The sequence below is a fragment of the Scylla paramamosain genome, chromosome 3 (assembly GCF_035594125.1).
Source record: "Scylla paramamosain isolate STU-SP2022 chromosome 3, ASM3559412v1, whole genome shotgun sequence".
Classification (NCBI taxonomy): Eukaryota; Metazoa; Arthropoda; class Malacostraca; order Decapoda; family Portunidae; genus Scylla; species Scylla paramamosain.
In genome coordinates, this window is record NC_087153.1 from 31,492,393 (window position 1) to 31,564,481 (window position 72,089).

Consider the following 72,089-nt stretch of genomic DNA (forward strand, 5'->3'; position numbering starts at 1 on the left):
TAGACTTTAGTGGCCGACTTTGAGACTAGTTTTTGGGTAGTAATGAGAAATGTATATCTTGACATCACCAAAAAGGGGTGTAGCTTCTACTGCTGACAGGCAGTGTGAAGAAAGGCAGATTCCCTTGAGTGTCATGTATGACATCTAGTGCTGTTCACTCACACATTAAGGAGGTACTTACACTTTGTTGTATTTCTGTAGAGTACATCAAGCATGTGTCAGACAGTATAATCATACTTTTGTATTACTGGTCTCTTCATCCTAAACATCTTACAAGGTATTGCAGCCTAAATGTCTTATGGCCTAAACTTCAAACAACCTAAAGTTGTGATGCCATATCAGGACCTTGGCTGAAGATAATGTGACCTAATAGTCCTGAACTCAGAGGGGTGTGTAGGAAGTTGCCTTCCATTATGCAGTTCTACCTTTTCTACTAAGTTAGGGCTGGTTATTGTTGTTGTTATTATTATTAATTATTATTATTGTATTAGATTTTCCTCCTCTTATTCCTCCTCCCTACCTGGCTTGTGTGTACTGAGGTTAGGTGAATGTGAATGTTAACTAAGCTTATATAATACTCATATTTAGAAGATGTAGAGAAGGATATATATATATATATATATATATATATGAAAAATTGTACTTATTTTCTTCATTATCTATGTAATATTACTATCAATCTAATGGTAACTTTTCTTTTAAAGTAATAAACTTGTTATTTGATAATGTGACAAATTTTGCTGCCCACAATCCCAGCAGTACTGGGTGCCAGCAAAGTGGTGCTGGTGGTGCTCAGGTGTGTGACTTGTTTGATTGGCAGTCTTGCCACAGAACAAGCCCATGTGTAAATCTTGTAAATATACAGAAACTCTAGTGACCTGGTGTTTCCACATCCCCATTACTTCTTATTGAACTAAACATCATTTAAAAGAAGCAGAGAGAGAGAGAGAGAAGACTACTATATGGGTGAGTACTGCAGTATCAACCTCGTCTGAGTAAACCTCACTGATTTTACCATAAAAACTTGTAGTAGTGTAAAGGAATATAATCAAATAGCATAGAGAGAATATAAAGGTTTGGTGCTGTTTGCTATCCTTTTCATTCTTTATAATAATAATTAATCTCTCTCTCTCTCTCTCTCTCTCTTTCTCTCTAATTCTGCTCTTCCAATTCAAAGTACACTTCTCTTTTCCATCAAAAGCATGAACTGTAAGGTGCAGTTACACAAGCAAACATAAGAAGATCAGACATTATCACAGCTAAAAATACTGAAGGTAATAAACAATGCCCCTAAACATTAGCAGAGACTCAGGGACTTAACCAATCATAATAATGTTTAGGAGTACTGCATCCTGTAGCAAAGCAGCTGCAAAATCTAATGGTTTCATGCAAAACTAAAAATTTAGAATTTCATTCAGAACTAATCCACCAGATGTCACTACTGCATGTCCCCTGAGCTAAAATACTGTTATTGTACATTCCATGTGCATGCAGATGCATAGAGAATTTATCATGGATACTTTCAAAATTCTGCATCAACTTTTAAATATCATATATGGATAATTTTGAGAGAAGTTGGTCAAAACAAAAATATTTTCATGAATATTTAGTAATACTCTTATCATTATTTTAAATATGGCATATTACAAGTCATACTGTTACCATTATTTTAAAAATGGCATATTACAAGTCTAAAATCTATTGATTTAGACAATGAAAAAGATAAAAATAAGAATGTACTATACAGTATGACATAACATACTCAGCAACATTGTGATATATGGATGTAGTTATTTTCGTGGAGATTTTAGCATCTCTTTCAGGAAGCGAGTGACATGGCAAGGTAATTGAACACCACAACAAACATCTCTCAGAACTGTACTGGCATAATGGGAGACGAATACAGGAAGCCAGAGGTTCATGGAGTAGCGACATGGATACTGCAGCAAGAATTAACTGGTTGTCCAACTACGTGTTTGTTAACTTCAACTAAGATGTTTGTTTTGGTTAGATATACAGCATTACTCTCACCAAGACATTATTTTCAATTAAAATCGTTGTTTCCATATACAGTATAACCCCAGCTATCTAGCATTTAACTATCCGGAATTCTCAAGCAATTTTCATGGGAAAATAAATAAATAGAATAATATTTAAAAATCACAAATATTTGAAATTGGCACCAGCCAAATAGTGCAAGTGGAATGTTTCACTTTCCCGCCACTGGTGGCATTGTGAGTACTCCCTACCACTTGCATTAACAACAAGTTTGTTAGTTAAGTGTTTCTGCTAGATCCATACAATTTCTTTAATTATCTGCCATGCCGAAGGTCCCACCCACATGTAATGCAAACATCAGTTGCACTGGAGCAAAATCAACATTGTTGGTGTTGGAGCATACACTGGCTGATAGGCCTATGCTTGTGGAAGAAAACCCTGATGGCCCCCCATCTTCATCTGACTAGTGATACATACAGTTGGAAAAAAACCTGTTTTTTTTTTTTTTAAACCCAACCTACTATTTTTTTTGGGGGGGTTAGTTTTTCGGGATTTTTATTAATTTTTTGTTTATTCTTCATGTTTATATGTAAATTAGTTTAAATAAGCATTTAAAAAGTAATCTAGAGTGAAACAAAGGGTTTGAAGTGTTATTTTCATGTAGGAAGGGCACTGGATGAGGGGAGAGAGAGTGAGGAGAGAGAGAAAAAAAAAAAAAAAAAAAAAAAAAAGCCCACTGAAGTGCTGGTCCTGAAACAGAGTCAAAATCAATCATAAAAAATTAAAGGATAAGTGTATTGAAAGAGTTTAAGTCATAGGAAGGAGGAAATACACAAGCAGGAAGGGAGTTCCAGAGTTTACCAGAGAAAGGGACGAATGATTGAAAATACAGTAAACTCCCTCTTATCCGGCATTCGAGTATCCGGCAGCTTCAAGTATCCGGCACATTTTTCCCCGAGCCTTAAAATCAATAAAAAATCAATGTGTACTCATAAAATCTATTAAAATTCCCACGTGAGGCATACTTTGTCCCCTCGCCACCAGAGCGCCTTGCTTCACGCCATCTGCAGCCCACTGCACTGTGTTTACTCAGTGACTCAGTCCCGCGTGTGCACTGTTTATCGCCTGACACCTTCATCATGCCTAAAGTTGTAGAAAAGAGGAAGCGTGTTGTGCTTACACTTAAGCAGCTGATCAGATCAGCTGCTGATTAAGATCAGCTGATCTTTGTTATGGTAAGATGCGTGAGTGTAGGATGGTGATTGTGGACATAATTTCACTTCTATTCAAGTATCCGGCAATATTCAAGTATCCGGCATGTCGGCGGTCCCGTTGATGCCGGATCAGAGGGATTTTACTGTACTGGTTAACTGTTGCATTAGAGAGGTGGACAGAATAGGGGTGAGAGAAAGAAGAAAGTGTTGTGCAGCAAGGCCGCAGGAAGAGGGGAGGCATGCAGTTAACAAGATCAAAAGGGCAGTTAGCATGAAAATAGCACTAGAAGATAGCAACAAATGCAACAATGCAGCAATGAGAGCTGAAAACAGTTACTTAGAAGAGAGAAGTTGATAATATGAAATGCTTTTGATTCCATCCTGACTAAAAAGAGTGGTATGAGTGGAAACCCCTCAGACATGTGAAGCATACTCAATACATGGACAGATAAGGCCTCTGTACAGAGTTAGCAGCTTGGGGGGTGATAAAAACAGGCGGAGACAACTCAGAATGCCTAACTTCATAGGAACTGTTTTAGCTAGAGATGAGATGTGAAGTTTCCAGTTTTAGATTATAAGTAAAGGACAGTGTAGAAGAAGGGGAACAGTTGAGTGTCACTGAAGAAGATGGGATAGTTATCTGGAAGGTTGTGTCAAACTGATAGATGGAGGAATTGAGTTTTTGAGGCACTGAACAATACTAAGTTTGCTCTGCCCCAATCAGAAATTTTAGAGAGATCAAAAACCAGATGTTATGTGGCTTCCTTGCGAGAACTGTTTGCTTCCTGAAGGCTTGAACATGTATGGAAAGACATGGAAAAGTGCAGGGTGGTATCATCAGTGTAGGAGTGGATAGGACAAGATGTTTGGTTTAGATCATTGGTGAATAATAGGAAGAGAGTGGGTGACAGGACAGAACCCTGAACACTGTTAGTAGATTTAGAAGAAAAACAGTGACTGTCTACCACAGCAGCAACAGAACAGTCAAAAAGGAAACTTGAGATGAGAGAGGATAGAAGCCTGACAGTTTGGAAATCAAAGCTTTGTACCAGACCCCATTAGAAGCTTTTGATATGCCTAAACCAAAATCAAAAGTTTCACCAAAATCCCTAAAAGAGGATGACCAAGACTAATTAAGGAAAGTCAGATTAACAATAGAGGAGTCTCAATGGAACCCAGACAGAAGGTTGTGAAGTGACAGATGTTTAAGAATCTTCCTGTTGAGGATAGACTCAAAACTTTAGATGAATAGGAAATTAAACCAACAGGACAATAATTTGAGGGATTAAAATGGTCACCCTTCTTAGGAACAGGCTGAATGTAGGCAAATTTCATGCAAGAAGGAAAGATAGTATTGATTGTTAGAGTTGAAGGAGTCTGACTAGGCAAATTGCAAGCAAAGAGGCACAGTTTTGGAGAACAATAGGAGGAACCCAATCAGGTCCATAAACTTTCTGAGGGTTTAGACCAATGAGGGCATGGAAAACATCACTGCGAAGGATTTTAATGGGTAACACGAAGTAGTCAAAGTGTGGAGGAGAGGGAGAAACAAGCCCTGAATCATCCAACATAAAGTTTTTAGCAAAGGTTTGAACAAAGAATTCAGCTTTAGAAATAAATGAGATGGCAGTGGTGCCATCAGGTTGAAATAAATGAGGGAAAGATTAAGAAGCAAAGTTATTGGAGATAATTCTGGCTAAGTGCCAGAAGTCACAAGGGGTTAGATCTTGAAAGATTTTGACACTTCCTATTAATGAAGAACAGACACTTGTTTAGGTCATGCTGATACAGGTTGGCCTGGTTGGACAAAGCCTGTGTTAAATGAATGGGTCAGGCTTGACTACTTCAACATTTTTTATCTATATGTACATATATATAACTCATTTAGCAATATGCTATAAAACTAAATTTTGATATGAAATATATATATATATATATATATATATATATATATATATATATATATATATATATATATATATATATATATATATATATATATATAAAGAAAAAAAACAAGCTTTTTTTTAATGCCAACACTGGATACATATGAATAAAATTAGCATTAAGGAGCTAGTTTTACAACACATATATAGTGGTAAATAAGGAACATTAGTGTGTACCCTGAAAATTTACATAAGTATCAACACAGATGAGTTACATACAGTTACACAGAAAAATAGGCCACAACAGAACTTGTGGTGTTCATGTGGTGATCTGACCTAGGATTACTAAGATGACAGTAGAAGAAAAGGACAGGAAAGCAGAAGGCTCTCTTCCCACCCTCCACTCCCTCCAGCATAAGCCATACAGGAAAATGGGTTGGAAAGAAATACTGGGGTTAGAGAAGGAAAAACCCGAAGGAAATTTTATAGGAATGAAAGAAAATATTTCCTGAAGGCAAGGAAGTTAATCACTAACAAACAAACACTGTTAGCTGTGGACTGCAGGCAAAATATTTATCAAGACGGTGTTTAAAAGTCTCCATGGTATTGCAGTCTACCACATCTTAAGGAAGCCCATTACATAGATTTACTACTCGGTGGAAAAAATGTTTTTTTGATTCATGAAAGTTGAAGGATTTCACAACAATTTTGCAACCATTTACTTGCATGTATTTTGAAGAGTCTATCGTGAAATATTTACTGCAGTCCATGTTATCAATACCTTTGCTGAATTTAAACACCTGTATTAAGTCATCTAAGGCTTGTATCCTTGGATTTATATTCAAAAGTTCTGCTGATTAAGCCAATTATTTTATTCGCTTTCTTTACGACTCCTGAACATTTGTTAGCTAGGTTATAGTAAGTAAGTAAGTAAGTAAGTTTATTTGGATTATTCATGTGCATTACAGGCAGAGTACCACACCAGTTAATGTACATAGATTCTTCATCCAGGATAGCCTACTAAAGTTTAGCAACTTATTTCCAGTAGGGTCCCTTTTATGCAGCAAGATGGGGCGGGCAGCACAGGAATCACTATACACTTAACTCTGGTACACAGAAATACTAGACCCTAAAATCATTTGCCAACTGTATCCATAAAATTAAAATTTAAAATTACAATGTATTTTCACTATGACTATCATGGTTAATAATAAGTAAAATCATTTGACTCAGCAGCTCTTTCTTCATCTTGTAAATATTTCCTGAGAGATGTTTTGAACAGGTGTTTGGATTGTATGTTTTGTAAGTTTTTTGGTAATGAATTCCAGTCTTTAATGGCTGTATGATAAAAGGTATGTGCTGAGGGACCCTTTGCAATTGACATACCAAAGTTTAAATCATTGTTTCTAGTCCTAATTGTGTGGGTATTTGTTTTCCTATGGAAATGTTCTGCTAGATATGTTGGTCCTCTGTTGTTATGGATATTATGTGCATGGCTTAATTTTAATTCTTTAACCCTATTCTTGACACTAAGCATATTTACTTTTTCTCTCTCCACTTGTCCTATATGAGATCTAGGGTCTAAACCTAAAATAAATCTAATAATCTTGTTTTGACAAATTTGTAGTTGTTTTTTAGATCTATCGCTCAGTCCAGAGTACCAAGAGGAACATGCATAATCAAAGTGAGGTTGAATTAGAGAGCTACATAAGGTTTTCTTAATTTTTTGATCAAGGTCTTTTGCTTGTCTGTACATGAATTTTAACCTTGCATTTATCCTCTTGATTATCTGATTACAATTTAGCTCCCCTGAAACACACTGATCCAATTGAACTCCTAAATATTTTACTGATTTTACTCCATTTATGTCCTGACCCAAACATGTTATATTAAAATCATCTACATTTTTTTATTTTGTTTTTGATCCAACTAACATAATTTCCGTCTTTCCTAAATGCAAAGACAGCTTGTTATTTATCATCCAGGTGTTATATGATTCAAGTTCTTTTCTTAGTCTATTTTTGATAAAATCTACATCTTTGTGTGGAACAATCAAAATGCTGTCATCTGCATATAGCAAAAGTTTACACGAGACACTGATTTTCATGTCGTTTACATAACATAAGAACAGGAGTGGACCTAAAATGCTTCCCTGTGGTACCCCACAGGATACATTTCTGGTTTCCGAGCAATGTTCATCTATCTTCACAATTTGACTTCTTCCACTTAGATAAGAATAAAACCATTCCACTGACTCTACACCCATTGCTCTTAATTTTTCACACAAGATATGATGGTCAACAGTATCAAATGCTTTTTGCAGATCTAGGAGAGCTAGGCCTGTATACTCCCCTTTCGATATATTAGTTTTTAGTAGGTCTAACAAATGAATCAGACATGTATCTGTGGAATGACTATCTCTAAATCCAGATTGAAATTCATAAATGATATTGTTTGCTTTAAGGTAATCTGATAACTGATCATAAACAGCTCTTTCTAGTACTTTAGATATTATATTAAGGATACTAACCGGTCTGTAGTTACTGACTTCTTGTCTGTTATTCTTTTTGTACAGTGGTTTTACTCTAGCTTCTTTGAATCCTCGTGGTACTTCATTTGTATAAATTGACTTATTGATAATGTGAGTTATAGGACCTTTTAGTATTGGTGCACCGTCTTTTATAAACCTTGCTGGTATGCAGTCTAAGCCTGTGCTTTTATTTATTTCTAGTTTCCTTATTATATTGAATACGTATTCTTCAGTTACCCCGGTTAGTTTGAACATATTTTCTATGAGTCCTTTGGATCTGTAGTAGTTTTTAAAATTATAAGAGTCAGTGTTAAAAATTCTATCTGCATATGGCAGCTTACTAACCAAACTTGATGCTACTGTTGTAAAGAATTTGTTAAAGTATGTTGCTATCTTCCTTCCGTTGAAACACAGTTCATCCTCAATTTTAAGCACTATTTTTGAATTCTCTTTTGATTGTCCAGAATAACCTAAGTTTTTGAGCTGTTTCCATAATTTCTTGCTATTGTTAGAATTTTCTTGTATTTTATCAGAGATATATTCAGATTTTTTTTTTCTTATGTTTTGTTGTAGTTTGTTCCTTGATTTGCAGAATTTGTCATATTTATATTTGTTGTTTTTATCCTTTTTATATTCACTTAAGAGTCTATCTCTTTCTTTTATCATGTCTAGTACTTGTGTAGTTATCCATGGTTCCGTTCTTTGTCTGATTCTAATTTCTTTTACTGGAGCTACCTTGTCAATTACTTTGATGGAAATGTTTTTAAAATTGTTCCATGCTTCGTCAACTGTTTCTGCCTCATAAACACAATTCCAGCTTTGGCTTCTTAATTCCTCATTGAATATCTGTACATTATATGTCTTCATTGATCTGATCTTAATACTATTATGACCATTTATACATGCCTTCACTGTCTTTCTAGTACAGTATGTTATATAGTGATCACTAATTCCTATTGGCAGTACTCCTTGTAGACTAATCTTTTCAGGTTTGCTACATATAATATGGTCTATAATAGTTGATGATTTACTGGTTTCCCTGGTCACCTCACTTATTAGTTGTTCCATACCAAACATTTTAATTAAATTTACATATCTTTTGTACAGTTGTCCTGTTTTCTTAAGAACACATATGTTCATATCACCTTGAATTATAACTTCATCATCTTGGGAAAATTTTGTGATATTTTCTTCAAGCAATTCTAAAAAATTATTTTGCTGCGGAGGTCTATAGCAACATCCAATAATAATAGGTTTTGTCTTTGGCAAAAGTATTTCACACCAAATCACTTCAAGTCCCTCTGTGTCAACATCATTTCTTTGGTTGATGCTTAAACATGACTTTATGTATATACACACTCCTCCTCCATTCCTGTTTCTGTCTTTTCTTATTACCTGATATCCATTAATTTCTATTTCATTGTTGGTAACTGAATCGTCCAGCCAAGTTTCTGTAATGCACAATACTGCCGCATTAGTTTTGAGTGCCAATATCTTTATTTCTTCCAGTTTGTTCATGAGTGAGCGGCTGTTTATGTGTACTATGTGTAACCCTTTGTTATTAAAAGTTTCATAAATTTTGTTGTCACTTTTTGATGGTGTAGTGATGTCAGTATGTTCTTCATTAACTTCTTCATTTATATTGCCTGTACCTTCATTTATCTGTGCGTTTGCAGTGTGATGCTTTTCTTGGAAAGGCAATTCAGCTAGACACCACAAATTACATATGTGTTTACACTGTTTTTCTTGCCATGTAACGTATTTCTTGTTACCACTAATACACTTTAGATGAGTTTCTTTTTTACATAGATCACATATTAATGATTTACTGTTCCTGTAAATGCCTTTTTTACACAATTCACATATTTTCCTTTCACTTTTCTTATTTTGTACTATATTTTTCATGCACTTTATGTGAACTTTGCAGCTACATTCTTCACATTCCTTTGTTTTGCTGGTTTTAATAATTCCTCTCCCACAATGCGCACATGTATTTTTTGGGCGTCTTTTACCTTCCTCTCTTGTCTGCACACTATTTTCAATCACTTTGCTACACTGGGGGCCGGGATTGGTGCTAATATCGCCACTCTGTAGTAGTAAAATTAAAATTGTTCCAGGGGAAGGTTGTAGCCTGTTGTATTTGTATGTTGTTTTAAGCTGCTCGATACTGTTACTCCTAAATCAATTTTGCTGTCAACACTTTTAAGTTGGGTATCATTTAAAATATACTTTGCTTTCTTGTTTCTATACCCCATGTGAAGCACTTTGCACTTATCTGCATTAAAACTCATTTGCGAAGTTTGCCCCCACTCTGACTTGTCAAGATTTTTCTGTATTTCTACTACTTGTTCATTAAAGACTACAGAATTCACTATTTTGGTGTCATCAGCAAACTTTGATATCATACTGGTAACACCCTCATCTATACCATTTATATAAACAAGGATGAGAATAGGTCCTAAGACTGATCCCTGTGGCATCCTGCTGGCTATGTTAATGTCCTTGGATGCTTTTCCATTTATTACTATTCTTTGTTCAAGGTTGTTACCCAGTTTTCTACCCATCCCAACACACTGCCTTGGACACCGTGTGATTTTAGTTTAATCAGTAAACGTTTGTGGGGGACTTTGTCATAGGCCTTTTGAAAATCAAGATATATTATATCTACCACTTTACTCTCATCACACAGGTTCAGAATATCATAGAAGAAATCTAAGAGGTTCATCAAACAAGAGCATCAAACAAGAGTAAGTACAATCCTTTTATATTGTTTTTTTAATTTCTTTTTATTTCATTTGTATCTGTCACACTTACAAATACTAGTGTACGATACTTTACTTTGGCTTTTACTGAAAAACTGAACATTTATGAGTAACACTCAACCAGCCAGAAAATCCAGCTATCCAGAACACACCATCCCCCATGGGTGCAGGATGGCTTGATCTATATAATTTGGAGCTGTAAGTGGCACAGACATGTTGTCTTCATTTTTACTGTCATCTACATTAATATGCTTCCGGTCAATGGTGTACTATTTTGGATACCTTAAGATGACCAAATAAATCTGAATGCCAATTCACTAGAAAATTAACTTAAATACTATTGTTCATGAGTACCATTCAATTTTAATCGTGTAGAACAGTGTCTTGTATATGTTCATTGTATCCTTATGTATACAGAATGACACCGTAGGCATATTTGATATTGCTCTTATGTGTGAGAAGGAGACATCTGGTGCTGCCACCTGGTGACACTCACTAGTTTACCAAACTCCCTATTAGACTTTACCAGATAATACCTGTTTTCTTGTAACAGCTTAAAAGCATTCACTCTTTCTAATACTATCCATGAAAGTAATGGCTGAATTTGATGAATGGCTGGGAGCAAGCAAATGAAATGTTCATAAGGATGAAGTAGTTACTGAATTTCAGAAGCATAAGCTCTTACAGAAAAAACAAAGGTATTGCACTCATTACACTAATAATACTGTAAAGGAATTCAATAAGCTATTCTAATTTGCTCAAAAATTATTGTAATAAACACCATTAAATTAAACAAAATACTTATACATTATCATACTTCTGTATAGCAAGGTAGCACCTCTAACAGATGCACCCTTTGGATGCCCCTTTGATTATCCTCTAAATCCAAACCTGTCTTTCAATGCAATAACATAGTGGTCTTAGTTATTTTTTGTTTGTTCTTTGTCCTTAGCTATTTAGTTTGGTATAAATTTTCGTTCCAAGTTCAGAATGAATAAAAGACTGAAATTTCTCAAAGCTGAAATCTGCTACAAGTCCCATTAGTCAACAAGCCTTCAAACAGAGATTAAAAATAATTCTCCAAAATTGTTCTCCTTGAAAAAAAGCAAGTTTTCAATCTCGCCCAACTAATATAAGATTAATATGAAACTATCTCGGCAACACATAACACCCGATTCATCACCGTCCCTTTCAAACTATCAGCACTCAGGATGCAAGTCAGAAATATATTGATTCACTCCCATACAAACATAATGAATTGGCATGCCATCCACCATGTGATGGTCATTCTTGCCCCAGCCTTCACCTGTTTGCACTACTTATATATGGCTGTGACTACTGGTGATGCCTGATTACTTTCCTAAAAATTTTATTGAAAGCAGGGAATTTTTCTTATCACTTTATTTTGTTTCATAGGCATCAAAATACATTTCCAACCTAGCCTAACCTAACCAAAACAAACCTAACCTGATCTAGATTATGCAAAATTGGCACTCTCGCCAGTCAGAAAGCCTTAAGAAAAATTCCAATTAGGGAAATTATCTGCAGCAGGAGTAATTTGTGACAAAGTATATTGAAAAGTGTCATAGAAAAATGTCTATTTCTTACTAGTGCACTCCTTTTTTGTGCCAATTAGACTTTTCTAATATATATATATATATATATATATATATATATATATATATATATATATATATATATATATATATATATATATATATATATATATATATATATATATATATATATATATATATAGCTGGGAATATTAGGGAATGATGTACAAAACTGCAGATTTAAGGCACGTGATGTACTACTTAATTATAAGGGACCAAGAACCTATGAATTCGACAGAGTTGGGGTTTGCAATAGTTTAAAGTCAAGTATCCAACTCTGTCGGTATGGTTACAACTACGTGTATTCATGTTGTATCAGTTAAAACTACAATAAAACTCTATACAATATATATTTTTTTGGTATAATTGCAGTTTCCCCCAATAAACCGCACGTAAGTATGAAGTGTCTCACGGTCTAGATCACACTGCTAGGAGAATTTCTAACCCCATATTACCTTGTCGCAAACAAATAATAAGGTCGGGATGGAATTTCAAAGATTTATCTCAGTTTTTAGCTGGGATCCTGTTTCCACAGTCATTGAAAGGATAGTGAGTGTGTTTGTATGTTTGTTATCAATGCTGGAGTGTGATCATGTGTTTGTTATCAATGCTGCGCAGGTTAGGTTAGGATAGGTTAGGCTAGGATAGGTAAGGTTAGGTAAGGTTAGGTTAGGTTAGGTTAGGATAGGATAGGTTAGGTTAGGTAAGGTAAGGTTAGGTTAGGTTAGGTTAGGATAGGATAGGTTAGGATAGGTAAGGTTAGGTAAGTTTTAATTAGGCTCGGTTAGGTAGGGTTAGGTTACCTTAATTTTCTGGTTGTGTTTGAATATACTGATGGTGGGGGTTCAAGGGGGACACAGCCCCCTGGTTATAATAGGTTTTTGGTTTGCTACATTTAGGAAATTTCCTTGACTTCTAGGGAAATTTCCCTACATATTCAAAGTCTATATATCACTAGTATGTGGCCCCCACAAAAAAAAAAAAAAAAAAAAAACGGTTCCCCACAGGGCCCCAAGCTTGCTGAAAGGATTGGAGGGTGTGGGTAAAGATTGGGGATATTGGGTGAAACTACAAATTTACTTTTTTTTTTCTTATGACTGGGGACCAATAACAAAAATTCACCTGTCATATTGGGTTGAATCCAAGGGGACCGAGGGGCGCAGCATTCATAGAAGGAGCAGCGGAGTTTTTCAAAGCCCGCGTACAGGGCTGCCCCGGCCACCCCGAGAGCTGACACTCCCAGGGGCACCGACCCCTCGCTCTCTGGTATCTTCATCAGCAACGCCAAACAAACAAGTATCCGCCCGAGACGACTATGCGGTATAGATAACTTCATTTTGGTGGCGTGTACACTATGGCGTGCTTCTTGTTTACGTCCTGTGTGGCTCAGCTGCGCATGGAAGGAGGCTTCCTTGGAACAGCACTATCTGGCTTTATCTAACCATTCTTTAATTTATTTATTAATCTATTTATTTATATTTCTTAAACTCAGATAAGCTTAGACATTCCTGATATTCTATAAGTACGCCTTAGATAATTGCACAAGAGCTTATATTTCAAATTCCCTCCCTAAACAGATGCATATGATAATACAAAGGAATAAAGAATTTAATTGAATATATATATATATATATATATATATATATATATATATATATATATATATATATATATATATATATATATATATATATATACTTTTTTTTCAAAGAAAGTCAGTTTTATGATGGGTTTGTGAAGATGAAAGCGAAATCGGACTTAAACGCGTACAGTGCTTTCCAAGGAATCCTTGGTGGTGTCCCACAAGGCTATGTTATCACCAACCCTATACTCCTATACAGGAGTAAAATAAGTTAACAGTGCTTATAGAGTATAGTAAAATTATGCTCCTAATTCATGGAAGATGCACAAACATAGCGAACGTTTGTAAGTACTTGAAGGCTCGAAGAGAATAAAAATAATATAACGTAAGCCAAGACTCTTATTTCTATTTACTTTGTGTTAAACAGTATGGTATCTGAGTGTTGTCACTGTGCCATAGAGAGGCATAATAATGAGAGTAAGTAGATGTAATATATCAGAATTGCAAACCGACTGTGGATATCTGCAGTGTAATAACTAGCTTTGAATTTGGACTCCTTTTCTTTACCTAGTTAACTTTTTTCGAGGACATTTTTTTTTTCTTTTCTGGACCAGCTTCCTTCAGACAATGAAAATGGCTGAAGTTTCAAAATATGCTTGAGGGAACAACATCCACTGGATGCTTCGTACTATCGTAATACGACTCCTATAACATGTGACATTATGACAGCCATCTTTTGAACATTGCTGGGGTAGGTTTTGCCACTCCACACAGCGAAACATAACGATTTCATGTGTCCCTCCTAAAAAAAAAAAAAAAAATATATATATATATATATATATATATATATATATATATATATATATATATATATATATATATATATATATATATATATATATATATATATATATATATATATATTGTTGCGGCAGGGGTGTCATTGGTAGCACTGTGCTGCCAGGTAGTGAAATTAGGCGTTGGCAATATGATGCAGTAACTGCAAGCGGAAGCAGCCTAGAGACCCTAAGTGGCATGGAAGGTGACTGGTCGGGAAAGCAGGAGTGTGCTGGCCAATCACGGAAGGACCGACCTTATGTAAGGAACTATGGCGACTCCCAAGAGAGAAAGAGAAAGAGCGCCCGCTTCCCGCTTACGACACACTGCGATGCCAAATAGAAGTGAAGCCAAGAGAGAGAGAGAGAGAAAGAAAGTCCCGTTTCTCGCCTACGCAACACCTGTGCCTGCAATATACTCCCCTTATCTTACGGTACGACGCTAATCGCCAGCCGCTGCCACTACATGACTGTGTCCCAGGGCATGCTGTGAGAACTGTGTGCCCTGGCAGTCTGAGACTGAGTACCTGACATTGAGGTGTGTGTGTGATACCTGCGTAGTCAGTTATGGCATGAACTGCCGGAGGAGACATAGGTGCGACGCCATTGGCGAGCTGTGGCACTGTAATGTGCTATGCGGTGCCACTGTATTTGAGGTGAGACACCCTACCCAGCGATATAAACTGCTGAGTGAGGCCCACTGGTGCGAGCCTTACTTGTACTGTAGGATGTTAGTGTGCCTCATGTCCTGTAGTGTTGCTCTGTGCTGGCAGTAAAGACAAGAGTGCCAGTGAGAATGTTTTATTACTCTTCCCTCTCTCGGTAGTCTGTTGAGTCCAAACAGGTGTCGTGCGTGCGTGCCTTGCTCCCGCTAGGCAAATTAACCCGACAACGACAGCAGTTGTGGATCCCTGTTGTGTGTGCTGACCCTCCTGGGATGCTGCAGTGGTAAGTGTGTACGTGACCACAACTGAAGGCTGGAAGGGCGTGCACAACAGTATAATGATCAGAAATGTTTCGATCATTCAGATCGAGGTTCTCCACTCAAACCTCTGATTTCAAAATATTCTGAGATCAGTGGCTTGAGCCTTTTACACAAGATGTAGCACTACGGTGTGACGGATGTTGATTTCAATTCATGGACACTCTTGTATATTTGATTATCAATCGAGTACATGATTTTAACATGTGATGCGTAAAGACAGTAGTAAACCCATGAGTAAACCCGAAAAAAAGAGGTACTCGCAACACTTCTACTTTTTAGTTTCTTCTTGAGATTTTTGAGCACGATTAATTTAACAGACTGCCACCTCTATCTTTTGGTAGCGTATTGTGGATTTTCCATCCTTTTCTTCGTGCTTACTTTCTTCAGTATCTTCCTTATTTTGTAGTGGTGATGCCCAAGACCTTGTTGGTGCCAAACCAGTCGGATGATTTGTGAGCTTCAGCTTGCAACGGAACTCACTTAATTTGTGTGGCAGCTACTTGCCACACAAACTACTAGTAGTGCTTTTTAAGATCGCCTATCAAGTTTGGCCCTTTTAGATCATAAGAATTGAGTTCCATTGCAATGTCCCAGTAGGATACACAGGGAGAAAAAAATAGACAAGGGGAGGAACCTGTATTGAAATGTAAAAGCTGTATGACAAAGAACGGAAATTATGCGAATTATTTTGAATGCATTTGGAAGTAATATGAATAAAATGATGGAGAACACATAGAAAGGGAATGGATGTTGTTGCCGTAAATACTGTGTATAGAGGAGAAAACTGAAAAAAAAGATGATTGTGGCAGTGAAGTAAATATCTTAGTCGTGTGATGGTTAGGTTTATATATTCATTTATGCCATGGAACTATAAGATAGCTCCATGATTTGTATTCTCTATTACAGGAGATACCGATATGGACTGAAATCAACATTTATTCATTTATACAATTTTGTAGTTAGAAAATGAAATATTCCATCTTACACACACACAAAAAAAGTGCGTAAATATATATTACATCGGTGATGTATTAAATTTGAGTGTATACTGTCATTTACTTGAATATTATAATTTTTATGTAAAATCTTGAAAGCATTGTTACTTTTTATAAGGATTATGTTTAAGAAACATGTAGATATTTGAGCCAAGGTTGGGAGGGCGAGCAGCACCAGCAGCAGCCATCTTGTGTGTTGTGTGGTCGATATGGTGTTGGGGAGCTGCGCCACCCCACGCGCTTTTCTTTCTTAATTTGTGCTGCTTCACCAGACGCGTGTAAGTTACTTTGGGGGGGGTGAAGAGTAAGTGCCGAAGATGAGCGGAGCTAATAGCACGCCTCTCGGAAGGATGAATCCAGCCATCGGGGCCGGGAAGAAGCCCGCCCCCACGGGCGCCTCGCTGCTCAAGCCCAGCTACATGAGCCCCGTCGGATCAAACTCACCCATGGCCTCTGCTGCTTCCGCTGCTGCTGCCGCCGCCGCCGCTGCTGCTGCCGCAGTGTCCGCGCAAATTACCCATAACCAGTTGTCTGGCAAGCGAGAAAATGACGAGAAAGGTGAGTCAGGTACGTGTCATGTCATTGGCCGGAAGGCTGTTGTTTTTTACACCTCGTTGATTCCTTAGCTAGTTAGTGGCAGGTAAGGGATAGAGGTCAAGAATATCAATCATAGGTTCCTCAAGTGTTATGTGCGTATGCCATAAATATACGTAGACGTGTTGCCTGTCCCACTGGAGTAGGTTTTCATGATCTTATTTCGGTAACCAGTATCCACCAGATTCTAAATCTAAATTTTGTGTGGACCTCGTCATTGTGAGTGGTTTGGTAGTTCGTAGCAGGCTGACAAATCAATAATTAGTTACTGTATTGAATTTTGAATATCTAAAGGAGTCCAAGACAGCCACCGGTCAGGTGGTTGGTCAGGTCAGGTTTTATTTAGATTTAAAATATCCCTAGCTGTTTATGAGATGGTTGTGTGTCAGTTATAGGAACTCTAAGGCATTTGTAGGAAACAATCTATCATGCAAGGTAGTACAAATGGTAGACCAGTGTTATGAACCAAGCTGAATACTTCAGCAATAATTAAAGTAGTTTGGTAAAATTTAATTCTTTCACCAGTATTCTGGTTAGAACTTTTTTTTCTGGTAAATTTTTGCATGTTTTGAATTAATATACTTGTTTTCCTGCAAATCACTAGTTTTTATTTTTGACACCCCTCTCCCCTCGACCCTCTTCCACTCAGAAAGTAATGATTAGCAATAAAAACAAAAAGCAGATTAGTACAAAGTTGACTGAAATCTACCAGAAAAAAGTTTCTCCTTCACATATGAGTAACACAGCAGTAACACTCACTTGCAATGTTCTTCCTGGGAAGACTGGCTGCTGGTTGCCTTTGGCTGTCAGCTGGCTATCACACACCACCACCTAACCTAACCTAATGAAATTAACAACCTAACCAAAGTAACCTAATCTAACCTAACCAAATTAACATAATTTAGCCAAACTAACCTAACCTAACCGAATTAACTTAGCCTAACCTAACTAGACTAATTTAACTAACCTAACTGTGGCCTAACATAACTGGCAAGGCTAAGAAATTCATCATGTGTGGGGTGTGTCACATCTGAGCATTGTCATGGGGGATGAGTGAGCTTGCTTCCCAAAAAAGCAGATAAATCTTTAAAAATCTCTGTCAGCATTATAATTAGTTTGCAGTGGTTATATATGGGATTCAAATTTCTCAGAATGAGAAGCTTTATCTAATGAGAAAGGTAAGAAAAGTCTTGTTGAGACTGGTGATAGACTGAAATGATACCAATGATTTTTACAGAGAAAGCACTTACCACCTGGTTTGATATCTCTGTCAAAAGACTACATTAACTTGTACAGTGTCATGCTTTGTCAGAGATAGGAGTCATGGTAGGTTGCCTTTTTTTTTTTTTTATACAGTTCATAGTTCAGTTATCACCGGTTCACTTTTACTTGATTGTTTTCATTGGAACCTAACTGTTTTTACAATGCGGGAAATCCCACTTTATCGCAAAAAAAATTGCCTGTTATATTTGATAAATTACAAGCCAAGTTGTGGTGTGGGTTTAGGAAATACCCAGACGTATTGGTAGGTGGCACACAATTAGCTGGAGCCTTACCAGTAGCCAATCCAAACATTATATATTTTTACTTGCCTCTGATTGGTTTCTGGAGATGCTCCTTTTTCAAAGAAAGGAGCAGGACCACACCACCTCCCCACCCTGCACTTCCCGATTCACCACGTGTTTCTGCCTTAGCTATGTTGCCATGCCCACTTCAGCTTTTCACCACTTATTTTTGCTGCTTTCTCCTGGTTTTCCAAAGTCCTTGCAATGCCTTCTGATGCCAAAGAAGTGAAGAGGAGGAAGGTTATGATGCTGCTGGAGAAGGAACTCCTTGACATGTTGCAGGAAGGGAGAAGCCATGCCACAGTCAGGCACCATTACAGCGTAAATGAAAATATAGTTAGGTCCATAAAGAAGAACAAAGAATCAATCAGGAAAGCTGTTTTGACACCTGTACTGATTTTTCTTATTAATAGAGACAGTAATTAGGCATTTTAGGGGTAGCGTCAATATAATGTGGAGTTTAGCACTTCATGGCTGTCTTTAGAACATAACGCCGTGAAAACTGGTGGTTCATCGTATTTTTTACTTAACCCGTAAAATGAGAAAAAATTACCTTGTTTTCATATATATATATATATATATATATATATATATATATATATATATATATATATATATATATATATATATGTTATTCCCATTTGACGAATGGAAGTTTGGTTACCATATGATTTTGATTCTTGGATTTTTTTCCTCTCTGCTCATGATACTAGACTAGCGATGCAGAATTTTATGTTTATATTTTTGAAGCATTTATTTTCTCTTTTACATACACTTTCCACAACCCTGAATAAGTACTTAGTTACATTACAAATGCCTATGAAAAAACAAGAACTATATGTGTAACAAAATGGTTGGATGTGCATCTGGCAACACCCCATGTCACAAAGCTGTGGTTACTACACCTGCAGTTTCCTCAAAAAAAATTCTATGACTGAGTTTTTCTTTCTGATTATTCTAAAATCTTGTTTCCTGTTTTTTATGACTTACTGATTATAGATTTGAGAAGTAACTTCCTAGGAGAAAGTAACTTATTTTTTTATCTGATGATTTTCGGGGAAACACAGGAGCCTGCCCTGTTTAGCCAACTCCACGCAACAATGAGAGTGAGCCAGAATATTTATAACGAAAGATTTATCTCTCCCCAATACTGTAGCTTTCAATTTCATTTTATTGCTTTGATATATGCATGTTGATGTAGGCCTTGAAAAAACAAAATACACTCCTAAATGTGTTTCATTTCCTACAGAAATATTCAGGCCATAAAAACTCTGAGCCCAAAAGACAGGCATATATATATATATATATATATATATGAAAACATTCACTCCTGACTTGTCAAAATATTCTTTGTTACTGTTAGTGACAAGTCTTGTATATACAAACAAAATTGAAACCTGTAAAATGGCTCAAAAAGGAAATTGTATATGTGTGTACTAAACACTTCCCAAAGAGGTATATATATATATATATATATATATATATATATATATATATATATATATATATATATATATATATATATATATATACTAGAAACTGTGGCCTAAGGGAAAGAAATAACATTTAGCATAAACCATCTGGTATACCAATTTCTAGTGAAAGTAATAGTGTATAGGAAGACTGCATTGAGATATGTACCATATTTGGGATTTAGAGAATGAAGTATTCAATATTGTATTATTTTTAGTGCATGTATTATAATCTTGGAGAATAAAAATTTTCCTTTGAAATTAAACAGAAGTGGTTTTTATGAAAATTACCACCAATCCTCATTTGGGAAGTGTCAGAATATGAACGGCAGCTCACATGTTGTGTATAACAATCTGAATTTGTGTTTTGAAATAGAAATTGATCTGAAGCATTTAGTTTATATAGTGTTTGACAAAAGAAGTGCCTGCCTGCTATCCTGCAGGCACTTCTTATGGCAGAAACAGTATCATGTTAGTGAGGGTGAATGAAAAGAGCCAAAAGTTTTGCCTGCTAGCATGATGTCACAGCAACCATCTTTATGATGTCATGATACTCAGCTAGTCCTTAATTCCCACTGGACACGCAAGGTGGAAGGTTGTGTGGTCCTTGATAGTTGTGAGAGTGATGAGTTTTTTTGTTAGTACACAGACTGTTTTGGGCTTATTTTTCTGTTAATATGGAAGACAGGTGTCATTTAAACCAGTTGCTATTGTTCTAGGCAAGGGACTTAGCAGCAAAGGCAACACGCTGAGTCCTCTGAGCCAGAGTGAGAAGGGGTGTAGGGACAGGCTTGTGGCTGGTGTATCCTAACTCATGCACACTGTGGGATACATTCATTATGGACACCTCACCAAACAGTTTTTGGTTGCTCTTGTTTAGAACCATGGCTGTTATATGTGGGTTTTTCTTGACAGCTCTCTTTACAACATTTATAGAACATTTGGATGTCTTTCTAGGGTGTCCTGAGTGGGTTTGGGTAATGTTGGCCTACCACTGTTCTTGAGCTGGCATCTGGCAGCCTAGTGCCTCACTGTTGATTTATCTGCAACAGATTCACTTATTTCTTTGATCTTGTGTCTCACATCCTTTAATGCTATTATTTGGGCAATAACATCACTCCTTAAATGACACCTATCTGCCCAAAAAAGTTCTCAGTGGGAACTGAGGACTAGCTGAGTGTCAAGACGTCATAAAGATGGCTGCCTTGATTTCATGGTAATAGGCAAAACTTTTGACTCTTCATTCACCTTCACTAACACCATACTGTTTTCACCATGTTGCCATAAGAAGTGCCTGCAGGACACCAGGCAGGCACTTCTTTTGTCAAGCATTGTAGATATGGAAAGAGGAGCATTCAAGGATGGTGGGGGTGCTGGTGGAAATGGCTATCCCCTGATGACATCGGGGTCAAAGTCTTGAAAGAAAGCTTGCTAAGTTGCTTGTGGTTTTGTATTAACTTTGGTCCATTTATCTATATATCTATCTTTCTATTGCCTCATGGGAGTGTTTGTGAGAGGGTGGCTATGGCCACAGCAAAAGAGATACTTGATATTGAATACTCACCTTATGTAGAGTCATTTTCTCTCTCTCTCTCTCTAGTTGTGTGTTGCTATGGTTGGTACACCAGTTAAGCTGACCCTACATGGTCAATATTATTGTGGAATATTCCATATTGTACAATATTATTGATAGTGAAGGGGCACTATTGAAGAATGACACAATATATTGAAGACATCAAAATATTGCACAATAAAAATGTCAATATATTGTGTCAATAATATTGGTTGTGTAGGGTCCACTTTAGTTGTAGGGATGTGAAACACCAGATGACTAGAGCTTATTTGTATTCACAAATTTTGTATTTTATGCTCTACATCCACCAAACCAGACTTGAGATGCAAGGTTGACCTGTGTTAAGTGACAAGTGTATGATTCCCAAATGAATACTGTAGTGCTATGTGGGTAATGGATAAGGTATTTAGGAATTCATCTATGCTATAAGCATCTTTCTCCATTTCCTTCATGTATGGATATTAAATAAACTTACCTAACATAGTCATTTGCCTAATATCAGCATTGATGAGTATGGCATAGAGGAGAAAAGAAACAAGGAAAAGGAGAGATGTGGCAAATACAAAAATAATACAATATTCTTATTACCTTTACATACCTGACACTTTCTATTCAATCATTCTCTTTTTGTTTGTTCAAGCTTTTGGCCTGCATTAACACCTCTTTCATATGTGTACTCCTTTACCCTAACCTTCCATCTTCCAAGTAGCCTTTGTTTCCTGTTTGTATTGTCAGCTTCACTTGTATTCGTTATGATCTCTACACTCCATTTGCTCAATGTTAATGTGTTCCTTCTCACTCATACCACCACTTCACAAGTTGTACCGCCTGTTTATACATGTACTCATAACAAATCTATTGTACATACATTAATTGCTATTATGTTCCGATATTGTCACTCCACACTGTCTTAGATAACTAATTTCTGCAGTATGCAGTCTTGCTATTTGTACTTTATTCCATGTTCAGATCTCTGATCCATACGTCAGTGCTGTCAGGAGATTACTGTTCCTTTAACCAGGGGTTCTTAATCTTTTTTTAACCACAAACCCCTTTTAGAATCTGGTGAAAGTTGTGGAACCCCTCCCTAGAAAAATGCACACAAATACACACATGACATTTCATGCAATGAATGTAATATATATATATATATATATATATATATATATATATATATATATATATATATATATATATATATATATATATATATATATATATATATATATATATATATATATATATATATATATATATATATATATATATATATATATATATATATATATATATATATATATATATATATATATATATATATATATATATATATATATATATATATATATATATATATATATATATATATATATATATATATATATAAACCTTCCAACCAATTCCTCTACATAGAAACACTTGTTCTCCACCAGTTTTCATACCTATAAAAGGTAATGCTTATTTATTAATCAAAATGCTTCTTCCACACCTTTCCCCTTCTTGGTATCTGAAAGAATCTCTCTCTCTCTCTCTCTCTCTCTCTCTCTCTCTCTCTCTCTCTCTCTCTCTCTCTCTCTCTCTCTCTCTCTCTCTCTCTCTCTCTCTCTCTCTCTCTCTCTCTCTCTCTCTCTCTCTCTCTCTCTCTCTCAGGTGTCAACAATGTGTTTCCCTTCCCTTACTCATGCCCCCAAGTTTTCTCTGCCCTGCCACTTCTCTTGCTAGCATATTCAGCAATATTCTTAAATATATGGCTTCTGATAATAGCACGACATCCACCTTTTGATTGTGACATTTATGGTTTTAGGATGCCACAGGTTCATAAGTTCTTCCTTGGCATTAGTTGTGGTATGTTCAAGTTGCACATATTCTCAAGTAGGGCCTTGAGGTAAGTTATGGTGGCCATTCTCCACCTCTTGTTTTTGTGGAGGTAAAGGGTGCTGGTGTTGAACTGGTGTTCCATCTGATGCATTTTTGTGGTTTAGTGGCACAGATGGAGAAAATTGTTGGGCTCTGCTCCATATCCATGGGAATAAGTCTCCCATAACTCTCCTCCCTGGAGCCAACATCATGAGAACTGGAGGCACTAGAGGGTCAACAGGGTGGGAGAAGGGCAACATGTTTGTCATAACACTATCAATTCTATAAAGGTGCCTTATGACTGTGAGAAGGAAACCTCAGGTGATCGGTGCCCTACCTAGCCTGAACATGGTGCCTCCTCCCATAATTTAGGTGGCAGAACAAGCAACTCATGTCAATCCTGTGCCATGTCTCTTGGAAGTGTGATACTACAAGCTGTAGACACTACAGAGATGTCTCCTTTAACAGTGATTCTGTACATAGTCAAAGATATAGTACTTGAAGCACTTGAAAAAGCTCTGAGGCATTTCTTCTGATAGAGCACATACCTCAAAATTTTGTATGGGGATTGAGGAAGTCAGTGATTGCACACCAAAGCATCATCTCGACCAGTAACCCATCTTTCTTGTGTACTCTTTTCTAAATGTGATCTGTGGATGCTTCTGAAGGGAAACTAAGAAATAGCTCAAGGGCTATTGCATGATAGTACCCCAAGCAGTCCTGTCAGTGTCCTATACAACTATTGTGAATAGACTTCTCTCATTGGCCAAATAAAGAGGGAGATTGTGGTACTTTTGTCCTAAGGAGTGAAAAATATTTTTCCTGGTTTACAGGATATTGACTTGAAAGTCAGGATGAGCTTGTTTAAGTCATTTAATAGCTCAGAATATCATCTTGTATTTTTTAATGTCACATTGCATTGCCATTAGTACCATGGGAATTCCCAGGAGGAAAGGTTTTGATATACTTGCTCTAGGAAATGGGATGTTTTCTTATGTGATACCATTTTATTTTTATTTTATTTTATTTATTTTTTATTATTTATTTATTTTTCCTAGATCTAGCAATGTGAATGTTGTTTGGCAAGAAAATATGGAAATTACAAAAGTAACTATAGTAAGTGCTTTGTACTGAATGTCTAGGCATGATCCCCTTGGGGATTGGGCTTCTTGCTGTCCTACCAAATCTACTTGTGCTATGCCTCAGGTGGTCTGAGTTTTTTTTTTTTTTTTTTATGTGGGAGGGACACTGGCCAAGGGCAGCAAAAATCCAGTAAATAAAAAAAAGCCCACTGTGATGTCAGTCCTATGAAAGGTTCCAAAGTGGTAGCAAAAAAACTGAAGGACAAGTGTCTTGAAACCTCCCTCTTGAAGGAATTCAAGTCATAGAAAGGTGGAAATACAGAAGCAGGCAGGAAGTTTGAGAGTTTACCAGAGAAAGGGATGAATGATTGAGAATACTGGTTAACTCTTGCATTAGAGAGGTGGACAGGATAGGGGTGAGAGAAAGAAGAAAGTGCAGCAAGGCCGCAGGAGGAGGGGAGGCATGCAATTAGCAAGATCAGAAGAGCAGTTAGCATGAAAATAGCGGTAGAAGACAGCTAGAGATGCAACATTGCGGCAATGAGAGAGAGGCTGAAGACAGCCAGTTAGAGGAGAGGAGTTGATGAGACGAAAAGCTTTTGATTCCACCCTGTCTAGAAGAGTGGTATGAGTGGAACCCCCCCAGACATGTGAAGCATATTCCATACATGGACGGATAAGGCCCTTGTACAGAGTTAGCAACTGGGGGGGTGAGAAAAACTGGTGGAGATGTCTCAGAACACCTAACTTCATAGAAGCTGTTTTTGCTAATTGCCTTCATTAAAGACCCTCTGTTGGCATTTTCTTCCAAGAAGTATATATCTTTTTTTTTTTTTGTAAAGTTCTTTCTAGGATGTAGGACAAAAGAATGTTTGGGACATACAGAAGTAGTTTTCATTGCAGATAGTGAATACAGGAAGTGACCTTGGTCACCTGCCTCTGCCTGACCTGTTGTGTGTGTGGCAATGGCTGGTCACTGTATGACCTAGGCAACATTGGAAAACAGCTTTGTCAAATGTCGTGGTATATACACCAAAATCATTGCTATTATCCTGAAAGAAACCAAGCAGTCATAATATTTTTGCCCTTATTAAAAAAATGGCTGTATTCAGATTTATGTTGCAGCAATAAATAATGTATAACATAGAAAGATGAGTGTTATGACTGATGTTGCAAAGCAATGAGCAGGCGAGCCCTCACAGGGGGGACACTTAAATGCTCAGTACAAATAAAATTTACTATAGCGGATTTTCAAGTCCGTGTTGCAGGAAATTATTAGCGGTTCACATGTAATCTGCCAATTTATTAGGTCAGTCTAGTGGATTTTAAACTGTGCTTTTGGTATCACTGTTTTCATTGGCTTGGATTAGGTTATATTTTGATGTTTTCTCTTCTTTTAGAACCTGAAGAGAGAAAAAGGAGAAGGAAGTCCCGCTGGCAAGGAGATGAAAAGGACAAGACCTTCATTCCAGGGATGCCCACTGTGCTTCCTAGCAACATGTCCAAAGATCAGGAGGAGGCTTATTTGTGTAAGTTTTTATGAAGTTTTGTTATGTACAATTCAGTTTCCAGATTGTGTTGGTGATCTGTGTTGTTGGCTGAGCAGCTAGAGTGCAGGATGGACATACAGCATCTCCGGGGATAAAAGGTGCCAAGAACTTTGTGGATACTGGATTACCACACTGGAGAAGTTCCTATTTAGTTTAAGTGTTTATGGTTATGTTCCCCCTAATTTTTCTTGTCTTTATAGTGTTTCATATCCTCCAGCTTAGTTGATTGAATATATTGAGGAATGCATGGTTTACTAATGAGGGAATAATCACTGAACATTTTTGATACATTTTTGATTGGATAATTGTTTCTTTTCCTGTAATGAATTTGTTTACAGATATATAAACACCTAATGGACAGCCTACACCTTCAGTTATGATTATTTTATCTGTTTGCAGGTTAAACAGAACTTTAAGGAAAATATAAATTTGGTAGTTAGGAGGAAGAGCCGAAACAACCCCTTATTCTAGTTTAGTAGTTTCAATGTTAGCTCTCACTTTTGGGTGACATCGGTGGGTGGCACTTTGAGTTGAATTGCTGCTCCTGGGATAAAATTTTTTAAAGTGTATATCCTCTTTTTTTAATATTGATAAAGAACACTATATTGATTGAATTTTGGGCATTTTTGCCCGCTAACCCGCTCTATTACAGTGCAGCTGCAGATTGAAGAATTAAGTCGACGCCTTCGCTCGAACGATCTGGGCATCTCTCCTAATCCTGAAGACAGGTTGGCATTCCTTCACCTAGTTACTCCAGACCAGGTGACCGAGAGCCACCCAGCTGGCTTGCGGCACCCAGTCTCAGCTCCTCCCTGGCCTGGCTGAGCAGCACCAGGTTCTATTCACAGTACCAGACTAAAGTATCCTCCAGGTTTTTCCCCAATTCATTCTCTCTCTCTCTCTCTCTCTCTCTCTCTCTCTCTCTCTCTCTCTCTCTCTCTCTCTCTCTCTCTCTCTCTCTCTCTCTCTCTCTCTCTCTCTCTCTCTCTCTCTCTCTCTCCATTATTGTTGTCTGTTGTCAGACAACATGCCATTAATCCCAGTATTAGGTCATTAAGTGGGTCAAAGGTCAGAGCTTTGGGTCTCAGTCATTGTAGGAAATGTTAAGATGTGTTGTTTTTTTGGGGACTATTAGCATGTTTATTAGGACGTGTTATAAAAGAATGATGCCAAAGTAAGGAATACTCAGTTGATTATCCTTGAGCTTGTGATGAGTGGATTCCACATATATTATTTGGGAGGTGGAGGTTATATGTATATACACGTACATATGGCTCTACTTAGTGAATAGGCTTCATAACTTGTGCACTTCTTGTAATAAGTCTTTCATATGTTGAACATTAGCATGTGAAATAATATGCTTGATGTATAGAAGCTCTGTTGGTCATGAGAGCACCAGATTTCTTACTCCTATGCTGTTTAGTATGTGTTTTGTTTTCCTCTTGTTTGACTCAAATAGTCAACCTTCATCCTTCTTGACCTGATAGTCTCAACGAGAATGGAGCAAAGTTTAGACGCTGTCTTATAGTAGTGTAATTTTTTTTTGTTATACAATTCTTGCAGACCTCAAGAACAACAGTGCCTGCCTTCTTGTTACTGTGAAAAAAAAAATATATATTGCATCCACTGAATATATTCAGTTTAATGCAACAGTCAGTTTAAATGAGTACAGTATGTAATAGATGGCAGTCATTGCAGTGCCTCACTGATTGCCATATTACACTACTGCTGATATTTAATACCTGTCTTGTAAGTGCCATTAAGTTATTCACCCATGTTCCTTAGTTACTTCACATTTGTTGCAGATTTACAACCTGCAATACTACCAGGACACTAACCCAATATCTAAATGTTGACCCCCTTCTGAACAGGTCGTATTGAATCAGATCACCCGGTTCTAATTTTTATTATCATTATTATAATAATAATAATTATTTTTTATTGATGCAGGCTTATTTAACTTAATGTGTCATCTTCCTATTGATGCAGGATTTTATGCAGATGTAAATTTGTCTTTAATGCATTCTCTCCATCTAATCCAGGATTGCTAATGAGAGATTTGCTAATTTTTTTTTTATTTTCCAAAGGATGCTGGTAACCCAATGGCTAAAAAAATGTAATAGTCCATGTGGTATGTGATTAGCCTGCCATTGAAGTAACCATTTGCTTTGTAGGTGAGATTATGCTGAAATGCAAGTGGTTTTATGAAAACTTTGTAGTTAATAACTACATTTTTCATGTGTACGTAATAGTGAACTTTAATTTTATTGAGGTTCTTTGTAATTTCTGTATATGACTAAAAGTCTTCATATGGGATGTCTGTAAGCATCTTATTTTCTTAAATTGAAAACTGAATGACACCAGAATTTTCATATATTCATGAAATCCATTATATGGGAAACTGACTTCTCTTCATTTCTAGATATTCCTAAAATTTTGACCTTTTTGTAATATTTCGTCTCAGGTTTCTTGTGTGTTCTGTCCATTTTGGTCATCTAGTTTTCTTGTGTTCACATCTTTACAGATCAGAAGCTTATTTGAATCCCTGTTTGAACCTTTATTTTGAATAATTTTTGACTTGTTCCTTATGCTGCTTGCGCTTTTGTTTGCTTGAAAATTCTGTGCATATATTCACATTTATACATAATTTATAGGATCCCCTTTCCCCCCCACCACTTCTCTCTCTCTCTCTCTCTCTCTCTCTCTCTCTCTCTCTCTCTCTCTCTCTCTCTCTCTCTCTCTCTCTCTCTCTCTCTCTCTCTCTCTCTCTCTCTCTCTCTCATATATATATATATATATATATATATATATATATATATATATATATATATATATATATATATACATATATACACACACACACACACACACACACACACACACACACACACACACACACACACACACACACACACACACACAGCCAGCCATAAACATTCAGTGGGGGTTAGGTATAAGAGACATCTGTGGGTAGTGAAAATCTTTGAATAATTGATGCACCTTGTAGAAACCCTGGCCACCTGTACAGTAATGCGTCCCCTTAAAAACACTACTGAGCCCAAAATGCCCTTGTTTATGTAAAGAAAAGCCCTGTGTACATGTATTTGCAAACATATTATTTAATATTTAGTGAAAGGAAGTAAAATAATGATGAATATTGTGGTGTGACCTCTTGCTTTATCTTCCCTGCTATTTGGTATCACCAACAGGACTGCCAATGCTGCTGTCACCACCACATGCTCTGCCCTTCTGCCTCCCTTCCTTTATCTTGTTTAATAACTCCATCTTTTCTTTGCATACTTAGGGGTGTCTCCAGCAGATATCTTGAAAAGTCTGTTAAGAGGCAAAGGTGAAAATATGACAATTTTAATTTGTATCTAGTCACTCAGTGAGTGAGGGTGAGGGATATGGTGAGCTGGACAGCAGTGGGAAATGCATACAATATGCAGGCAGTAGGAAATGTTTGGTCAACAAGAGCATACTGAATTGACAATCCTATTGGGCAGTAGAGGGAATGCAAGTTGGTGTGGCAGATGGCATGTGAATGTGAGTGTGTGTGTTATGGTGAGCTGTGCTGCATGCAAGGTTTGAACTGATGTTAGCTCTTGAAAATATGGATCCACATACATTTCCTTTCTAGTGCTAATCTGCAAATGAGTTAATCTGAATGTTGAACCCGTGAATGTGGAGGGCTGACTATATATATATATATATATATATATATATATATATATATATATTAAATGAGGAGACTCATCTTTTTCTGCATAATCTGATCAGGAGTGAATCACTTATACTGTCCAGCTTGGATTATGGAAGACCTGGGTATCCTGCATAAAATACCCATTTGCAGTGTGACTCGTGAGGATTCTTTCTTTCCCCCAAGATGTTAAGGCATGAGGAAATGCTAATGGATGTTATTATAAGTAGGAGTGTGTGGATATGAGCACCTTGTCTGTCTTGAAACAGGAGTAAGCCAGCAGTGCAAAGCTTTGGGCCTTGCTGGAAAGATTGCTGGGTGTGCAATGCAACTGATCTATATATAGTGTGTGGTACTGGATTGTTCCTCCCTTCCTTAGATGCCTAATAGGCAAGACAAAGAGAGTGCTTGTGAATGTGGATATATGCATATTGACATATTGTCTTGGCTATCCTCCTTTTTAGGGGAATTTCAACTTAGTGCTGTGTGTGCATGCGTGCGTGTGTGCCCACAAATACCCATGTTCACATGTTTGTGTGAATGGAGGTGTCTAAAGCAGTCTCAGCTTTATATGCTTAGCAAAATTCATCTTTATACTCTCTTAAAAATTGCTTTTACATTTATTTTAATCAGATGCTGTGAAGCAATTCTTCAAGTTATCATTATAATTTTTCTAGCTTTACCCAAGAGAAATGCTTCTTTGAGAATCTGTAATGATTTATGTGTTTGGATATATTAATATACAACAAATTTTGCCTTCATTATTTCAGTAATTTGCAGTAGTTCTTTTATGCTCAAGTAATTTCAACAGAACACTTGGCATTGTAGTAAAATGGCTTTTTGCTACATTTTCAAATCACATGAATGTATTCTTTATCACAGAACATAAACCCCATTCATTGCTGTGTTGTTGCTAGGATGTCACTGTGCCACTGCTGTTGGTGCTAAATTGTCACAGTGACCAATAGTCAGACCTGGATCATCTGTCCCTTTTTATGTTCCAGTATTCTAGTCATTATTTTCATTGGTCCATGTCATAGGGATTGTCATAGCGGTGGTTCTTGATTCCTATGATGTGGACCAATAAAAATAAGACTGGAATATTGCTGGAATGTAAAAGGACAGGTTATTGAAGTCTTAATGATATTATCTCACTGAAGAATAAACTAATTTATGGGTTACAAGCCAATCTTGTAGTCTTGGATTCTCTTTCTAATGCCACATGAATTTTTGTTTCAATACTTATTTCTGAAATGTAGAGGTGAAAATAGAATCTCCCTTTTGTGCACCTGGGCAGGTGCCCAGGTGCACATATCTAACAGCTGTGCAATGAAGGGGTTGAGCATTTTACTTTGTTTTGTACCCAAGGAATGATGCTTCCTTGCAGTGAATGTGGTCACTTGGCAGGCTTCCATGACTGTAATTTAGTGGTGGCTGTTATTTTTACTTAGCAGGCTTCCATGACTGTAATTTAGTGGTGGCTGTTATTTTTACTTATTGTTCAGTTGCACGGTGTAGGAATGTATACAATTACTAATAATTTTTATTCAAGTTTTACACATGTGCATCTGCACACATACTGCAGGTTAGTGGAGTGGTACTGTCCCCAATCTGTCATTTGGCAACCCAAGTATCCTCTCAGGTGTATAGGTTTTCTCTGAGCAAACAGTCTTTGTTTTCCTTGAGGAAGAGCTTGGGGCATGTGGTTTTAAACTTATCCATAGGTAATACTATCTATTTTACTAAGAATGCTCAATCTGTCAGTCTGGCTGTGTTGTATTTTCACACTAATGAAGTTGACCTAAGAGATGAAATTAAGCAGCATTCATCGTAGAATACTTGATAACCCAAATTGAAAAATCACAATATTTTAAATATTTTGAAAATGAAAAATGATTAGCAAGAAAAATCATACAGAGGCAGAGTGCATCCAGCAGTGTCACTTTGTTTCAAGACACTGCCCTTGCTCCAGAACTACATTTTCAGAGGAGCACAGTTCCTGTTAGTATGTTTTTTAAAGGCATTTCATGATACATTTATGAGTTTATTGAGTTCAAAATTGTCATTGACAGAGTATTGCTGGTGATCATGAGTATAGCATATGATCACCATGACTGGTGAATTATACATGCACATTTGGTTGGGTTTGATTTACAAGTAAAGAATTGTAGCAGGAACAGTTGTCAAATTAGTGTTAAATTTATGTTCATAATTGCATTAATAGCTTAGTGCATAATGATCCATTGTGGTGTGTCAGTAATTACTTTGTATTTATTGATTTTGTTTCATGAAATTAAATTTCCTGAGTTATCTAAGACATATTTACTTACTCTGGTAGGAGATAAATTTGAAATACTTCCACTTCTTTGAAGAATTATGGATAGATAGTAGACAAAACTGCCTGCTGATAAAAATAATTGATCTTAATTATTATAAATATTTCCTCATCTACAGAAAAATTATTCCTTATTTCTAGGCCTCAACTTGTGTACATTTGAGATTGTCATAAATCCTCTTTTATGAGATGTGGATATGATGCCATCTTTAGTTTTTATGGTCTAGAAATCAAACTAATAGCATATGAATATTTGCTAAATTTATGAATTTATATCTAATTGTCTTGATCTCATAAATGTGTAATAGTCTTGTGATTGACTATAATCTTCATGTGGGGTTTATTGCTTAGACTGAGTGATATTTAGCATTCTTAAGAAAGTTCCGTGGTATCAAATACAGCATAAAAGTATTGAGATATTTTCAGTGATACACACATACACACACACTTCTTTATCAGTACTGAAGTGTTTTTTTTTTTTTTTTTTTTTTGTAAATCATTACTCATGCTATCTAAGTTGAATTTTATTGTCTTGTATCTGATTGTTTTCATGAATTTTTGCAACCAGGTTAGAATGATTATTCTCTGCAAGTATCAACAAATATTGTAGTTTAACATGTTATAATGCTAGAAAGCAACAAATGTTTATTGCACCTCTCCCTTCAGCTCCATCTCAGAAGGTGGACTAATAATATAAAGCATATAAATGTGCAGAAATATTGGTGTGCGGAGGGATGCTGCTATAGTCTTTCTAGCATATGAAATGCATTTGGCCATTGGCTTTTTCTGGAAGCCAGGAGTTTGATTGAACCTTGCACCAGATCAGTTATGGTTGTAGTCTCATAGTTGAATGGACAACCGTCACTTATACATTTTGAATAGGTTAGTTTCTCTAATAAAGCTACAGGGTGTAACATGGGGCTTGGCCTTTGATGACTTGTAAAAATTCTGACGTGAAATCTTGTTAAAAACCAGCAGCTCTCCTCTTAGCATCATGTCCTCAGAGTAGGGTATAATGTAATTATTACTGCTTAAATTATGCTGAGTTTGATCCAGGTTGACTTGGTTTAGTTGACATGGTGTTGACTAAGAGAATTTTGCAGAAATTGTCATTTTGGATTTTTATTTATTTATTTATTTATATTTTTTATATATTTATTTATTTTTATTTTTTTTTATAATTTATTTTGTTGCTGGATTGACTTATGTGGAATTTTAACTTATTGAATATGGACTCTTGTTTTATGTGGGTTTTAGTGTATTAACATTGAATTTTTTCTTTTGACTAGTGCACATTAAAGGCAAGTTGCATTTTAGGCAGCAGACAGAGGGGAAGTACTGTATTTTACGGCTTATAAGACTTACTTTTTTTCCCCCAAAAAATACCCTGAAAAATACTAGTGCATCTTCCAAGACGAATGTTGTATTGTGAGGCAACACCCAGGCTCAAGGGAGCTTGTACACTTGACTGATACCGATGTGGATTTGTATGATGAGTCATTACGCTATGATGTTAGATTAAGTACTATTTAATTCAACCTTTTATATGATGTAAACTCAGTACTTAGCTGTTACAAGTATTTCCAATACCATAATCCTTCTTGGAGCTGAACCACAAGCTTAGCCTTAAAGCATAACCTCTGCCCTGTAGCATGCTCTGTTTATTATGGTACTGGCAGCGGCAGGCGGCAGCCTTCCCACTCTTGATCTTGATTCGAATCATATAATATTAATATTAATATTAATAATATATAATAATAATATATATATTAATAATATATATAATATTAATAATATAATATTAATATTAGTAAAATATTAGGGTGTGTCTTCCACGGTGCAGCGTCTTTTAAGCCGTAAAATACGGTAACTTGAGGATTGACATGACTGTGCATGCTGACTGACCCTCCGTGTACTGATAAGTGTTGAACAAATATACTGCCTTACTAGAGAACAGATATATAGACTGTGATTTAAAGTAATTCAGAAGTACCAAGTAGCTGACATGAGATAGTGATGTGTATTTTGCCTGAATTGGCACTGCTGTGGATGGGAGAAGTCTTGATAAGGACAATACCTGGACACCATATACTGTGGAACCTTGGTTCTTCAACTTAAAGTTGTTCCTGAGTGCCATTTGAAATCCAAAATATTCAGAAACTGAAACTATCTTCCCCATAGGAATCAATCTAAAATGGATTAATCCATTCCCTGACATCTGTCCACACTGTGTCAGTGGCTTATGACAGATGCTCCCACAGCCAAGATGGCTGTTCCCCAACATCTCCAGCTCAGAAATTATTTATCCAAACAGGATGTACTGGATGAACTTAGTGGCATAGAACTTAGAAGATACTGCTTAGACTGTGCAGGTATTCTCTTTCTCACTGATCTAGTGAGGGAAGCATTACAGAGTGACACAGAGAAGAGTAACCCACTTACTGCCAAACTGAGGGTGATCATAACACTTAGACATCTTCCTGCTGAGAAAAGCTCTTGGAAAAATGCAGCTGTGCAATAGTGATGGCATTGTGGGTTGTCAAGAGAGCCACAGGTGGCTCGGGATTATTCATGAGTGTTGAAAATTATTTGTTTACATTGAGGCTCTTAAACAGGACACATTTCAATTATTTTAAAGATTGAATTACTGTCTTATCCACTGTCTCTCTTCTTCAAATATATATGAAGGAAAATATTTATAGAAACTAAGTTAGTAATAAACAACAGCTTTTGCTTTGGGTTTTAGTATTTGAAATCAAGTAACTTCGAGAACTGAATTATTGTTCAGCAACCAAAGCAATTATGAGTGAGATTTTGTTAAAAAACCGACTTGTTCGAAAAGGGGAGGCATTTGATGACCAAAGTTCCACTGTATTTGAAAGGCTGTAATTGCATGCTTATTTTCCTATTATTTCACTGGAAGGAACAGCTTGGCAATTTTGTTGTGTTGCACATCAGGTTAACTGTGTATATTACATTAATGCCACTGTGCAGTGTCAGTAACATTGTTCCTGTTATCTCAGATATTTACATAATCTGTACACCATGATACTTTTCAGTGCTGCAAACTCAATGTGATGATGTGCTGGTGACATATCTCTGGATTTCATAATATTTGGGTCATAGATTTTCTTGTTGGTTTGGTTTTTACATTGGTATATATATGATATCCTTGTATGACTGTTTCTTTTCTACTTTATGCAATACTCATTTTGCATTTTTTAATGTCAAGAAGTCTTGATCAGGGTTGTGCAGAGGGCAGTCATGTAAATAATGATGTGAATGACATTTCACATTATGTTCTTAATTAAAACGTCATTAAATTGACCATTTACATACGTTTAAAACTACTTAAGTAAGACTAATCCATTCCTTTGACCATAGAATGACTGAACCAGCATGATTGTATTTGACCATCCTTCAGCTTTTGTTATAGTTTGAATTTGAGGACAAAAGGAAATATATTATGCTTGTAGCATTTGTGATCATGTACAAGCATGTTTGCTTACACCTATTTGTATATGTGCATTGCATGTACTTGCATGGATGTACACTTATGTAATTACTTGGTGTATGTATGCATGTGCATATCTCCAGCATTTTAGTTGAATGAGCAAGCATTTGATGAGTTATTTGTGGTGTTCACCTTTGATAAAGGTATTGTTCTCATTTATGTGAACATTTTCCATTGAAACACACTGTCATTATCTTTGCATGGCCACACAGTATAATATAATATATATTGGTATTTTTCATTGATTTAGAAAAAAAAAAATTCCATTTAAGATAGAATTTCATTTAACATGTACCTTATTTTGTGCAGTGAATTACTTTTGAAGTATGAGCCTTGCTGCTACTAAGAGATACATCTTAAATTATCTACATCTGGATAATGAATTTAGGGAACACTCCATGCTGAATGTTGATATAGTTTTAAGTTGTTGATTAAGTATTACTTCTTCAGTGGTAAGAATATTAGAGTACTGAGGAAGTGTAGAAAATGAGCTTCCTAAACTCTCCCCTGTCTCTCTCCTCCTCTCAACCCAACCAATCTGATAAAAATTGTGATTTCCTTTTCTTATTCTGGGCTTTCCAATATATCAAATATTAAACTAAAATAGATAACCAGGTCACTGTGACATCATCAACAGTGGATTAAAATGTGATATATTGTGAACACATTGGAAGTTCACCAAATGCTAAAACAGCAGCATGGGCCAGACTGAGTCATGGAAGTGGAACTGTGCAGGCAAACATGTTTAACCCATAAACCACATTATATAATGCAAGTGTACTTTTTTTTTTTTTTAAGTTTACCTACATCCTACCTTTTTCTAAAAAGGATGACTGCTTTAATTCTTTAGGTTAGAGTATTATAGTTTTAATTTCGTGCTTGTCTAAACCTTTTGATTCTATCCAGAACAGGAAGATTCTTAAGTGTATTTTGCTTATAGTTTGCTATCTTATTGTCAGTTTGGGTTCTGTACAATTTACACATGATTTCACTCCCCTTATTGAATCTTAATCATCACTAGGGATTTTAGTGAAATCTTGCTGTAACATGAGGCATACCAGAAGGGTTTTGGTAGTCAGGCATGAATCATTAACTACTTCAGTTCCTTTTTTACAGTCTCAGTCTATCTATGCATCTTTATCTCTTCTTTCTGGCCTTTGTGTTTTTGCAGTGGTAGACACCCAGCATTTTTTGAAATTTCTTAACAAATGTTTTTACAGTGGGATCTGTCATTTCACCTATTCTACTGTTCAGTAATGCTATTAGCCAGTGATTAGCCAACAGGAATTAAGTACTAAACACAGAAACCACTTTTTCAATTGGATGGGTAATTATTTTGTTCAGTGCCTCGAAACTCAGTTTCTTCACCTGTCTGCTTGATACAAACTTCTAGGCTATTTCTTTTGCTGAAATGACATTCAGCAATTCTCATTCCCTACATTGAAAATACCTTGGATGTCCTCAAAAAATCTGAACTAGTAATCTTAAAATTATCTCGACCAGTTTTTCTCCTCTGATGCTTAATCTATAAAGGGATCTTCTCTGTCCTCATATGGATTACAACTAATACAAATATGTCAAGATAAGGAAATGAAAAGGATCATATTATGTATATGGACTTGCCTATAGTAGCAGCTTTTGCATTTTCTTGGAGTGCTTGGCACAGAACCTGTATCTGCTGTGTGAGGTTGGACATTTGTATATTTTGAAATCTAGCCACCTGAACAAATGAAATGAAGTTATGATAATTTCTAACATATATTTAAAAGTGAGAGGTGAATAGACATGACAAGATGAAGATGTTGTGCACTGCCTCAGTTGGGATAGATGGTTGACTGTCAGCATTAAATGCCTATCAACTCTCAACAACTGTACATAGTGTATTTTACTACTTAAATTGATTATTATATATATATATATATATATATATATATATATATATATATATATATATATATATATATATATATATATATATATATATATATATATATATATTTATTTATTTATTTATTTATTTATTTTATTTTTTTACAATATTGTATAACTCAAAACATCATTTAATGAACTCAGCTTTGAGCTACATTTTTTGGAGGTCAGTAGATACAACATGATATTCAATTTCAAAATCCAAAATACCATATTAGGTAACTTACAAGTAGAAAAATCAGTGACATTAGAGCCATTCTGGGATTTTGGGCCATTTGTGGACTATTTCTGGCTCTGTCAGAATTAGATTTACAGAAATTTTTAGCTCAGTAGGTTCTTGAATCTGATAAAAGTGAATGATGAAATATCAGTTTGAGATATCGAGGTTTTAATGCATAATTATAGTTTTCATCTTGACGTGGTGAACCTGCCTGGTTCTCTCTCTGCTTGTAAGTTTGAAGTAATCAATGTCCCTCTGCTAAACTGAGAAGAAAATTGACTAGAATATTGGCAGACTAATGTAACAGTTATTCAAGGTTATTCAGCAGGTGTCTTCATTAGTGCCAGAGTTGGACACAAAAAAGAGTGAGGGGCATAGATTCGCTTTTCCTGCACTTGATATAAATCTACCCTTTACTTAAAGCAATGCTTCATGATCTTTTTAAAGAACTCAAATATTAATGGTATCCATCATAGCTATTTTCTCCACAGATGTTCTGCCATAGCTTGGAAAGTTTTAAGTCCTTGTAGATATGTCTCATTTGATTCATTCAAGCCTGGATGCATGCCAGCTTAATGCAAGACACCTCACTTAAGCTTTGCACTTGAATTCTTAATTTTAATTAAACTCTTTTTGCAGATTAGTTGAAAGGAAGGTATGCTTTATCATGACATACTTAATGATTACACTCTGCACTCTACTCAGTGATAATTTAATTGACAATTTTTATGGTGATATTGGTAAGATCAAATAATTTATAATTTTTTTTTTTCTTAAAAATAAATAATTGGATTAATGTGTGGTATAGACAATCATGTACTGCAATGCTCTCCAAGATGTAGGCATCTTTATTGCATTAACTCATCATTTTTCACTCCATTATCTTCTTGTAAAGGAATTTAGCTTACAAGTGAAGCTTTCTGAATAACATCAGTTCTTCCATTTGATATTGCTTTTCTTCAGAATATTATTAGTTGCAGTACTATATGCTGTTACTTTCTTGACCTCTATCTTATTTGTCTTTCCACCTTTGTAATTATTTAAACTACTATCACATTAATTTAAGATGAAAATTGTTGCACATGTTAGTGTTACAAAGTATGTGATGGTTCAACTTCTGTCATCCCTAAACTTGGACAAGAAAAGTAGTTTATATAAATAATTGTAAAGATACAACACAATTCTGACAATTTTGATTTCTTAATATTGAAAGAAAACAATATTTTCAAGTACTTTAAATTTATTATTGTATTTATGTACTACAAAGTGGAGATGGTGTTCATATGTCATACTTTTTGGACAGCATGAGGATAGAGTCACTATAGAAGTCTTCAGTTTATTTTGAGGCATGTAATGGGAATATTGATTCAGAATTTTTTCTTTTAAACATTATTTTTGCCATGATCTTAGCATACATTATGTAGACATTGCATATTATTATGAAAGAATTGCATAATGAGCAACTGCAGAAAATACAATATTTGCTTCAATGGAACTGTACTATATCAGTGATTTATTTATTTTTTTCATTCATTCATTCTTTTTTTTTATTGTTAAAAAATGCAACCATTGTATTTACCAAAACTTGCCAAATAAATTTTATAGATATATTCAAGTAATAATAACTACTATATTAATATCATTAGGCATGTGCTTGGCCTTTCTAGACTTCATTCAGTATTTTAATTATTTAAAAATCCACAAAATTTTTACTTTTATTTTTACTTTATGCACCACCAGTAACCATTTTATTAAATTGCTGTTCAGGATCCATAATGAACCAACTTGAATATTATGGGTACTTCTCATGTGTTAGATTTGGTTGTTCAGTTTGGAGCCTTATATGTAATGTACTTAGTCTCTTCACAATGTGTTGGCCATCTCTTTTTCAAGGGAGGTGGTGTCAGCCTGATACACAGATTTTAGATGGTAGTAAGTTTGCATGGAAAAGTGTTTTAAAATCAAAATGGATTTGGATTCAACGGTTATGAGTATGAAATTTGGGGCAGAATCACAAGGCAGCAACTATATTAAACTTTCTTCACTAAACTGATCTTTCATAATAGCATGTGATCTTGAACAAATTTCATATATTATTGTGTAGGATGGCTATATCTGGTCATATGATCTGGTCATATGCAGTTTTATTTTGTACTTTTCAAAACTGATAATGCTCTTGTACAGATACAAGAAATGAAGAACAGCCAAATACGATATTTTCTTGTTATATTCAGTTGCATCACAATAATAATTTACGTTCAATTGCTTGTGTAAGATGATAATTCTTTATCTGTGTTGATCACATTTTGTGTGTGTGTATGTGTGCATGCATATGTTACAAAGAAACCCCCCTCTCCTTACAATTCAGAAAGAAAATATTTGATTTCTGATTAACAAAAATCAATTCAGTTACTGTGCTATGGATGATGGCAAACATAAGATTAAGGGTTAACATAGTAAAACAGTGGATGATTTGAGAACATCTTGTTATATTATTTCAGTGGGTCTCAACTTGCTTCAGGCCATAGACCACCAAACCAATAAATAAAAGAATGCAAATCATTTTAATTATGGGTAAGGATAAAATCACTGATATAGCACCATGTGTTGTAAACAGCATAAATCTGCATAATAGAGCACGCAGCATGATAAGTGGCAAGAGATACTACAATCTGTTCACATTTCCCCTCAGTTTCCTTTTAAATTAATAAATTTTACAGCAGAAAACAGAATAAAAATCAAATTACATGTTTATATCAGTAAAAGAACATAGGACAAATAATACAGCTTATTAACTTGGCAGTTTGGTAGCTACTGGCCACAAGCACAGTGGTCCATTACACTGTATGACTTATGTAGCCATGCAGAAGCTGACAGAAGTCGTCAGCATGGTTTGTCACCTTGATTAAATTGTAAAAAAAAAAAAAAAAAAAAAAAAAAAAAAATGTGAAATACAAATTGAAGTTCTGTCACTGCTGACAGAAGGTTTTGCTTGATGGCAAACCCCTGCAAGCCTTGGCAAACAGGTATTCACTGGTTGTAGTGATGCATTTTGATATGTATGTTTGTGTGCATTTTTAGGTCTGTGATATAAAATATAGTAGTACAGTATATTGTGATTTATGCATAATATTGATTAATCTTAAATGCAGTCATGAATGTCAGCTTAATTAGCTGTCACCAAGTGACCAGAGATTAAATGTCTAACATACATTTGTCTGCCCATACTTATATGGTTGCTTTAAAGTTTATTAATAATGTAATAATTACATAATAATGTGAAAATTGAGAAAAAAATGATCATGTGTTATACCTCAACATCTTACACTGGATTTGAGTAATGTCATCAAGTGAGGATATTTATGTTGCTTTCATATTTATTTTTGCTGACTAAAGTCTTTCTTCATGTTTTTTTAATTAATGCATTCTCAGTGAACTGCCTTGACACTTTCCAGATAATCAATTTATGTTTGTAACATTTAATAGTGTTTAGAACAAGCTCCTTCACCCTTGAATATTAAGTTCAGCTAGACTTCTCAGTATCGCAGTTTGGTATCCGAATTTGTTACTTTACCTTTCCTTAGATTAGCAGGACTATCCATAGAGGAAATGCTGATAAGGAAAATTAATAATACATCATGCTTAATTATTGATAAGAAAAAAACCTGTACTTTCTTAAATCCAAGAGAACAATATTTTCTGCTATACTTCTCCATTAAAATCTTTTATAATCGCCTCATGTTATTGTACTGGAATTAATGGTTAATTATATCACTAGTGTGAGTTATTTATATTTACACATGAAAATACTATAAGTTTTGCAAAGACTCTCGTTTTTTTATTTTTTCACATGAAATCATCCAAGTAGCTTGTTTTAGAGTTGAATATTATCAAGTATATACAACATCTGCATTGCCTTGTAGTTCATAATGCATTTCATTATCTTGTACTCTATAATTTATTCACACTGTATCAGCAGTTTGCATTGCATTATTACTGTGTTCACGTTAATAGATATAGATTTTTTAATGGGACAATGTGGCTGCCACAGATTGTCTTGTTATTGTTTTATGATATTGATTGAATTTAATTTAACTATGTGTATGTATATAGCTGTTGCACTTATTTGTACAGCAACTATTTTAATGATAATCTTTAGGTCATCTCAGTGTGTAGTTAATGTAGTGTAATTAGCTGAAATTTAAAAGTACTTTATATGAAATGATTAATTAAATAATTATCATTGTTTCAAAGTTGTGATGTTATTTTGGAGGCACCAACAGAGGCTTTAAATTTTGTAATAGCAGTGTGTATGTGTTATTATTTTGTTTTGTGAAGTTATTTTGCTTCTTGATATGCAGTGTAGGTGCCTGGTGCAGTTATAGCTATAAGGGATTAAGAATGCTGAAGTCTTTTTCAGAATCCTTGTATAATAAATCTTCAATATAGGGAACTCTGACATGACAAAATGAATACTGGATATAACTAATGCTTTAAGCCTTTTGAAAAGCCACACATTTAATGAACTGAAGGTCATTATAAGAGATGAAAATATTGAACCCATTGCATATTGCAAACAGATTTTTTGTTGATGTGCCAAAAAAATTGGAGAAAGCAAGAGTGACCACTGTGAATGTGTTCTTGAATGACTCTTCAGATATGACAACCTTAACATTAGACCTAGCTGTAACAACCATCAGATGGAGCAGATGTTTTTTGATATAAAATGCCTTCCTCCTGAAATAGCTTGTTATATTGAGAATAATATTGTAATATATTAATACTTCTTAATGGACTTCATGAAGTATATGTGAAGGTGTGATGAACAGATCGAATGGAGCCCTTGCTTTCTTTATTATGATATTTCGCCATTTATACATGGCATTTTCAAACTAAAAACACTCAAAATGTGATTAAAAAAACAATCAAAATGTAAAACTTAAGATTTCACAATCAAAAACATACATATTAAAAATCACAATCAGAAACATACACATTAAAAAAAAAAAAAATCAGTGAAAAACATGAACATAGAAAGTAGAATATAAAAAGTAAGATAGGTTGGTTATTACCTGGTATGATTGGGGTCAAGGAGAGAGGTGACTTGTGAGGGATAGCAGGAGGAAAATTATGGAGCAAGAAGAAAGTGTTGAGAGTGAGTGTAACTGTGTTGGGTTACACTATTAATTGTTTGACTGAAGTGTTATTCAAGTAATTTAACTTCATTTGGGAAGCTTAATTTCTTAAAAATTTTGAAATTGTCATCTATTAAAGGATGGTTATGTTCAATACAATGTGAGGGAATAGGGGAGAAAGAAAGTAAGAGAGTGGGTGTCTGGTACAATCTGAAACTCCCCTTTGTTCAGCAATATGGTGAGTGAAGTTTTTCTCTGATTCACCCATATACCAACACTTACATGTCGGACAAGTGTATTGATATGCTATATTGGAAACAAGTTTAAAAGAGATGAAATCTTTGTAAGGGAAAAAGTATTTTAAAGTATGAGTTAGTAAAAATAAAGTTAAAATTGTGATCAGGAAAGAGTATTCTCAATAATTGATCTAATTTCCTTCTAATTGCATAGCTTAGTGACTATAGAAGGGCAGTTTAATGTATTGTGTGTTTGAGACCTGTCCTTTTGTCTGAGTTGGGTTGGTAGCATTATTTACAAACTTTGAGATAAAATTTTCAATAATATTAAGTGGATAGCCATTATTTTGGAAAAAAAAAATCAGAAAATTTATATCATGAAAAATCATGGATATAACACCTATGTAACAATGTCTTGATAGCATTGACTTCAAACAATCATGGAATGAAGGACAAGCAATTAGTACCTTTAAACTGAGGTCATGACACTACCATTGTTACAAGAGACAAGAATATCTGTCTAAGAAATGAGTATCATTATTTTGAATTTCACACATGAATTTAATATTCTGATGTTTAGTATTGAGATACTGGAGAAACAATGGAATATGTTCATTATTATCAAATAGTAACAAAGTGTCATCAACATATCTCCTATAATATACTGATATGAAAGTTGCAGGACAATTTGAGAGCCAATTAACCTCATAATAACATAAAAAAGCATTGGCAAAGGCAGGACCTAGACATGGCAACACCAGTCTGATTGTATAATTTATCATTAAAAATAAAAGGTGATTCTTTAATAGCTAAATCTAAAAAGTCTTTGAATTGTTTATATGTAAATCCCATAAATTTAGGTAGATCTTTAAAAGGCCATTGTTTATAATTTCTATGGTTTCTTTCAAAGGTATTTTAGTAAACAGTGACTGGACCTTAACAACCAGAACACTTCAGCCAAACTATTAGTAGGGTAGCACAGCACAGTTTCACTCATTCTCAACACTTTTTCTTGCTCTGTAATTTTCTTCCTTCTGCTCTCCCTCACAACTGTCACTTTTCTCCTTGACTCCAATCACATCAGGTAATAATCAACTTTCTATGTTCATGTTTTCACTGATATTTTTTAATATGTTTTTCATTGTAATATCTTTAACTTTTATGTTTTTATTGTTTTTTTTTAAATTATGTTTTATGTGTTTTAAGCTTGAAAATGCCATGTATAAATGGCAAAATGTTGCTGTAAAGAAGACAAGGGTTCTGTTCGATCTGTTCCTCACAATACAGTAAAATCCCTCTCATCCGGCATTTGAGTATCCGGCAGCTTCAAGTATCTGGCACATTTTTCTCTGAGCCTTGAAATCAATAAAAAATCAATGTGTACTCATAAAATCGATTAAAATTCCCGCGTGAGGCATACTTTGTCCCCTCGCCACCAGAGCACACTGCTTTGCGCCACCCGCGGCCCACTGCACTGTGTTTACTCAGTGACTCAGTCCCGCGTGTGCACTGTTTATTGCCTGATGCCTTCATCATGCCTAAAGTTGTAGAAAAGAGGAAGCGTGTTGTGCTTACACTTAAGCAGCTGATCAGATCAGCTGCTGATTAAGATCAGCTGATCTTTGTTATGGTAAGATGCGTGAGTGTAGGGTGGTGATTGTGGATATAATTTAACTTCTATTCAAGTATCCGGCATGTCGGTGGTCCCGTTGATGCCGGATAAGAGGGATTTTACTGTATATTCATAGTTACATGCTTGTGGTCCACATTTTTGTTTGTCATGTATTTTTCTGTGTTTTGACAATAAGTAAAGGAATATTACTTCAGAAGGCAGTTGAAGATATTGTGCAAAATACACGTATTAGTTTACTTGTGTGAATTTTGTATAAGTTAAGTAATAATGTAATGTGAAGGTTGTACTTTTTTTTTATTTGCACAATCAGAAACGGTCTCACAGTGAGGTATGTAAGGATGCCAGATGGCTGGCATTTCAGTAGACATTTCATTATAGCTATTGGTGAAGATGAGCTGGGAATAACAAAAATTATTGGCAGTTCTTGCATAAGGTCATTACTCTTTTCAGGATGACATACATAGTGCAATCCTGCTTGCTCAGGTCATTAACTTGGCCTGGGTCATTAACTTGGTCTCTGCATCAGAGGCATTGCTGTGTGTGTATGTGCATCACAACTCCTTTATAAATTATTCTCATAGTTGATAAATTTATTTCCACACATAGTATCAACTAGCATCTTGTAGTAGTACTGCCTTTTCTGTGGATTACCTCCTGTATACTCAGGAACTTGTATCAACTAGCACCTTGTAGTAGTGTTGCCTTTTCTGCAGATTACTGCCTGCAGTCTCAGGAACTGAGTCTACAAGGCTGTGTAAGAGTTCAGCATTAAGGTTTTCCCACACACTGGTCAGCAATTCCTTCAGTTTTGGAAGAGCTTGTGTCTTTTCTTTGATTTTTTTTTCTTTTTCATGATAGACCATATGTTTTCATTTGAGTTTAGGTCGGGACTAATTTCTGGTCAGTCTTTGATGAAATTCACACCACAGTCATCCAGCCACTGCTGAACACACAGACTGGTATGGCAGGATGCACCATCCTGCTGAAACTGCTCTGCCTCACACTTGTCAAAACAGTCAGCTAAATGGTCACACAATAATTCCAAGTATCTTTTACCATTAATATTAGTGCCCTTCTCAAAAAACGCTAATTTTCCAACTCCATGATAGAAGATGCCCCACACCATCATAGTTTCAGGATGCTTCACCATTTTTAAAATGTACCCCGGGTCGTATCTGTCAGCACCCACTGACCCTCTGAATTGTCCACTGCCTATATCAGTGACTGTGAACTCATCAGACCACAGGACAACACATATCTTTTTCTTAGGCTGTTTTCTTAGACAGGGCACTGTAATTTCTTTTTGCAAAAGCTATATGAGCTTCTATATATATATATATATATATATATATATATATATATATATATATATATATATATATATATATATATATATATATATATATACACACATATATACATACACAATAAAAAAAGGCCTACACACACACACACACACACACACACACACACACACACACACACACACACACACACACACACACACACACACACACACACACACACACACACACACACACATATATATATATATATATATATATATATATATATATATATATATATATATATATATATATATATACACACACACACACACACACACACACACACACACACACACACACACACACACACACACACACACACACACACACACACACACACACACACACAATAAAAAAAAAAAAAGGCCCACTGAGGTGCCAATCTCCGAACAGAGTCAAAAGCAGACGTCAAAAATTAAATGTTAAGTATCTTGAAACCTCCCTCTTGAAAGAGTTCAAGTCATAGGAAGAATGAAACGCATAAGCAGACAGAGTTCAGAGTTTACCAGAGAAAGGGAGGAATGATTGAGAATACTGGTTAACTCTTTTATTAGAGGTGGACAGAATAGGAGTAAGAGAAAGAAGAAAGTCTTGTGCAGTGAGGCTGTTGGAGGAGGAAGGTATGGAGTTAGCAAGAACAAAAGAGCAGTTAGTGTGAAAATAACATTAGAAGATAGCAATAGATGCAACATTATGGTGATGTGATAGAGGCTGAAGACCACTAGTAACTGGGGAGAGGAGTTGATAAGACGAAAAGCCTTTGATTCCACCTGTCTAAAAGAGCGGTATGAGTGGAACCACCCCATATATATGAAGCATACTCCATACATGGACAGATAATCCCCTGTACAGAATTAGTAGCTGGGGGGATGAGAAAAACTAGTGAAGACAACTCAGAACACTTACTTTCACAGAAGCTGCTTTAGCTAGAGATGAGATATAAAGTTTCCAGTCTAGATTATAAGTAAAGGACAGACCGAAGATGTTCAGTATAGAAGAGGGGGACAGTTGAGTGTCATTGAAGAATAGGATAGTTATCTGGAAGGTTGTGTCAAGTTGATAAATGGAGGAATTGAGTTTTTGAGCCACTGTACAATACTAAGTTTGCTCTACCCTAATCAGAAATTTTAGAGAGATCAGACGTCAGGCATTCTGTGGCTTTCCTGTGTGAACTGTTTACTTGAAGGGTTGGATGTCTACAAAAAGACATGGAAAAGTGCAGGGTGGTATCATCAGCATAGGAGTGGATAGGACAAGAAGTTTGGCTTAGAAGATCATTGATGAATAATAGGAAGAGTGGGTGACAACAGAACCCTGAGGAACACAACTGTTAATAGATTTAGGAGAACAGTGACTATATACCACAGCAGCAATAGAAGCATCAGAAAGGAAACTTGAGAGTTACAGAGTTACAGAGAGAAGGATGGAAGCCATAGGAGGGTAGTTTGGAAATCAAAGCTTTGTACCAGATTCTATCAAAAGCTTTTGATGTGTCTAATGCAACAACAAAAAATCCCTACTAGGGGATGACCAAGACTCAGTAAGAAAAGCCAGAAAATCACCAGTAGAGTGGCCCTGACAGAACTTATACTTGCAATTAGATTGAAGGTTGTGAAGCGATGGATGTTGAAGAATTTTCTAGTTGAGGATAGATTCAAAAGCTTTAGATAGGCAGAAAATTAAAGCAGTAGGATGGTAGTTTGAGGGAGTAGAATGATTACCCTTTTTAGGAACAGGCTGAATGTAGGCAAACTTCCAGCAAGAAGCAAAGATAGGTGTTGATTAACAGAGTTGGAAGAGTATGACTAGGCAAGGTATAAGCATGGAGGCACAGTTTTGGAGAACAGTAGGAGTGAGCCCATCAAGTTCATAAGCCTTCTGAGGGTTAAGGCCTGTGAGATCATGGAAAACATCACTGCGAAGGATCTTAATGGGTAGCATGAAGTAGTCAGAGGGTGGAGGAGAGGGAGGAACAAGCCCTGAATCATCCAAGATAGGATTTTTAGGAAAGGTTTGAGTGAAGAGTTTAACTTTAGAAATAGATGAGATGGCAGTGGTGTCATCAGGTTGAAATAAATGAGGGAAAGATAAAGAAGCAAAGTTATTGGTGATGTTTTTTTTGGATAGGTGCCAGAAATCATTAGGGGAGTTAGATCATTAAATATTTTGACACTTTCTATTAATGAAGGAGTTTTTGGCTAGTTGGAGGACAGACAGCATGATTCTGGACAGAAATATAAAGTGCATAAGATTCTGGTGATGGAAGGCTCTAGTGCCTTTCTTGGGCCACCTCTCTATCATATATAGCACAAGAACAGGCTGTGTTAAACCAGTGTTTGGAAGGCTTAGGTTGAGAGAAAGAACGAGGAATGTACATCTTCATGCCAGACACTATCAACTCTGTTATAGGCTCAACACAGAGATGGGTCTTTGACATGGAAGCAGTAGTCATTCCAAGGAAAGAATAATATCTCTTCAGGAGTGAGAGTCTTTCAGCCTTAGCTTCTTAGCTGTGTGGGGTGGTGGTAGATTTAAAATTTTCCCTATGTAATGGTTCATTGTCCTCCTCCCACTGCTGTAGATCACTGACTCATCTCAATAATTTATTGCCAAGAAGCTTATGTTTGGGTGAGTTGTCATGTCAGTTATTATTCTCGTTGCTTTTTGTAGAAAAGCAACGATAAGGAGATGCTTGGGATCACCATGTGCACTGCTATATTGCACAGTCAAGCAAAGTTAATGACCAAGGAGTAAAGTCATACTGTGATGCTTTTGGCATGTCATTACTCAGCAAGAGAAAATACCTTGACTTTGAAATGGGTCTCCAGTTCATATCATAGGACATAACTCCCCTATTATTCACTTAGTTATTTCACTTCCTATCTTTAGCTCCACCCCTTTGTTGGAAAGCCAGTAATGAAATAAACTATTCATGGGCTGCAAGACCACACTGGCTGGCACTGTCTTATTAAAGGGGTTAATGTCACCTAACACCAGTCTGCCAATTGTATATATATATATATATATATATATATATATATATATATATATATATATATATATATATATATATATATATATATATATATATATATATTTATATATTTATATTTATTTATTTATTTATTTATTTATTTATTTATTTATACACACACACACACACACACACACACACACACACACACACACACACACACACTCAACTGGCTGTATTTATAGCTTTTTATTTTATCCACTGTAAAAGGATTTTCCTGCAAATCCCTAGTATGATATTTCTTACAATTGTATTTTGCATTGGTATGTTTGTGAGTTTGAAGGTAAATAATGTTGGGAATTATTTTGTATGGGAAATGCAGGGAAATCCTATTAAGTGCTCTTAAATTAAACAATCTCTTTCCATGCAATTAAATGTCCACCATTTTATCTCATTTCCATTCCGTTTAATAGAATGTTTCATTAAATTGATAGAAAGTGTTGAATATTCTACTTAATTGCCTGGAATCCTATTTAACTACATATGTACCACTGTAGAGGTTGGTGTCAAAAATGTCAATTTATTGGAAACTTCCATTAAATTACAATTACAAATACAGTTTGATTTGTTTGTAATTGAGTTTACAAATAAACTCAATTACATAGGCATGCATGGTATAAAGAAAGTGGAAATTTGTAATGCTATGTCCCCTTTTTTTTCTTATCCACTCTGAGAGTCATTATAGTTATATTTAAAATGACATAGATTTTACCTTTAATAGTCCTATAGAAGGAACATATGGATTACTTCCAAGCTAATCACATTTATAGCATTTGCATGGAGTGATTATTGTATACATCTTGGTCTTTTTTCACTTAATGATTAAACTGTGTGTGCCAGGTGCAAAAGCTGGGTGTTTTGCATGTAGCACCTTTTACTGGAAATATTTTATGATCTTCAGAGAATGAAAGTTGAGTGATCAGTGAAGAAAATTAATGGCATTGATTTGAGAGACTTAAGCTTGGAGAAATACCATGAATGGACAGTATGAAGAGAGCACTAGACAATAGAGGGATGTCTATGGAACAGATCATAGTCACGTATGATAGGGATGAATTTTAACCAGTTATGTAAATGTAGGTGGTGACACTGCCTTGACCTTTTTCTGCATCTGATTCAGATAGTGAAAAGGGTCAAATGCAGATAAAGAAATGGATCTGTTATGGTGTTGCACATACAAACCAAACTCCATCCTTGAGCCTTGATGTAGAAATTGATACAACTGACCCTTATTCATATATACTGAGTAAAAATTAATATTTGGCACTGGTGTAGCTGATGAGTGATAGTGTTTGAGATTTGTTTCACAATTTTTGGTTATTTCAAATTTTCTTGTATCTCCCTGAAGGGAGATGTCATCTATCCTCATTTTGCTAGTATATATGATAATCTCAAGAGTTGCTTCACCATTCCACCTCTAAATGGTTTGATGGAGTGATTATAATCCAACATTCCTCTTTTCAAAATAATTAAATGGCTCTACACCAAAGGCTCTACACTAATCCAAGATGGATATGTTTGTTGATAGTTAAGGACTGCCAGTATCAGATTAATTTTGATCTAACATTTGAAAAGAGTGAGTGTGAAAAGAAAACTTGGGATAGGGAGAATTTGGTGAGATAGTGACAGATTACTTGAAACTAAGTAAACAAAAATTACTAGTCCTTTATATTTCTACATAGTTTTGCTGAACTACAAAAAGGCACAATAATAAATATTGTGAATAAAAGAACCATTTGTGCATTGTTATTGAAAAAGAAAATACATACTGTATGGAGGTACCATACTAATTATTTTCCATGTACCTTCTAAAACCATTTTTTTTTCTTTCTTCTCCCCCACATTGAAACTATATTTGAGTTTAGTGGGAAGTAAGTTTAATGAAATTTGTTTTTTCATGTTCAGTTATTGTTACTTATTTAGATTGGTTGCATGCCTTTGCTGTAGCATGTGTGTCTCTCACAATTGTTTTCCCCACCCAGTGTGATAAGTAATGAATGGGCAGCTTGGAGAGGCAGTTGAAGTTACTGATGGATTAATTTCCCTTGTATATTTGTATTAAGTAGCATAGATCCACAAAAACCCCATTACCCATGTGAATGAAGAGCTCAAGAATCCATAGGTAGTATAACTAAAAAAATTGTGCTTAAAAAATTTGTCATCTTGCTAAAGTACTGTTCAAATTTTCTTTGTTTAATGCTGCTGTGCAGTCAAGGTCACAGTTTCTAGAACGCACTGTGCCAAGTGTGAAGTCAGTGTAACGTAATTTGTAGACAGGTTCATGGTAACTTTGAAATTTCACATAAGGGATGTTGTTTATCCTGATTCCATTTACTAACATATTTCAGTAATCCGTGAGGTTCTTGTCAGTAGCAGTAGCATGAGTAAACTTAGCAGAATGATGATGCTGGAAAAAAATGAAGATAATGGCAGTAATACAAATGCCAAACATAGGAGTATAAAAGTTTGTTTTATGAAATAGCAACTAATGTGGGAAAGAGAAAAAGGAAACACTAAACTTTTGGTTGTCATAGGATAGTGAATTATAAGGATGTCATGAATTTACTTTGGCTTCTCTTAATTCATATGAGATATTGCATGGAATGACTACTTATGTGCACATCATATGCATTCCATCATTGATAAAGTCTTCATATTTGGTAATGGAACCACTGTTATGCAGAACCAACATTTTTTTTCATGAAGAACAAGGGTAACATTGAATTCTGAACTTACAGATATAAATCAATAATGTGAAGTTATTAAAATATATTTTTAATAACACTGATTTTTCTGATAGTTGCTTAAAAATGGGTTGGGAGGAAAATAAAAAGAATAAACCTAAACCACATTGTCATGCTTTATTTGGAGGACAGTGTGGATGTGAATGTGAAGTGCCAGCGTTCTGTGTCTAAGATGTAAGGAGGAATATTGACAATGGGCATTGCAATCTTTTGCATTCTTTTGTAGTCTTGTATTACGTATTATCTTTTATACCCAGTGAAAGTGTGGAGTCCATGTATACTGTAAGTGTTTATATAATACTACTTGTTATCACAAAATGTCATAGATTGCTGCAGAAAGTGAATATTTCATACTTTTAACATTTTGCTTGAAAATTTTAGATTTAATTTTTTTTTATTTTATTTTATTTTATTTTATTTAAAGTTAGTGTCAGGAACTACTACCAAAAACGTAAATTACTCAATAGTTATAGATGAATTTTTATAGGTATAGTCAAATTTTCTGAACGTTATTATCATGCAATAGTGAGGAAGATTTGTTCACATTATCTTAGAAAGATTGGGTTCAGTAAGCTCTATTGTATATCGATACAGATAAAAAATTATGGGAATAACATGTTTTAGGATGCTCTGACCAATATAGGGATGTGCATTTACATCATTAACTTTATTTATGCTGGAATGATTGCTTGGGCATTGCATAAAACTCATGAAATTTATACTTCCATTACCTTCATACATACCTGTGATATTCACCTTACAGATACACACATAAATGAGTACATTGGGAACTATGGTTTCATGTAATTAATTTGTGGATTCTCCTTGATATGCTTCTATATTCAGATTATTATAAAATCAAACATATATGATGTGAATAATCAATTGCAGAAGTAATTTCATTTAATTTTCTTAGGTTGATCTCATTAAGGTTAAATTATACTGCATTGCAGGTAATCAGTATGTGTCTTGTATTTCATAAGCTGTTGTTATATTGAATGTTAACATTATGATTTAGTGTAATAATTCTGCCTAATGAGAATCCCCTTATAAGGTTGCATGAGACTTCCATATTAAGTTCTGATTATGTGACTACACAGTACACTTAAGTGTTTGGTTATGGTATATGATATCAACAGAATATCATCATGTTGTTGTGAAATACAAAGATGTCTGAAAAAATTTCCTTACTTGAGTTTGAGACAGGAAGGTTTCTTGCAGATCTCCTTCACCGGAACCCATCTACAATAATGAGGGAAAACGGTTGAATACTCGTGAGTACCGGACACGTAAGAAGTTAGAGGATGACCGGCACAATTGCATCACCAGGATGCTGGCTATCAATTCTGATTATAAACCTCCAGCTGATTACAAGTGAGTTGATGTAAATTTCATTTTCCTATTATATAATAGTAAATGATTTGTTGATATTTGAAAACATAATTATTAACATCACTAATTATTACTTTTTTCTGTTTTTCTTTTCTTTTGTGGTATATCAAGACCTCCAGTTGTGAAAGTGTCAGACAAAGTCATGATTCCACAAGAAGAACACCCAGATATCAATTTTGTTGGCCTTCTTATTGGTCCTCGGGGAAACACACTGAAGGCCATGGAAAAAGACACTGGAGCTAAGATAATAATTCGAGGAAAGGGCTCTGTGAAAGAAGGAAAGGTTTGTATTGTTAATTTTCAGAACACATGAAAGCTACACAGTTATGCATTAAACAGTTGTCTTCAGAAAAGTTTGCAAAAACTTTTTATGAAATATTGTCACAAACACATTATATTCTTTTAATATAAGATTATGTATTTATAAAGGTTGGCCGTAAGGATGGAGGACCCATGCCTGGAGAGGATGAACCTCTGCATGCATATGTCACTGCAAGTAATCCTGAAAGTGTAAAGAAAGCTGTTGACAAGGTGATGTTTTGTTTGATTCATTGGATAATATTTCTTTATTATTATTATTATTATTATTATTTTATTTTTATTTTTATTTATTTTTTATCACATGTTTTCTGTGGAAACTTAGTTATTTTTAATGTGTATTTTATTATTTCATATTTGCATGAAGGAAGGAATTTTCACAGTATTATTTTCAAGGAAGCTTTTACTGTTATCACAATTTTGTGTTTTATTTCCAGATCAAAGAGATTATTCGGCAAGGTGTTGAAGTACCAGAGGGACAAAATGATTTGCGTAGAATGCAGCTGAGAGAACTGGCTCTGCTTAATGGAACTTTGCGTGAGAATGATGGCCCAAGATGCTCCAACTGTGGCTCAAATGCTCATAAGTCATGGCAGGTAAAAACATACATTTATAAGCAGAAATCAACTAATGTTTTTTTTTTTTCTCAGAATCGCATTAGTAATTAATTAATCATAAATTGTCTAATGTTAGAATGCAGTGTTAGAAGCTATGATTTTCTTGGCAAGAGAAGCAGCTCCATTACTTGTGTATAAAAAATAAGATGGTTTGATGGGATGAGCAACAAGTGTGCAAATTAGCACAGAATAGAAATGATGGGCTGAGGAGTACAAAAGTGCTAAAATGCCTTGATCACATAGAATAATAAAGGGAAGCTGAAGAAATTGGATTTTAACATGGAAAAAGACCAGAAAATTGCCTCAGACAGGTCTTTTTAAATTTCTTATTACAATGGAACCTCAGTCACTGAATGCCTCCCTTCGAACAAAATCTTGAACTCACAATTGCTTCTATTGCCGTACCATAATTTGGTTCTTGAACAAAGTTACTTGATTTCAAGCACTAAAAGGCAAAGCAAAAGCTGCCCTTTATTACTAATTTGTAGTATCTATAAATATTTCCTTTGTTTTTTTGTATTTGGAGGAGAGAGAGAGTGGGTAAGACAGTAATTTAATCTTTGAAATAATATAAATGTGATCCTGTTGAAGGGCCTCAATGTAAACAAACAGTTTTTCTCAGGAGTAATCCTGGCTCAGGAGTAATCCTGAGCCACCTGTGACTTGATGACTGACAATGCCATCACCATTGCACGAGTGCATTTTTGCAATAGCTTTTCTCAGCAGAAAGATGTCTAAGTGTTATGATTACCTTAATTTTTGCAGTAAGTGGGTTACTTTTCTCTGTGTCACTGTAAGGCTTTCCTCACTAGATTGTTGACAAAGAATTCCTGTTCAATCTAAACAATCTCTTCTGATGAATTTTGTGTCACTAAATTCATCCAGTATGTCCTCTGTGCATAAATAATTTCTGAGGTGGAGATGTTGTTGAGCGGCCATTTTTGCAGTGAGAGCATCTGTCCTAAGCTGCTAAGATGGTGGATGGATGTCTGGGAACAGATTTATCTATTTTACATTGATCCCTATCAGGGAAATAGTTTCTGTTTCTAAACATTTTGGATTTCAAATGGCATTCAGGAACGAATTAAGTTCAAGAACTTAGGTTTCACTATAGTACCTTGAACCATAAAGTAAGAGGTTGCAGAAGTAAGCATACTTATATAATGAAAGCTACAAGAAATGTTATGGTCTCTCTCTCTCTCTCTCTCTCTCTCTCTCTCTCTCTCTCTCTCTCTCTCTCTCTCTCTCTCTCTCTCTCTCTCTCTCTCTCTCTCTCTCTCTCTCTCTCTCTCTCTCTCTCTCTCTCAGCCAATCTGTCTTGTCATGTAATGAATGTTTTGGATACAGTTACATAAATATTTTCTTAATATTTCTTAATGAGAGTGATGTCTTATATTTCAGTGCCCTGACAAGCCCAACGTGACAAATAATGTAGTTTGCACAAGTTGTGGTGGTACTGGTCACATTGCCAAGGATTGCCGTCAAAGGCGTGGCCCTGGTGCTCCAACCTCAGTCGACAGGCAAAAGATTGATGAAGAGTACATGTCTCTTATGGCTGAACTTGGGGAGGGCCCACCTCCTCCACAGAATAACGATCGTAGTAATAGACCAACTGTGAACACATCAACCAGGAGTCTATTTGAGAGACCTCAAGGGGCCCCGCGTCCTCTGATGGGACCGCCTCCTCGTTCTGAACCTCAGTCTTCAGTAGGTAATCAGTTTAACAATAATAACCAGAATCAAGGTGGGATGAATCAGCAAAATTCTTGGAATTCTAACCAAATGGGAGGAGGTGGGGGTCCAAGACCCTTGCTTGGGAACAGCAATGGTCCACCCAATCTCAACCAGCCCCCTCCTGGAATGCCTTGGCAGCAGCAACAGCAGCAGCAGTCTCAGCAGCAGCAAGGCCCCAATAGTTTTCAAGGTGTACCACCACCAAACTTACTACAGGCACCACCACCTCCTCCACCTCCAACAACTCAAAATGGTCAACAGCAACAGCAACAACCCAACTGGATGGCCCAGGCCCCTCCTGGTCCACCTGGTGGACCTCAGGGTCACCAGGGTCACCAGGGACCTGGTAATCATGGTGGTCCTCACAATGGCCCACATAATGGACCTCATGGGGGTCCTCATGGTGGACCACATGGAGGACCACCTCATGGTCCACCCCCACAAATGAATCACTGGCAGGGTCCTCCCCCTGGTCCTCATCATGGCCCCCCAGGAATGGGCTGTCCGCCCCCTGGACCTGTACCCCCACCACGACCTGTGGGGCCTCCACCAGGATGGGGTTGGAATGGACCACCACAACCTGTTGGACCACCACCACCACCACCACCACCAGGAGGTCCTGGTGGTCCTGGAGGGCCTGGACCCCGTGGACCTGGTGGTGTCGACCTAGGAGCACTTCTTTCAGCACCTCCACCACCACCACCCTCATAAAAAGTTTACAATAGCAGTACAAATCAATGCCTGCCTCTAATAGTCATCCTTGGTAACTGGATATCATGGATTAACATAAATAATATCATGTACAATTTTAGTATCTTGGAAATCATATAGTGTGGTTTTAATTAATTTTTAAAAAAATTATTTTAAGATCTAAGGGGAATTTGGATAATGTTGGAAGGGTGTCTTTGCTTTGTGAATAGTAGAGTGACTGTTAGCTAGTACAAATAATAAAAGCAGTGGTACAGACATTTGTCAAATTGATGAGCACATATTTTGGAAAATTTTCACCTTTAATTGTGTTTAAATTATTCACACTTAGAAGTTGGTCTATTTTCAGATTTGTTGTTTGGTTTAAGCAAAGATGGCAAAAAGAGACAAAAAACAGGAATGTTTATTTTTGTCATCAAGGTACTGAAGTAATGTGATGAAGATGCAATTTAGAAGTAACACTAGTTGCTTAAAGGATGCAGACTGCTTTGGGTTTGGATTTGAAGGTGTATAGTTTTTTATTTGCACTAAGGGTGCAGAGTCAGCATGGTGTAATGTTTGGATTTTGAAGAATAGTTCTTCTGAACCTTGTGAATGTTAAGTGAAAAGATAATGCATGATGGAAGATTGAACACTTGCAGTAACCACATTGACTATGGTTTCCTGCCTTTGTGTGATGAAAAAATGAAAAGACATGATGCATCTTCAGTAGAAAGAAAAGAGGTGAAACAGATCTTGCTGACTTGCCGGGTTTGGTGCCTCAAGACACAATACTAAAAAGTTACTGGAAAACAAAATGGTATGAAAATATTCTGTTGAGGATCATATTTTATAGGAAATCTGATAACCCTATGAATCTGGGCATCTCTAAAGCATCGCTGTATATCTTGATTGAAAAAAAACTTGTTTTAGCATTACTTTTTTGTTTCAGTACTTAGATGTAAGTAATGTAGTCTTCTGGACTGCTAGTACACAGAAAATTGTGCATATGATACAGATGTATAGATGAAAATGTGACTTTAACATAAGTAATCTAAATGATAAAAAATCTAGGCTAGCTGTGAAGACTGCTGTTGTGAGTGAGTGCAGGGCTTGACGAAGCTAAGATGACCATCTTCCTGTCACCTCATTCTTGATAGTACATTAATTGATGACCTTAACAATATTTGTTAAAGTAAATTATGGATATGAATAGATGTTGAGAACATCTTGTGTTCCTGATTCTTGTGTTAATTTTCTTGAGTTAATGTAATAAAGTACAACCACAGTAATATGACAACAAACTTAGAAATGCAATCTTTGGTTCACTTAATATTAAGTTCTAAGACATGTTGCATATCTAGTGTTACAAACCAGGATATATAAATAAACAATGAAAAGTAATCTTTAATTTTTATACTTAAATTCTGGGTGAGTGGTGTTGGAAATAATATATTTCCAAGATCTTAATTTTTGTGATGGGTAATGATTGTCAGTTTAAATTTAAGAACCCACTTCAAAGAGTGGGTTGAATAGCAAGGATCCAGGATCAGATAGAATCTGAACCTCTTGTCTTTGTGCTTATAAGTGCACACACAACATGCCCCAATGCAGATACACACCAGTTCCTTATGGGACAACACAGGATCTGCCTAGCATCTGCTTAACATCTCGGCTTACTCTCTCTACCATCACATGGACAATTCCAGCTAAGTAGCCTAATATGTCAGGCCTGTGTACAGTTAGATTACTTAAGGCCTTTCTACACCAAGAAACATTGTTTTGGAAACAATGTTCCCCTAATGTTTCTAGTTTGAAACAGTCCAAACTGTTTGGGAACAAAGTTTGCAAACTTTGGAAACAGTTTGCAAACTGTTTCAAAAGAAATCTTTCATGTGTATTTGTTTCCCATCCAGAATGGGAAACAATGTGTATTTACCTAGTTTAATTTACCTAGTTGTGAGATACAGGATAAGAGTCACACTAGGCTCTTGCTGTCCTGTCTCCAAATTTTCTTTAAATTTATGGACTGCCTTGGCACACAGTCTCATCAATAAGTTCATCCCACACTGCTATGCTTCTGTGAGGAAAGCTATGTATCTTTATATTCTTTCTGTAAACACTCCTTTTCAATTTCCTTCATTGTCCTCTGGTGCCCCTCATATCTGGTATCACAAGATCATCCCCGTCCAACTTCTCCATCCCTTCCAGTATTCTTCATATTACTATCAAATCATCTCTTTTCCTTCTTTTTTCCAGTGTAGTCAGGCCCAATTTCTTCAACCTCTCCATAACTATACCCTCTTAGGCTTTTAGGGACTTTAGTTGTAGCTCTCAGAATTCTTTCTAGCATTCTGATATCTTAATACTGGTGATGGGTAATGACTGTCAGTTTAAATTTAAGAACCCACTTCAAAGAGTGTGTTGAATAGCAAGGATCCAGGGTCAGATAGAACCTGAACTTGGTAACCAAACTAATGTTGCGTACTCCATTCCTGGACGTATCATGATTTTTATATTTTTTTTTATCATATTTTCATCAGTATAGGTGAATGGCATCTTGATGCTTCTCAGCAAATTGTATGTTTCTCCAGTGATCTTGTTTATATGCTTTGCAAATGACTGTTTATTAGAAATGGTTACTCTCAGATCCTTTTCTTCTGCTACAGTAATTTTCTCATTTTCCAAATAGTAGTTGCCTTCTGTTCTTCTCACACTGTGTGTATGTGTGTGTGTGTGTGTGTGTGTGTGTGTGCAGCATTGATGAATCAGAACCAGCATGAGGCTTGCAGTGATAAAACCATGTGGTGAAAAGAAAAACTTTAAAACTAATTGAATTTACCCACTCAACCCCAGCACTGTGGGATGTAATATGTATATATTATAAGAATAAGATGAAGATAGATGTTGTGTCAAAGAAAATCAAAACCATCAAAGTACAGTTCAGAAGGGAGCATCCAAAGAAAATTGGTGAAACCTGCTCTATCTACTCTCAGATCTGCCAGAAGCAAGTCACCATGAAAGCGAATTTCCTAAAAATTTCCTCGTCCATGTCTTTTTCTTGCCCTTCCTTGAGTGTATTATCAAAAGTGCTAAGTAAAATACGGACGGTGCTGCAGCAACCTCTACACTCCCAGGCATCCTCATGACAACTGAGGCCTAGACAGGAAGCATTGTGGAAACAGTTTCCAAACAGTTTGCAAACTGTTTCCAAACAGTTTTGAAACAGTTTTGAAACATTGTTTCCAAACAATGTTTCCTGGTGTGGACAGGCCTTTAGTACTGTCATAAGTCTGTCACACCTATAAGGTAACACCATCATTATAACCAAATTCCCAAAGCAGCATTTGAAAAGTGACAAGTTATTGATACAACAATTTCATGAGTTGGAACTGAGTGGTTACTTATATTGTATAACAGTTTGTGTTGAACCCATGACCTGCTTGCTGGGTGGCCATGCCACCCATTACACCATGGTACTCTTCTGGTGACAACTTACATATCCCCCTCAGGCTGCCTTGTGTGCACTGATTGGGGGAATGTGCATCTTTCAGGTCCTACTCTCTGTGCCATGTTGGTGGTAGGGAGTCACTAGAAAAGCAAGCACCACCCAGGGATTGAACCTGGGATACTGCTTGCTGGATGGTTATGCTACTTGTTATGCCATGGTATCCTCTGATAACAACTGACTCACTGACTTTTTTTTTTCCTCACTATGAAACCTCTCAGTGAATTAATCTTTACACATGACAGACTGATCCAACGAAAAATTAAACCTGCCCCTTAAAATGACAAAATACCTAGTCATTAGTTTAGAACCCTTGGAATATATTACCTTGTATTGTTCTTGATGCCTTTTGTGCCTTTGTAAAGTGGAGCAATGGTTACATTGCAAGTAAACCCTTTGCCTTGTCATCCCATATGCACATCAATAAGTGGAGATATTGCAAAGAAAATGGATCATGTGTTAATGTGCATGAGCTAGAGGTATGTTAGTAACAAGGCTTGGTTATTGATACTAATGTACTTGATCTTCATGTAATCATCATAGTAACAACTAAAGTCACTTGATTTTAAGCATCTTGAAAAGTAAAGAAATTGTATCATGATGCAAACAAAAAAATATCTCATTCTTGTGGCTGTCACACACTTTAACCATGAAATCTTAACAATAGACTGCAATTATTAGTCATTAGACTCAGGTTTTCTGCTGAAACTGGTAGATTCAGCTCACATTGGCATTTATGACCAATTGACCAATTGATATTCCATAGCAAATACTTGCATACCAACCATTGTCAGATATATCACTCATTAGCACCATTGGTTTCAGCAGGTTCCTCACATTTATATGGTTGACTTCCAAGTTCTTTGTTTCTGCAACTTTGTTAGTTAAGATGAATAGCCAAGACAAGGCATCAACATACTTAAATTAACTTGCATTCCTTAGAACTGCTTTTAGGCCTCTATGGAAGAGAGGACTGATAATTCATTAGGATTGCCTTGCATGCATTTGTAACTAATTTGTTGCATGTCTCATAGTTCAATAAACCCAGTACAGGCATTTCATGTAAATAACAAATACACACAAATAATTAGGGGGATCTGATTTTGCTTTCTGCCAAAAGGATACATATTCTCTTGTAACGAAACTTTCACTGAATTGAAATTTGTTGATTTTTCTGGTACAAGATGTTGAGTCGCTAGTAGTTTATCAATAACAACTAGACTAAATATGAACAATAATTTAACCCATTTGACTCACAGATCCAGTCAGAAAGGTTTTTAATTGCATTCACAATGCCATATTGATTCTTAACTGCAAATGTCAAAGCAGGGTGCATGATAAGCCCAAGAGTACAGGGAATCATAATGATGCATAAAACTGACTTTGAAATAATTGTATTTCCTGAAAATAGTCTAAACTTAACACAAGATTGTAAAATTGATCCATTATATTTTTGAAACCACAAAAAAGAAAGGTGTTTCATTTCAAGGAACAACAAATACCAAGAAAAAATTCAGCATTAGTCTTTATTATCTAACATAAGTTACTGACCCTTGCACACCTGTTAAAACTGATTCATTACAAAAAAGTAAATTAAAGTATTGTAATGTAAATTAATGTGTAACATCTGGTGAAAAACCCAAATCTCAAAATATACTTAGAAGAAAAACAAAAATTAAAATAAAATAAAATGAAAAAATAAAATCTGGTATTCATTCAACTAAAATATCCTTTCAAACATTAAAGAAGACATATGCATATGCATTGAACACCTGGATCTCTTCTCACTGGAATGTAATAATAATGAGTGAATATATATATATATATATATATATATATATATATATATATATATATATATATATATATATATATATATATATATATATATATATATATATATATATATATATATTAGTTCATTGGATCAAATGTAGTATTCTTATTATGCTCACGGTGTTCCAAAGGTATTAGGATATCAGTGTATTGTTTCTCTGTTTCATAAACATAATATGATAGGTTCGCTGTTTGTCAGGTGATGAAAGAAACGCTTGGATGTTCAGAGGTCGAAGCAGTTAAGATTGATCCCCGGTTGGGTTTGAGGGATCGTCCAATGAAATCGATTGGGAAGAGTCTTTTAAAGGATTTTCGTAATCTCGTTGAAAGCTTGATCTGATTTCTTGTGAAAACTGGTCAAAGAGTCTTTTATACTCTTCAATCTTTTTCGAAACCCTCTGGCATCCTTGAGTGCAAAGAGCGAGCAGCTCACGCATGTGGGGATCATGGAGTGATGCAAGTTCCATAGTGAGAGCGGCAGTATCAACTGAAAATACATAATTCTATCACTGCAGTATTTTCTATTAATCATCATATTGGTGTATTAACATGTAACCGAGAATATCAAACGTCTTTACAAATATTAGTGCTAACGTCGGGACAGTGCTCACCTCTTTGTTGGGCAAGTTGGTCTTCTGAGGCTCTAATTTTAATAGTAAGGGAGTCCAGCATCTGAATATCTGTGCTGCAGGTCGTCTGCGTGGGCAACTCCTTCACTTGTGTCTCCTCGCTGATCTGCTCTGTAATCATTGCGTCTGCCTGAGAGAGAGAGAGAGAGAGAGAGAGAGAGAGAGAGAGAGAGAGATCTACATGAACACACGACACAAGGTTGCACAAGTGGCTTGTCTTCAATCGTAGATGTTATTAAAAAAAAAAAAAAAAAAATATGGGTTTTCTTTAGATAAGCCAAGGTTAAAACAACGCAGCTTAGAAAATACACTGTCAAGCTACTACATCAAATAACTTTTACTTGCCACACCAACTAATAATGACACCAACAAATACTGCGGAACAGGTCACAGTAAAGGAGGGTCATATACAAAAGCGATTTATTTGATTTTAGAGAATGATGCTGATATAAAGGAGATCTAAAGACAAGATTACATGCCTGCATGACTTTCGCTTGCGGTGTTGTCCCGAAGGCTGGCGAGTGACGGAAGAAGCGTGCGTTCATGATGACTTTAAGATGATATTATAACAATGTAATTGGCACTCAAGATTTCTCTGATAACCATTTGTAGTGACAAAAAAATACTGAATTCAGTGGAAGAAACTTACATCCTATTCATCTCTTGTTGATAATGATAAAAGTGTAATTAATATACGTATTTTTTTTTTTTAGATATGTACTACTTGAGCTAGCCTAGATACGCTTTTCTTTTATTGTACGTTACAGCAAAAATTGAAAGTTCTACGTACGCGAAGCCCTTAAAACGTACAGCTTTTAGATCAGCAAACCAACTGAAAAAAAAATGTATATATATATATATATATATATATATATATATATATATATATATATATATATATATATATATATATATATATATATATATATATATATATATATATATATATATATAGCAAGTAAAAATGTTAGTTAAAAAATGACGCCACTATCTTCATTACGCTCGTAGACTTGTGGCGGCCTGCGTAACAACAGTCACGTGGTGCTGAAGTGCTCCGGAACGAGAGGCAGTGTTGGCATTCATATCAGCAACGGCGTCACCTGGAAGCAATACTATCAGTGCTTTCATCATAATCATAATAATTACAGTGTTACGTGGTATTCACAATAAACAAAAGCGTCACATAGCATTCAAGAACAGCACAAACATTAATAAATAGCAAGCCCATAGATAAGACACTACAGGAAGAAGGAAAAAAAAAAGTTAAACAACAACAACAACAACAACAACAACAACAACAACAACAACAACAACAACAACAACTACTACTACTACTACTACTACTACTACTACTACTACTACTACTACTACTACTACTACTACTGCTGCTGCTGCTGCTGCTGCTGCTGCTGCTAGACTGTAGCTAAGTACTATTATATCATTTGCTAAACCTGATACGTTGTATACTAAAGAAGAAGAAGAAGAAGAAGAAGAAGAAGAAGAAGAAGAAGAAGAAGCAGAAGAAAAGCGACTTGAACTACTGGACCGGGAGCTGTAAGGAGGCCGGGGCAAGTCGTGTGTTTTTGGTTAGGTTGTGATTTTGTGTGTGTGCTGTGACGGGCAGGGTTCACGAAGTGTCTTGTTTGGCTAGATGCACCAAAGATGAACCCTGAGTAGCATGAAACTTGGGCAGAAATAAAGATGTGATATATAAACGGGTACTTGAATCATATTTCTGCAGCAGATGGTGGAAGGAGTTGGCCTGCAGCTTTACCCAGAAAAATCTGATAACAAATGTTTCTTATGCTAAGGAGCCATTCAGCAATATATATATATATATATATATATATATATATATATATATATATATATATATATATATATATATATATATATATATATATATATATATATATATATATATATATATATATATATATATATATATATATATATATAATATTTTTTTTATGTAGGAGGGACACTGGCCAAGGGCAACAAAAATCCCCCCCCCCCAAAAAAAAAAAAAAAAAATACTGAGTCTTGGTCATCCTCTTTTAGTTTTTGGTGAAACTTTTGCTGTTGCCTTGGACATATCAAAAGCTTTTGATAGAGTCTGGCACAAAGCTTTGATTTCCAAACTACCCTCCTTCGGCTTCTATCTTTCTCTCTGTAACTTCATCTCAAGTTTCCTTTCTGACCGTTCTGTTGCTGCTGTGGTAGACGGTCACTGTTCTTCTCCTAAATCTATTAACAGTGGTGTTCCTTAGGGTTCTGTCCTGTCACCCAGTCTCTTCTTATTATTCATTAATAATCTTCTAAACCAAACTTCTTGTCCTATCCACTCCTACGCTGATGATACCACCCTGCACTTTTCCACGTCTTTTCATAGACGTCCAACCCTTCAGGAGGTAAACATTTCACGCAGGGAAGCCACAGAACGCTTGACTTCTGATCTTTCTAAAATTTCTGATTGGGGCAGAGCAAACTTGGTATTGTTCAATGCCTCAAAAACTCAATTCCTCCATCTATCAACTCGACACAACCTTCCAGACAACTATCCCCTCTTCTTCAATGACACTCAACTGTCCCCCTCTTCTACATCCTCGGTCTGCCCTTTACTTATAATCTAAACTGGAAACTTCACATCTCATCTCTAGCTAAAATAGCTTCTATGAAGTAAGGTGTTCTGAGACGTCTCCGCCAGTTTTTCTCACCACCCCCAGCTGCTAACTGTGTATAAGGGCCTTATCCATCCATGTATGGAGTATGCTTCTCATGTCTGTTGGGGGGGGGTTCCACTCATACCGCTCTTCTAGACGGGGTGGAATCAAAAGCTTTTTGTCTCATCAGCTCCTCTCCTCTAACTGACTGTCTTCAGCCTCTCTCTCATCGCCGTAATGTTGCACCTCTAGCTGTCTTCTACCGCTATTTTCATGCTAACTGCTCTTCTGATCTTGCTAACTGCATGCCTCCCCTCCTCCCGCGGCCTCGCTGCACAAGACTTTCTTCTTTCTCTCACCCATATTCTGTCCACCTCTCTAACGCAAGAGTTAACCAGTATTCTCAGTCATTCATCCCTTTCTCTGGTAAACTCTGGAACTCCCTGCCTGCGTCTGTATTTCCACCATCCTATGACTTGAATTCCTTCAAGAGGGAGGTTTCAAGACACTTATTCATCAATTTTTGACTACTGCTTTGACCCTTTTATGGGACTGGCATTTCAGTGCGCATTTTCTTTTATTGGATTTTTGTTGCCCTTGGCCAGTTTCCATCCTACATATATATATATATATATATATATATATATATATATATATATATATATATATATATATATATATATATATATATATATATATATATATATATATATATATATATATATATATATATATATATATATATATATATATATATATATATATATATATATATATATATATATATATATATATATATATATATATATATATATATATATATATATATATATATATATATATATATATATATATATATATATATATATATATATATATATATATATATATATATATATATATATATATATATATATATATATATATATATATATATATATATATATATATATATATATATATATATATATATATATATATATATATATATATATATATATATATATATATATATATATATATATATATATATATATATATATATATATATATATATATATATATAATTAATAATAATAATAATAATAATAATAATAATAATAATAATAATAATAATGATAATAATAATAATAAGAATAAGAATGATTATTATTATTATTATTATTCATTATTATTATTATTATTATTATTATTATTATGATTATTATGATTATTATGATTATTATTATTATTATTATTATTATTATTATTATTATTATTATTATTATTATTATTATTATTATTATTATTATTTTTGTTATTATTTTTATTATTATTATCATTGTTATTATTATTACTATTATACGAGTATATATATATATATATATATATATATATATATATATATATATATATATATATATATATATATATATATATATATATATATATATATATATATATATATATATATATATATATATATATATATATATATATATATATATATATATATATTTATTTATTTATTTTATTATTTTTTTTGAGAACACGGAAATAAGAAGACGGCAAAAAGTCAGCTGGTGTACGTACACAAAGCAGCTCAGCACTGAAAAATTACCACCCCCAGTCATCTCATGACCACTCCCTTCTTGAAACTGTTTGATGTCTGTGCTTGTACTTTTTGTGGAAATAAATGGATTTATCAAGTTGAATTTTCATCGGTAGTTATTCATAGGTATAATCGTGCGTCGTACATTCATCCGGAGATCTGATTATTCACGCAGGTACTTTGAAGTTCGGAGTCTAAGTTTCGTATTATTACTTATTTTTTATCATTGCCAATAGCTTATGTGCTCTACTTGATAAACTCCGCAAATGATTTGTGGAAGTGCTTGCCATCTTTTCATAAAGTAAAGGACAGCTGCAATCACAATGTTGGCCAGCAGATCGACTATTTGACTGCTGCTCTCACTACTCAGAGGCCTTGCTTGCCTTACATTACTTTCTTTGGGCACGCGTTACTTTCATTCAGGGAGATGTATTATCGCCCTAGCATCCCTCCCCCTTAGCTCCCCTCTCTTTGGCTTGTCCTGTGTTGACGCAGCTGCGTGTTGTGTTCGTCATTTTGGAAGTGCTGTTGGCACTCCCCCTACGCTTGAATATCGCCTCGCACGTGTGTTGGGCTTAAGTATTTCACTTAGTATTGTTTATCTTTGCCTCCTTCCATAGGTGTTGTTGCTTTCATCTTAACAAAATTCTATCCAGTTTACTATTTTTTTTTCCTAATTCTCTGTTACTGTCTTTGTCGTCTTTGATGGAGCTTTGTTTAATTTTTTTTCTTCCAACGTAGAAATGAAATATTATTTACGCATACCTTACTATATACTTCTGTTCTTACCAACTGTCATCGTCATCGTCTTACGGCGGAATTTCAGTTGACGCGGTTTATTTGCGATGTTTTTTCTTGTTATTTCTTGCTGTTCGAAGTATTATGTAATCCTTAAGCAGAATCACATTAGTTTTGCCCCTGGTTGTGTATTTATTTCGTTCAAGTTGAACACAAGCAGCAAACCAGCCGACAGGTACAGACACGCCAACAGAGTATCATTAACCTTATTCTTAAAGGCGTTTCGGTATCTTATTTGTTATCTAATAGCATAAGATTTTTAAGACTGATTTTTGTGACAGTTTGAAAATGATTACGGATCGTCAGTGGCAATAACACGTTTGAGAACGTGGCTAGCTCTTAAAGAATAGTTCAGATGGGAGAACAGTATTTGAATTCGAGACCCTTACGTAACAAAGCCATGATGCGCGATGTATCAAGGTGTGTCAATGTGTAGAAATGTTGAGTGCGTCACCTAACTGTCGCGACTCAGATATTCGTGCACCCCACCTCTGAGGTCACGTGTTGAATTCTTACAGTGGAGGAACGGGAGCGAACTCCTATACGTAACATCCGTGTCCTCTCGCATGTTATGCAATTTGGTTACGAGAGCCCGTCCATAATATTTTTTTTCTTGTGGGACGGGATTGCCTTACGGTAGCCTCTTCGTGTATCTGTACTCTACTCGGCGTTAGACCGTACATATTATCGAGTCGGGGTCAGTATCATTATTTCTGTTGTCTATTGCTGCGACCAGTGAACGATGAAGTAAAGCTATAAATTTCTGCTGCCTTTATGCTAATTCAGTGTTTTTTATTTATTTATTTATTTTTTATTATGTAAGAGGGACACTGGCCAAGGGCAAAAGAAAAAAAAAAAAAAGTCCACTGGGATGCCAGTCCCAGAAAAGGGTCCAGAGCGGTAGTCAAAAATTGAATGATGAATATCTTGAAACCTCCCTTTTGAAGGAGTTCAAGTAATAGGAAGTACAGAAGCAGGCAGGGAGTTCCACAATTTACCAGCGAAAGGGATGAATGACTGAGAATACTGGTTAACTCTTGCATTAGAGAGGTGGACAGAATAGCGTGCTTTACATTGTCATTTACAGTTTTAGGTATCATTGTTGCCTGTTTAGCCTAAATGTATGGAAGCTGTTAGTATTTATACTGTGTTCTGTTAGTGTTTCTGTTTAAAAATTCAGTGAAGATATTTTCATATTTCCCATCATTACTGATTCTTTGTGACCTTTGTGTTGGGTTTTATTGAGGTTTTGTCGAGGTTGAGGGGCCGAAAGTTTGGGATCAGAAACTATCAAGTGCACTTTTCCATTTCATTCCCAGTCTGCAAGGAATAAGACTTGCATTCTTAAACGCTGTGGACTCTCTGAACGACTACTTTTAAAGGCTTAAAAAATCCTTAGTCGGGTTCTCATGAGTGTTTTTTCATTTTTCCTATCATTATCAAACTCACTAGAATCACGATAAAGCTCTTGAAAAGTTTAATTACATTCATTAGCATCTGTTAGATATCAAGACGCGGAAATATCTGATTACATGTTCTTAGGGGACTTTTTTTTTTTCCATATTACAAAAATCTACAGGCTGGTTAGTAACATTGGTTCTAAAGATTCCTGTACGCTTTGGAGTTCCATTTATACTAATGTCAAAAGTCGCAGAGACAATTGATCAGGTTCTCGACGTTCCTTTTCTTTCTTTCTTTCTTTTTTTTTTTTTTTTCTTATTAACGGTGCAGTATCAATCATTGTTAAACTGTCACTGAAATTCTTAAAACGCCATTTTAAATCGCCAATGACTCGCATTAGATTTTACTGAAACTAGTGGAGGTACAGTGCTGCAGCGGTGGAGAATGCGATACTCACTGTGCGCCGGACGGTCTTAATGACATGTATCCTTCGTCACGGGGAGATGAACTACGATACCACCACGCTTCACCTGAACCGTGATACCAGCACGTTCCATCAGAACTGTAATGCCACCACGCTGCATCAGAACCTTGATGCCACCACGCTCCACCTGAACCGCAATGCCATCACGCTGCACTTTTGAACCTGGATTCCACCATGCTCTATCTGAACCTGGATGCTTCCACGCTCCACTTGAACTTGGATGCCACCTTGCTCCACCAGAACCTGGATGCCACCACTCTCCACCAGAACCGTGATGCCACCACGCTCCACCTGAACCTGGATGCCACCACGCTCCACTTGAACCTGGATGCCACCACGATCCACTTGAACCTGGATGCCACCACGCTCCACTTGAACCCGGATGCCACCACGCTCCACTTGAACCCGGATGCCACCGCGCTCCACTTGAACCTGGATGCCACCACGCTCCACTTGAACCTGGATGCCACCACGCTCCACTTGAACCCGGATGCCACCACGCTCCACTTGAACCTCGATGCCACCACGCTCCACTTGAACCTGGATGCCACCACGCTCCACTTGAACCTGGATGCCACCACAATCCACTTGAACCTGAATGCCATCACGGTCCACTTGAACCTGGATGCCACCACGCTCCACTTGAACCTGGATGCCACCACGCTCCACTTGAACCTGAATGCCATCACGGTCCACTTGAACCTGGATGCCACAACGCTCCACTTGAACCTGAATGCCATCACGGTCCACTTGAACCTGGATGCCACCACGCTCCACTTGAACCTGAATGCGATCACGCTCCACTTGAACCTGGATGCCACCACGCTCCACCTGAACCTGAATGCCACCACGGTCCACCTGAACCGCGATGCCACCACGCTCCACCTGAACCTGAATGCCACCACGGTCCACCTGAACCGTGATGCCACCACGCTCCACTTGAACCGTGATACCACCACGGTCCACCTGAACTTGGATGCCATCACGCTCCACCTGAACCACACTCAAACGTTTTGGCTTCTTATCCCGACCACTTTTAACAGACCGGTGGATGTGATGTGGGTTTCAAGGCTGCTTTCATGATTCTAATGCTAATAGTTAACAGGGATACGTCAGCGAAAAAAAAAAAAAAACGAAAAACACCCATGAGAAGCAGCAGATTCAGAAATGTTTGCTCACCCTTATCGCTATTCTCAAAGACCACAGACTGTTTCTCCTTTTAATAATATAGAAAAACTTGTTCATAATATGTTACTAGAACCATATATATATATTAAAAAAAAAACACCCTTAAAAACTGCAACACTAACTAGAACCTTTTGAATGTAGTGGAGGTGCAGCGCGGAAGTGTTTCAGAATATCGTGCCCAGACTTACAATCCTCTTTGAAAATAGTCCTTACGAGAGCCACACGCGTTTCAGGATGCGACCGTGGGCTATTTTCGATCAGTGGTAATCCTTGCATTCCATACTTTGTGGGAAGTCTAGCACAAGGCAGACTATACCGTGCTGACACACGTCCCGGAGTGATTAGTGTGTCTGCTGTATGTGTCGATGTTCCTTTTTTTTTTTTTTGTGACGCGTCCATTAACTCGAGGTGACGGTAGTGGGGATCAGGAGAGAGAGGGAACGCTGTAACCCCTTTTGAGAGACTCGGAGTGGGGGATGATTCCTTGTCCTTGGTGGAGGAGAGGAGTGCTGGTGGTGGTGGTTTGTAAGTTTAATGATCTCATCGTGGGCGGCTGGCTCATCGTGACGCCTTGGACACTTCTTCAGTAGAATTTCAGTGTCACCTCCAAGAAGTTCAAAGTTGCGACTGTGAGGAAGCCTTGCGTACTGGTGTGTGTGTGTGTGTGTGTGTGTGTGTGTGTGTGTGTGTGTGTGTGTGTGTGTTAGTGTTTATGTTACGTGTCGAGGACTCTGGCCAAGGACATAAAAATGAGAGAGAGAGAGAGAGAGAGAGAGAGAGAGAGAGAGAGAGAGAGAGAGAGAGAGAGAGAGAGAGAGAGAGAGAGAGAGAGAGAGAGACTCCACTTAATAAGCTGCTCTAAAAAAAAAAATAAAATAAAAAAAAAGATAAATACAAGAGGAGAGCCCTTCTAAATGGTTTCGTTCATCCTTTGACTGGTGGCACGACGCTTGTTATTTGAGTAACTCGATAGATTTTTACCGCGCAAAAAGTAAAGCCACAGACACAAGAAGGCGGCAACTCTTTAAATCATATTCTAAATCTGCACCAGGAATTCATTATCAAGGCTAACCCGTAATGACAGTATGGCAACATGTCATTTTGAATAGGAATCCTGGGTGATTTGACCGAGATAAAACTAAGGGCACTTCATTTTTGAGCCCTTTCTTATTCACTCTTATTGCTGGCAGTGGTGACTTTCGAAATTCCTCACTAAACGCTGCCGGAGGATTCAACTGGGTAATGCCAGGGAGTGGGAGGTAGGAAGGAAGAATGTTTGGTCTGCATTGGTGAGAGGACCTGACCGAACGAAGAGTA

The 72,089-nt window shown here is 36.0% G+C and overlaps 2 protein-coding genes and 1 long non-coding RNA gene across 6 annotated transcripts in view; 1 reads left to right on the forward strand and 2 right to left on the reverse strand.

Annotated features, from left to right (window-relative positions):
* LOC135093709 (torsin-1A-like) overlaps window positions 1–13,427 on the reverse strand; it is a 50,088-nt gene extending 36,661 nt beyond the window's left edge. For both annotated transcript variants that reach the window (XM_063993240.1, XM_063993247.1), the window contains exon 1: window positions 13,129–13,427. In XM_063993240.1, the coding sequence (XP_063849310.1) occupies window positions 13,129–13,342 (214 nt within the window). In that variant the 5' untranslated portion in view covers window positions 13,343–13,427. The remainder of the gene's footprint in view (window positions 1–13,128) is intronic.
* Window positions 13,428–16,552: 3,125 nt separating this feature from the next.
* On the forward strand, window positions 16,553–58,078 carry LOC135093722 (splicing factor 1-like). 3 transcript variants are annotated; one of them, XM_063993270.1, is made up of 8 exons: window positions 16,553–16,962; window positions 25,948–26,076; window positions 26,750–26,825; window positions 53,148–53,300; window positions 53,430–53,601; window positions 53,748–53,849; window positions 54,074–54,232; window positions 55,655–58,078. In XM_063993270.1, the coding sequence occupies exons 1-8, from the start codon at window positions 16,722–16,724 to the stop codon at window positions 56,696–56,698; spliced, it is 2,076 nt and encodes a 691-aa protein (XP_063849340.1). In that variant the 5' UTR covers window positions 16,553–16,721; the 3' UTR covers window positions 56,699–58,078. The 3 variants fall into 3 exon arrangements, with proteins under 3 accessions (XP_063849340.1, XP_063849331.1, XP_063849346.1); XM_063993261.1 differs by having other exon boundaries at window positions 16,560–16,971; XM_063993276.1 differs by having other exon boundaries at window positions 16,560–16,682.
* A 3,613-nt stretch (window positions 58,079–61,691) lies between these two features.
* Window positions 61,692–63,278, reverse strand: LOC135093736 (uncharacterized). Its single transcript, XR_010263476.1, has 3 exons — window positions 63,123–63,278; window positions 62,630–62,773; window positions 61,692–62,505 (listed from the first exon to the last, which is right to left on the reverse strand). It is a non-coding gene; the product is annotated as an uncharacterized LOC135093736 (long non-coding RNA).
* Between the last annotated feature and the right edge of the window lie 8,811 nt (window positions 63,279–72,089).

Coding starts and splice junctions, on each gene's coding strand:
- LOC135093722 (XM_063993261.1), top strand. CDS start 16,722: ATGAGCGGAGCTAATAGCACGCCTCTCGGAAGGATGAATCCAGCCATC. Junction 16,972..25,947: donor TGACGAGAAAGGTGAGTCAG/GTACGTGTCATG, acceptor CTCTTCTTTTAG/AACCTGAAGAGAGAAAAAGG. Junction 26,077..26,749: donor TCAGGAGGAGGCTTATTTGT/GTAAGTTTTTAT, acceptor GCTCTATTACAG/TGCAGCTGCAGATTGAAGAA.